General features: G+C 36.3%; 2 protein-coding genes across 4 annotated transcripts; both read left to right on the top strand.

Annotated features, from left to right (window-relative positions):
- The first annotated feature begins 1,253 nt into the window (after nt 1-1,253).
- LOC125665593 (26S proteasome non-ATPase regulatory subunit 11A-like) lies at nt 1,254-13,890 on the top strand. Its single transcript, XM_048898305.2, has 13 exons — nt 1,254-1,379; nt 1,689-1,790; nt 2,246-2,370; nt 4,100-4,171; nt 4,664-4,721; nt 6,476-6,587; nt 7,566-7,648; nt 8,641-8,785; nt 10,421-10,544; nt 11,033-11,158; nt 11,511-11,546; nt 12,630-12,681; nt 13,455-13,890. The coding sequence occupies exons 1-13, from the start codon at nt 1,307-1,309 to the stop codon at nt 13,595-13,597; spliced, it is 1,251 nt and encodes a 416-aa protein (XP_048754262.1). The 5' UTR covers nt 1,254-1,306; the 3' UTR covers nt 13,598-13,890.
- A 3,841-nt stretch (nt 13,891-17,731) lies between these two features.
- LOC125665587 (solute carrier family 28 member 3-like) lies at nt 17,732-40,456 on the top strand. Of its 3 annotated transcripts, none has more exons than XM_048898296.2 (12): nt 17,732-18,247; nt 25,076-25,263; nt 26,162-26,562; nt 29,024-29,168; nt 29,861-30,052; nt 33,639-33,800; nt 34,011-34,136; nt 34,235-34,365; nt 34,831-34,999; nt 36,930-37,190; nt 38,186-38,366; nt 38,756-40,456. In XM_048898296.2, the coding sequence occupies exons 2-12, from the start codon at nt 25,123-25,125 to the stop codon at nt 38,776-38,778; spliced, it is 1,932 nt and encodes a 643-aa protein (XP_048754253.1). In that variant the 5' UTR covers nt 17,732-18,247; nt 25,076-25,122; the 3' UTR covers nt 38,779-40,456. The 3 variants fall into 3 exon arrangements, with proteins under 3 accessions (XP_048754253.1, XP_048754255.1, XP_048754254.1); XM_048898298.2 differs by lacking the exon at nt 17,732-18,247 and adding an exon at nt 18,666-18,730; XM_048898297.2 differs by lacking the exon at nt 17,732-18,247 and adding an exon at nt 21,569-21,792.
- Nucleotides 40,457-53,066: the final 12,610 nt, after the last annotated feature.

The following is a 53,066-nucleotide window of genomic DNA, read 5'->3' as shown; positions in this document are numbered from 1 at the left end:
GAATTAGACCCAATATTCACAAAAGTTTTAAAACGATGTTTGGAGTGTGTTTTACCAATCATTACTGAAATTATTCACAAATCTTTCTTGGAATCAAACGTGCCATCGGATATCAAAAAGTTTATATAAAGTACGACCATTATAATTAAGCGCCAGGACTTGACAAGGATGATTTAAAAAATACAGACCTGTATCAAACTTTTGATACAAACAAAAAGCAGTGACAGCCCGACTTGAAAAACATCTGAACGCTCACGAGCTTCACGACCAATCTGCCTACCGTAATTATCACTCCACAGAAACGGCTCTATTACGGGTTCACCATGATATTACCTCTGCATTGGACGGAAATTCATTTGTTGCACTCGTGATGCTTGATCTTTCAGCCGCATTCGACGTCATAGACCATAGTATTCTGATCAGACGTATGAAGTATGCTTTTGGTATCACGGGGTCGACTCTGTCATGGATCAAGTCTTATCTCGCTGGTCGATGTCAACAAATTGCTGTGGGATCTACGGTATCCAAAAAGTTCCTACACCAATTTGGTGTTCCACGGGGATCTGTATTAGGACCTCGTCTATATTGCATGTTCTCCAAACCAGTCGGAGAAATTTGAGGATAACATGTGTTACCATTGCTTGATGATAAATTCAAACGACAACTGGGACAGCATTGCAGACAGACTTCAACAGTGTCTTTCTGATATCGACAACTGGATGCAAAACAACATACTACTTGAAAATAAATCAGGGAAAGACAGAACTTATTATCTTTACACCAACACGTAAATCTCGTGAATTCTCAGGATATCAACTGGCTTTCGGTGGATCTGTCGTCACTAGTGCTTCATGTTTATTTTTAAGGAGGAATACCAATGAATAATACGTCAGAGTTCTTTTGATATGTATAGATGAAAAGTGAAGGATGTATACAATGCTATTTTGAAATTGAAAACATTTAAATTTACTTTATTCAGTAAAAAAATTGCAATTTTACTTATTTTAGTCAAATCAATCTGGAAATAAAATCAAAACCCCAGCTGGATTCGAACCCACGATCTTGGGCAAAAGCAATGCATTATTATTGCTAATATTTATGTTTTCACTAATGTTTTAAAAGCAAATCAGTCATTCTGACATTGTAGTTTACCTCCCTAAAAGAACAGTTGAAAAAATTCTGACAATCTTTTTTTTTTTTTTTTTTTTTTTTTTCTTCCCGTTTTCTCAAATACCGTTTTTATCCGGAAGAAATAATTTATGAGTCGTTGATGAAAGGGAGACCACTCTGATTTAGGCATAGCATCATGGAACTCGAAAAAGCTAATGCGTTGAAAGTGACAAACAAGACTGCAGCAATTGATATTTTATACAATATAGGTAATTTCTTTTGTTTTCTTTAGTGTAGAATGAATGTTCTGAAATACCGAATATTTGAAGTTTTTTAAATAATGAACATTTGTATCTGTAAGGCAGTTTGCCGGTCTTCAATTTTGCAAATTCATTGTCATTTTTCTTTTTCTTTTTAATGAAATCGTATCTATATTTTTTATTATTCCAAATGTAGACAAATTTATTAACTTAGTCCTAGTAATGTCGAATTCTACAGTATACCTAAATGAAAGACAAAACTTGTTATGATTCAAGATGTTGCCCGAATTTCCTCTAAACTGTGTTTACTATTTGCAGTGAAGAGAAATGTTGATACAAGTAAAGACACTGAGATCAAGACCAAGGAGCAGGCGATCCTGGATTTAGGACAACTACTAGCAGAAACAGGACAGGCTGAAGGTATGTAGACAAGTCAATCATACATGTGAGAAAGCTTCTCATCTGACATGATCAAGGGTTTATTTCTACCATTGTTACAATGAATCCAGAGTCCATGGAAATGATGCGTTAAATTGGGAAATTTTTTAAAGAAGCATTTTTTCTTCTTCAATTTTTATTGATTTATTCAGCACAAAATAATCTTTTTCAAATTTTTCCACTTTGAACATTTTATGCATCAGTTTTGAAGTTTCCCCCAATTTTATGGACCCTTGACCCAGCGTTAAAATGATAGGAAAACCCCTGTCACAGACTTGAAAATGTGGGAGAAAATATTATGAACCCCTGTATTTTAGTCAAAAAGAATGATGTGGGTTTTTTCCTGTGCAAAAGTAACACTAAACTTGGGCAGACAGTAAAATTGTCTTGTGTTTTCTGGTTTCATTTCATTTTTGTTTTGTTTCTTTTGATTGCAGAGCTTGCTGGTCTGATAAAATTCACTCGGCCATTCCTGGCTCTGGTCAGCAAGGCTAAAGCAGCCAAACTAGTGAGGGGACTGGTGGACATGTTTCTAGATATGGAGGCCACCACTGGAAAAGAGGTAACTGTAGAGCCCTAAAGACCCCCAATTTAGTTATTCCAGTTCCTCTGAAGTGTGCATGGAATACTTATTGCAGGAAATACTAAATGGCTTGTATGGAACCCTGCAGGTTTGTATGGAATGATATGAAACATATTTTAAAGTGTATTTGTAGTAGCATGACAGGGCCTGTGTCTCAGAATATGTACATATAAATGAAATATAAAGATTCGGGTCAATTTAAAGGGAAAGGCAACCCTAACCACATATTTGCTTTTATGAATAAAGTATTACTTACTGGTATCGTAATTGACGGTCTTTAACAACAAAAATTCTTGATTAACAATTAAATCAATATTAATCTATCATGTATTTTAAATTACCCGTCGCTAAAAGAGTGGCCATTGAAGTATAATTTGTGACGTCACACCGTCTATTCCGGTTTATTTCATCAGCGTAAACATGACAAGTCACGAACAGTTAAGTTTGGAGCTGTATAGATTTGAGCCTGTTCTTTCGCAAGAAGAAATTGTGAAAAGAAGACGTTCGGTCGAGTCGTAGACAAGGCAGACAGTAAACATTCTTCATACAAATGTCTTGAACCTCAACTTGTCATTACGCAAATGATGGATCCACAGTTTACGCAGTCTTTTCTTTTCAAATGACTTGGTGGAGTCGGGAATTTCGAAAAAAAAAAAAAAAAAAACAACCTTTATTCACATCTCCCCTTCGCATTAGTGTAATTAACTGCTTGCCAGGAAGGCATCAACCTATTTATTCGTAAAATCTACCACATACACAACTTTGATGATCTCACGGGTGCTTGGGTTCAGGACATGTAATTCAAAATAAGCCCTTTTAAAAAAAATACCCTCACTGGTTATTATAAGTTCTGTTATAATAACCAGTAAGGGTATTTTTTCCCATTATTTTGGACTTTATGGGTATGCAAGACGTTGTTGACATTCATTAGAAATATTTTCAAGCTTAGCTTATTTGGGGGGGGGGGGGGGGTCCTTAACCCAAGCACCTGTGGATGATCTTAGAATCTCATCAAAACCGGAATAGACAGTGTGACGTCAAACTTATTGATTTTTTGGTCTTGAATACAAAAGAGTTTCACATCATGGCAGCATTTATAGATAGCGGGAATTTCAATTTTTAACGTTTTCAAATTAGTACTGAAGCTTATCTAGGCTGTATATCAACAGAATAGTATGGCAAATCTTTATCATATAATTAATCCTATCATTTATCATGTAAAAAAAAATTGGGTTGCCTTTCCCTTTAAAATTTAAGAAAAGAAATTTTTTTTTTATAAAAACCAACAAAAAAGAAAACTAACATATGAGAAAGTGAAGATAACGAACATTAATCAGTCTCATAAATCTTATAAAGAATACATAATTGAGAGTAGGGCAAACATAGATGAGAGATGGGATCATGTGCCAAGGAAGAGTAAGCATCCCCTGTTGACCAGTCATACCCATTGTGAGCCCTCTATTTTGATCAGATACATGTAAATGGAGTAATCCGTAGTCAAAATCAGTATGTAAAGAGAACTGCCTAACAATTAGTATGAAGAATGTCAGACAGCATTGGACCAGGTTACCTAAGTTAATGAGAAGTTAAATTTGCAAAATGCAGACTTCAATTGACATTGTTGAAACCCTTGTAACATGGACAGCTTATTTGTTAGTAGTTTGAATTAATTCTAAAAAGATCTCTATTTTTTTTTTTTTATTTCTAGGTCCAGCTTTGTCAGGAATGTATAGACTGGGCCAAAGATGAAAAGAGGACTTTCCTAAGACAGGCTTTAGAGGTAACATCCAGATATGGATCTTTCTGTTTCAAGTTTCATGTCTGTTAACACAGTGATAGTGGGATTGATACAAAACTACAGTATTCTAGATTAATGTAGATTTCTTAGGAAGGATACTATATTATGATATGCTAGTACTTATGCCCAGTTCACACGGATGCGCATTTAATGCAAAGTAAAATAATTCTTTGTGATAATGGTTGACATAATTGTTTTTGCATGCATTGATGTATATATATAGAATGAAAAATGTGATTTTGCATCACATCAATTAACATGAACATTAATCAGTTAATCACATCTTGCTAATTGCAAGGAATATGCAGAAACTCCAACAGATACATGCATATATTTCACAATTTTGATTTTATGCTCATAGATAGTTTATACAGAATATGGTCTGATTTGATAAAGCCTGTTATTCTATTCTTGTAGCATTACATTAGTGATTTTAAGGATGATGGTTGAACTTATTTTCTTCATCTTTTTAAGGCAAGACTTGTTGCTCTGTATCATGGAACACAGCAGTTTACAGAAGCACTTCAGTTAGGTAAGGAGGGGAGGGTGTGGCTTGTGGAGCAATTAGGTAAGGAGGGGAGGGTGTGGCTTGTGGAGATAATTAGGTAAGAAGGGGAGGATGAGGCTAATGGAGACAATTAGGTAAGGAGGGGAGGGTGTGGCTTGTGGAGACAACTAGGTAAGAAGGGGAGGATGTGGCTAGTGGAGACAATTAGGTAAGGAGGGGAGGGTGTGGCTTGTGGAGCAATTAGGTAAGGAGGGGAGGGTGTGGCTTGTGGAGACAATTAGGTAAGGAGGGGAGGGTGTGGCTTGTGGAGACAATTAGGTAAGGAGGGGAGGGTGTGGCTAGTGGAGCAATTAGGTAAGGAGGGGAGGATGTAGCTTGTGGAGACAATAAATCTGTCTCTCTAAGGGGGGGACTCAAAAAGAGCTCTGAGCTCATCTTATTGGTATGGCCTCAGAGCTTGGTATATCAATATTGATGGCCACAGTGTGATGCTTTTGTTGAACAACCTTAATATCCTGTCTTTAAGATTATAAACAATTTTGGTGCTAATGGATGATACCGATTTGTTCCAGGAATCAACCCACAGTGAGATTCAGAATTCCGGCAAAAAAAGTTATCAATTTGAGGTCACCTTTTTGTCTATGTGCACGCAAATATCTCCATATCATAAAGTTTCTGAATTTCACTGACAACGGGGTTGTAGTAATTTTTTTTTTTAAATTAGATGATTTAGTTGGCAAATAACACTGTTTTCTCATTTTTGTGGCCAATTTTGACAGTACTTTCCCTTCAAAGAGCATGATGGTAGTTGTTCCCATGGACAAATTAAACATTTTCAGATTTGTTGTGAATTGCAGATGCATTATCACAATGAAATTTTCATGGGCAGCACTACCATGAGGATGAAATGTTGAACTATAACCAAATAAGAATAATGAAAAAGAAGGGAAATACTGTAAAATGCTGTACCTGCTTATGTTTGAAGGGGGGGGGGGGGGGTATCATGCCAGTTTATATTGATTTGCACACAAGTCTTCTGAAAAGCAAAAGATATTTTTCACAATAAATATTGTATATATGCAGCGATTTTTTTCCTTATATAACTGGTACTGATAAACGGTACCATTCCCAATGCCAAAAACCATTGATTTTTCCCAATTTTGAGACTAAAAATTCCCAATTTACTTGCCGAAAAATAGACCGCTGACATCGTAATTTACTTAGTCTGAAACGTTGTACAAGTTAACTAAAATGTTAACTTCCAGTATTAAATCGAAAGTACACATCATGGCAGTGCGCGTGTTTTGTAGAGCTACGAAGATTCTAAAACAAGGCTACGACGATTCCTTATGTATCACAACAGCAAATATTACCGTAAAAAAGTTTTTAAAGTGATGACTACTTCTTGTTTTGTTCTCTTTTTTCTTTTCTTTTAGTTGAAATCATTTGCCGATACATTGGTAGAAAATTCCCAATTTGTTCGATATTGACGCTATTTTTCCCAATTGAATGGGTACCAGTGGATAGAAAAAAATCGCTGATATGTTAGGAGTACTGAGGAATATTAAAGTGTTCTGATGCTTTATCATATTGGGGGGGGGGGGGGGGGGGGGGGGGGGGTTTACAAAAATTCCAGCTTTGAAGAGTCAGGTGTCAAACTTTATAAATATAGTAACATTGATACTGATTGTAATAATGATATTCAATGTATGTATATCAAGAGACTGGTGTTTGTATATACACATGCCTTGCACCTGTACCTGTATATGTTTCCACAGCTTCCTCGCTTTTGAGAGAATTGAAGAAATTAGACGACAAAGCTCTATTGGTTGAAGTCCAGCTACTAGAGAGCAGAATATACCACTCTCTATCCAACCTACCGAAAGCCAGGTATGTAGTTCTCTATCCAACCTACCGAAAGCCAGGTGTGCACTTCTCTATCCAACCTACCGAAAGCAAGGTTTGCACTTCTCCATCCAACCTACCGAAAGCAAGCTACACACTTCTCTATCCATCCTACCAAAAGCAAGGTGTGCACTTCTTTATCCAACCTACCGAAAGCAAGGTGTGCACTTCTCTATCCAACCTACCGAAAGCAAGCTACACTCTTCTCTATCCAACCTACCAAAAGCAAGGTGTTCACTTCTCTATCCAACCTACCAAAAGCCAAGTACGCTCTTCTCTATCCAACCTACCGAAAGCAAAGTGTGCACTCTTCTATCCAACCTACCGAAAGCAAGCTACACACCTCTCTATATAACCTACCAAAAGCAAGCTGCACACTTCTCTATCCAACCTACCAAAAGCAAGCTACACACTTCTCTATCCAACATACCGAAAGTAAGGTACACACTTGTCTATCCAACCTACTGAAAGCAAGGTACGCTCTTTTCTATCCAACCTACCAAAAGCAAGGTTCGCACTTCTCTATTAAACCTACCAAAAGCAAAATACACATCTGATTTATCATGTACGTATAATGTCTAAGTATCTGAGTTATACAAATTCTCAGCTTGACTGTAAACTCATCATGTTTTCATTTGAATAATTTTTTTTTTTTTTTTTTATAGATATGGCCATGAATTTTAATTTAAATCCACAATCAAGAGGAAAGAAATCTGAATTGTTATTTAAAATTTACAACTTTCAAGCCTCGAAATGAAGTCCCTATCATGTAGAATTAACATTATAAAAAATAAATAATTCAAACGTGAACAGACTTGTGTATGATGAAGTCATTTGTTGTAGCTGAACATTAGATACAGCTGTATACTGTACATGTATTGCTAAGACTAGTACATGTATAGCTTTGAAACACAGTGTCCATATGGAATTCCTATAGGGTACAGTTTTGTGTTCTATTTTTAGGGCAGCCTTGACCTCCGGCAGAACAACAGCCAATGGGATTTATTGCCCACCCAAATTGCAGGCGGCTTTAGACATGCAATCAGGTAAATTATGATAATAAAACGTTAAATATGGATAGTGTTGCAAGTTATGTGGTCTGAAAGTGTCTATGATAAAATACCATCTGGTGTTACATTTTCCAACAGCTACATGTATCTTCATATGTATTTGTAGATGTTGATTATTAATGAAAATAACCCTATTTTTATGTTCACAGTGACAAGTTAAGCCCTAAATGCATCACGTTCAATATGATAAAAGCTCATATAACCATTCTTCCTGGACTTAATTAACTAGATTTACCACAAACATTTAGGAAATCTTTTGTAAAATTTAGAACCTCCAGCCACCGTTTATCACTCCCTCAGATTTCCATTTTCGTACATTTGATAATACTCTGCATTAGTGACATGTTTTATTGTTGCCAGAAGGAATCTACAGTATTTCGTTGAATGGAATAATTTTCCTCAAAGTTTGGAATTTTGTTGTGTCGTGGAAAAATTTCAGTATTGACTTTCTTCATGTCCATTCTTTTCTGATTCTGAAATTGACACTGGCAGTTGAAAGAAAGTAATGCTGGGTATCCCCCAACAACTAGGATATTTATAAATGCAGAGTCAAACCAGTTGTGATTTATGTTGTCATTCATGCCAACCAGCATGAGGCCATTATGTTCTTATTTATTCTTCATTTCTGTTATCTTCCTGTGGGGATCCAGGTTAAAATAGGTCCTCAGTTTCCCTTGCTTGTCGTAAGAAGTGACTAGATGGGGCGGTCCTTCAGATAAGAACACACAAATCAAGCAGGTGTGGCACAATAAAGATCCTTCCCTGCTCAAAGGCCGTAAGCGCCATGCATAGGCATAAATTTTGCAGCCTTTCACTGGCATTGGTGACATCTCCATATTTATGTATTGAGTGAAAAATTCTCTAGTGGTATGTTAAACCATAATATTCTGTTGCAAGGGGATGTGATTGGATGTTACTCTATGTATATGTATAGTGCTGCTTGTTAAAATCCTCTTTGTTTTGCTTAGGTATACTACACGCTGCAGATGAGAGGGATTTCAAGACAGCATACTCGTACTTTTATGAAGCATTTGAAGGCTACGATTCTATAGACAGTCCCAAGGCTCTGACGGGCCTGAAATACATGCTGATGTGTAAAATCATGCTAAACACGTAGGTTCATCACCTTTCTTTTTGTTCATTATTCCATTGATGGAAATTGTTCTTCGGAGAAAAGAGTATCTTTTTCTCCAGAGAAAAGATTATCAAGAAGCAAATTTATGATGTAGACCATTAAACAATGCAGTGTGTTTTTGTTTTCATCATAGGGGGATAGGACAGGCTTCAGGGATGTTGGAAAATGAGATGATGAATTTGATTTTTTTTTTTCAGCACTGGAATCCATCATCTCCTATTATGACCCCAAAAAACACACTTCTTTGATAGTTCATCTGAGCTCAAGTGAGCTTTTCTGATCAAAGTTTGTTCGACATCTGTTGTCATTAAAATTTTCGTGTTTTCATCTTCCCTAGAACCACTGGACCAATTTCAATCAAACTAGGCACAAATCATCTTGTGTATGTGTATTCCTTGTAACAGGACCTTCTTGGTACCAGATTTTTTTACCTTGACCTTTGAGTTTGTCCTACTTTTAGTAAAATTAATCTATTCAATATCAACTTCGGCATTATCTCCTCAACTATTTAAGGTAGGGCTTTCATATTATGTCTATAGATTCCTTATGGCAAGAAATTTCATTTAATGCCATGATGTTTGACCTTGTGACCTTTGGGTTTGACCCAAATTTCAAAACTTTAATCAAAGCTTTTGAGTTAGCTCAGAAGTTTGAATGGTGAGTAATATATCTTTTATTTTGATGTATGCATTCCTTGTGACAAGACCTTTCTCTCATCGTACCAATGTTTTTGAACTTGTTTAATCTTGACCTTGGATTGTGACATCATTTTAACAAAACTTAACCAAAGCAATATCGCCTAAACTGTTTAAGGTAGAGGTTTCATATTTTGTTTATAGATTCCTTATGGCAAGACCTTGCATTTCACATCCCGTGGGGATTCGGGTTAGAATAGGTCCTCGGTACGCTTGTCGTAAGAGGCAACTAAATGGGGCAGTCCTTCGGATGAAACCACAAAAACTGAGGTCTTGTGACTTGTGTCACAGCAGGTGTGGCACAATAAAGATCGCTCCCTGCTCAAAGGCAATAAGCGCTGAGCATAGACCTAAATTTTGCAGCCCTTCACCGGCAATGGTGACGTCTCCATATTAGTGAAATATTCTCAAGGGACGTTTAACAATGTAACGCATCTTATACTTTGATCTTGTGACTTTGTATTATGTTTACGTTGTGACCCTTTAGGACTAAGTTGGGGTCACAATATATGGTCAAGATTTTCATGGGAATGATTGCAAAAAAATTATGGCTTTGGTGTTTTATGTGGCCCATGGGCTCTTGTTAAATATATTTACATCAAAATCAACCATATTTACTGTAAAACATTTTTTTTATTTCATATATTACCCAATCATGAATGTGCATTTAAAATTAAATTCAAAGAAGATACAAATGTAGTAAAATGTCAGTGAGTGTTGTTGGGGCTAAGTTGGGGCCACAATGTACAGTCAAGATTTTTCATGGGAATAAAGATTGCAAAAAATTTTATGGTTAAGCTGACCTTGGTGTGCGATGTGGTCCATGGCCTCTTGTGAAATATATTTACATTAAAATCAAGTATATTTACTGTAAAACATTTTTTTATGTGTTGTTAGTCTTTTTTGGAACATTTACAGATCTGACGAAGTGCAGACGATTCTAAGTGGAAAACTAGCATTGAAATACCAAGGCCCTGAAGTAGAAGCCATGAAAAGTATAGCTCAAGCTAGTCACAAGAGATCTCTAGCAGAGTTCCAAAAGGTTATAAAACAGCTTCATCTTGTGCTTTACAATCGTCTATGTGACCTGCTTTGTAGATTAAGTTTCTGATTTCTACTAGTATCTGTATTTTGTTTTCCATTGATTGTTGAAATTAATCTGAACAAAGAAATGTGTTAGTCAATTTTTACTGGTCTGAAGGAATTGTCAGTGGTGGAAAAATTTGGACTCGGGTAGATTTCAGTAACTGCTACAAGTGTGCCATTCTTCATGACTAAAGTGATTTTTTTCTTGTGTTTGGTTTGTTTTTTAAATAAATTCTACACTGATATTTGATAACCTATCATCTCCAAACGATCTCTGTATCATGATATGCATGGAGTTTTTTATGATAAAGATATGAATCATTATATTCATATACATATATGTACTTTCTCTAGTCAACATTAAATTTGTCCTGTTTTTCAAATAATTTTGAAATACAGGACAAAAAATGTAAATGCTGTGATATATCCATGAATTAATTGCAGACGTTAGTGCAATACAAACCCCAGCTGGCGGACGACCCAATCGTCAATGCCCATTTGAAGACATTGTATGACAATTTATTGGAACAGAATCTCTGCCGAATTATTGAGCCGTTCTCTAGAGTTCAGGTAATTAACACTTATCAGGCAGGAATTTTATAGAAATCAGGTGTTTAACTTTACATGTACGTCTTCGAAATTTTTGCTTTCATAAATGACATTTATTCAGGTGCCCAAATTGTATATTGCAATTAGGATTTCAGTTGCCAGGGCAGCAACAGTCTTTCTTGCCAGTAGTTTTAAAATTTTATTTGTTTATCACTTGCATGTATTTTAGAATAATATGTATATTATTTCATAGAAAAAAATCTTAAAAAGAAATTATTTCAGTTATTACATTTAGCAAAGGTAATGTGATTGCAACATTGAACATTCCTGTATTTCAGAAGCCATTTTGAAAATTTAGATGCGTTTGTTGTAGGTCCAGCATGTTGCCAATTTGATCAAACTTCAAATCGTAAGTTTCATCTTTAAATATTTAAAACATTTTGTGTTCAACAGAAGGTCCTTTTGTTATTTGTTACTGATACTTCTATGGATGAAGTGTTTTTTTTTTATAATTTCAACTTTCTAGGTATTAATGTGCAAAAACAAAAGCATATAATGCCAGTGAAATTACCACAAAATAAAAGGCAGCAACTGAATTTACTAACTGGTTTTTCAACAGAAGGCCCTTTTGATATTTGTTACTGATGCTTCCATGGATTTTTTTTTTATTATTATTTTTTTTAATTTCAACTTTTTAGGTAATCTGAGTCACTCAGGTAACTTGTGGCAAGTGACAGTGTGTTGATTATGTCGCGTTAACAATTGAACATTACTATCTTCTTTTTGATGACTACCATTCCAATTCTTTTCGAATTTTATATGCAGCGTCTTTTAGACAAGGAGGACATAAATTGTAAATTCCAGAACTCCTGCACCCCCTGAGGTTGAGATTCTGACTCCAGTGCAGGCCCAAACTATATGTATAAAACTTTTAAATAACGCATTCTTTAATGCTATTGAAACTAAATAGATATTTAGACTGAGCAGGTTGTCCTTTACCAAAATTGTAAATTTCATGATTTATTTTCATATTTTGTACATTGATTTCTTATGGTAAGATCTTTCATTTCATACCATGATCTATGACGTGACCTTGACCTTCTCCATAACAGCAAGGTCGTGTTTGTCACGTTAGTGTTGAGGCATCTCAATGTTGTGTGAATTCAAGCTGAGTTACATGTATGTCTTGGCCCAAGGTTGAAACCACAATATGGAGTCAAATTTTTTCCTGGAAATATTCAATAAAGATTGCAATTTTTTTTTTTTAATCACAGTAGCTGAACAACAGCAGGGCCAAGGTGATTCATGTCGGCAAAGTGATGCATTGGGCCTCTTGTTTGTATTTTAAGGGATGAGGGTTATGATTATATTCACAGGTACATGTACCTGTGACACAGTGTAGTTCGTGCATCTTTGTCACATTTGAACATGCATGATCATGCTCAGGGACATAGTATTGACCTACGCATCTTGTTTATTTCCCTTTTTTAAGGACACTGTGGAAAAGAAACTGTCGCAGATGATATTGGATAAAAAATTTCATGGTAAGTTAATTTTTAAAAAAAAAAGATAATTTTTATAATGATTCATTGTCAGCTTACATGTACTAGGTGCAAGTGAGCTTTTCTGATCACTTGTTAAACAAAAGTTTCATTGAGAATATTTTCATAAATTTCATACATGTACATAAAATACTTGTACTAAACAGAGGAAGGCCTCTTTCGTTTTTAGCTCACCTGAGCTGAAAGCTCAGTAGTACAACGATGTCCGTCATCTTTCTGTCAGTCCGTTTGGAGTTTTCTGTTTCTAATTTAATTTCTCTGTCACATATCAAGCTGAAACCTGCTATGTAGCTTCTTTGTGGGTCACTCGAGATCATGTTGTAATTTGGGTCCATTTCGACCACTCTTACAGGAGCTAACCCAAATATTGAATAAATTACCCAGAATAGATATGAAAATTAAAAGACAAGGTAGTATATTGCTGACCTTAAGTAAAGTTCTACAACTCATGGCATCTTTGCCATGTTTGCTGATCAGTGTCACAGAAGAAACATCACAATAAAAACACCCTATATAACCTTGTCATGGTCGTATTACATACCACTAAAAACACCCTATATAACCTTGTCATGGTCATATTACGTACCACTAAAAACACTCTATATAACCTTCTCATGGTCGTATTACGTACCATTAAAAACACCTTATATAACCTTCTCATGGTCGTATTACGTACCATTGTCGGTGCTCTTGTTAAGTTTTAGTACATATGTATTTACTATTGATGAGTCTGAGAACTCTCTTCCTTGTTCTAGGAATACTGGACCAAGGTGCGGGTGTGCTGGTTGTTTTTGATGAGACGCCTGTGGATAAGACATACGAGAATTCTTTGGAAACAATACAAAACATGGGAAAAGTAGTGGACGCTCTATATCACAAAGCCAAGAAACTGACATAGTGAAAACTGAAACTGACATAGTGAAAACAGTGAATCTGACATAGTGAAAATAGTTAACATACCAGACAAAAAGGACTTATTAGAAACAAGGTGTATATAGAATGGGGGGGGGGGGGGGGGGGATGTCAAACAAAATTCACTTTGCTCCTGGCTGAATATTTCCAAAACTGAAAATCAACTCAGATGTTAACGTTAAAAACCATGCTATTCTACAGACTTGAAAGAGGGACATGTTGCATTTTTATAAACTTGATGATGTTGTGAGTGGTATGAATAAATTGTCATTCTTTATAGCCAAATTTTTGTCTTCAAATGGCAATGGTACCAGGTATTCTCAGAGAAAAACATTGAAGTGTAAATTGAATTTACATAATATGTAATAGTATGGTACTAATTGTGTTCCTGTTTTGCACACATTTGATAATTATGTATAGGACAATAGATGTGAGTGATTTTTATGTCCATGGAATCAAAGATTCGGGGGCATATAGTTTTGAGTCTGTCTGTCTGTCTGTGGCTAAACACTTTTAACCTTGGGCATATTACTCGTATGCTAGTGAACAGGGTGTGTTTGTGAAACACTGATGCCTGTTTGTGGCAGCAAAGTAATGATGGTAGCCAAAAGGAAGGTCTTGTCTTAAAGAATACAGGTGAGATATATGAAAGTCCTAACACTAACCACTCAAGAGTTATGGCCTAGGTTAAAGTTTGTCAAATTCCCAGGCCAAGGTCATGAGATCAAATATTTTAGAATTGAAGAAAGGTATTGTGAAAAAGGATGTACAGGTGGAATACAAACGCCTTATCACTAACCATTCAAAAGTTATGGCCTAGGTTAAAGTTTTTCAAAAGTAGGTCAGACTCCACGATGAATGTCACAAGATTAAAACTTGGTTTCAAAAAGAAAAGTCTTGTCACAAGGAATACACATGTGGAATATGAAAGCCTTATCACCATTGATTCAAAAGTTATGGGCAAGCTTTTAAAAGTTAATATGGACAAACGGACAAACAAAATATTGTTTATCCCTAATATCCGATCAAGGGGAGCGTAAAAAGTTTGCGATTACAGTGATATATTTATCGACTGAGTCGTGGGCTTCATGCTTTGTTGATTATGAGAAGTAAGCTGTAGACCACATCTTAGTTCGCATGCCCAACAAAACATATTTTGACCGAGTCCCAGTCCCTTGTAAAGAATAGTGCAAGGTTTTTAAATTTTCGACGAAAAACAATGGCTTGAATTGCAAATGACTGCCATAGTTGGATCAGTGGAATGTAAAGTCCTGCTGTATCTAAATTAAAGGCTTATTAATAGTTGCAATTTCTTCGATCACGCACCCCTGGATCCACTCCATCACAGTGCGTATTATCCTGATCCTTAGTACACGACCAACCATTACATGCTTGGGGACACTCGAGGTACCAAATTGCACCTTTTTACTACCACCATAAACCAAATTATTGATTTTGAAAAAACAGAAAACAGGTTTTGTGGTGCATCATTATGGGAAATCAAGAGTGTTTAATGAGTTTGCTTTAGGAAGAATTTTATAGGGGCTATTTAATTTTTTCTACTCCTACTATAAACATTACCGGGGTTTCTTCAATGCAGGAGACTATTCGTTAAATACAAATATACGGTAAAGTCAGACCAACATACCACGTCCGTCGCACAGGTGTAAAGTAATATCATTGTTGTAAATTGACATAAAAAAAAAAAAAAAAGAACTGACGACTTCTATTTCAAATTGTAAAACAGGATTTCTGCCCAACACTTGAAGGCAAAGCTCGTATATACAATAGATACGATACATTTGATGCGGAAGCTATATATACATCTAATTAGTTTTTGTTGGTCGTTGGCAATTTTCCCTTTAATAAATCCATGAAAAATTCCCAAAAGCAAAATTATATAAATTTTAAAGGAACCTCATTAACACAATTTAATTTTATACTCACAAGCACGTGTTCAATTCAATTCATTTATTCACTCAAACCGTTCACAATGGTACACGAGGTACATGGATATAATTATATAAACAATATTGCCAATGTTACAATATTGTAATAATACAAAATTATATGAATAATATATGCACATATATGTTCATTAGAACAAAATAGAGGTGGGGGCATAATGTATACAAATAAATTCGGGAATTTGATAAATATACATGTTAAGAAGGACAGCAGACTAAATCTTTGATTTTAGAAATGGATATGCATAGTTTCTTTATGTTTTAAAGTTTGATGTTGTCATTCATTCTCTAAATTTCAGTGTATTTGGTACATGACAATATCTAAAAGCCAAAAATTCTTTTGGTAAAGTGGATAGGGATTTACATTCTAAGATAAAGTGGTAATCGTTGTTTACCAGTATTACCAGTATTACAGAGTGTGCGATTTCTGGCATTTCATATCACTTACCTACCTCTATATGGGCAAATGGTGTTTTGTTTGTTTTCAAGTTCATTTATTTCGCTCACATCATCCATCAGTGGTACATGAGGTACAATGAATAATATTGATTGAATATTGTTTAACGTCCCTCTCGAGAATATTTCACTCATGGAGACGTCACCACTGCCGGTGAAGGGCTGCAAAATTTAGGCATATGCTCGGCGCTTACGGCCTTTGAGCAGGGAAGGATCTTTATCGTGCCACACCTGCTGTGACACGGGACCTCGGTTTTTACGATCTCATCCGAAGGACCGCCCCATTTAGTCGCCTCTTACGACAAGCAAGGGGGCACTGAGGACCTATTCTAACCCGGATCCCCACGGGATCAATAAACAGTAAAAAGATAATGGTAAGTCGTCTTAATGAATCATAAATAGAAAAAGATATAAATTTAAAAAAAAAAAAAAACACCTTAAAGATGTGCATACTATAGCTACAAACAAAGGAAAAGAAAAAGTAAGAGATACAAGTTATGGAGGACAGGCTGCATCATAAATTTTAGTTATGAAGAGACAGATTTTTCAACGATTTAAAACTCGTGTTTGACATAATCTCACTAAAGTATATATTTAAAGTGTGCAGGGTTAGTCTCCGATAGGCACTATGATCTTTTTCTCGCCAGATGTTACAAACCGTACTTCCGTTAATTTCCAGAACCATGCGACATGACGTGTAGCCGGAACAAGAAATGACTAATAAAGACACCTGTGTCGCTGATTATTGTAGGAATATTTGCATTCCCGATGTTTTTGCCTTTGATTTTTTTTTTTTAATCAATTGTATTGATACAGTCCCTGAAACGTTCTACTTTCACTCTTGCACGCAGAGCGAATTCTGAACACAATTTGGTGAACGGTGAACGCAAAATGGTCTATTCATTTGGTATATTTCGGATTCATGAACTGTGTGCATATGGATCTTGAAAAATATACATGTAGTACAGTGTACCTCTAAACGACTGGGAATTCTGATAGGGGTGAATGTAGAATGTAAAAATAGAATTAGAATGTAAATATAAAACAAATTTCATTTTTGAAAATTCATGAGGCTATGAACTGCAACGCTTATCGCCGTCATACTTTTCATAAGGCGCAACATGTATCGCTATAGCGTCATAGTTAATGCCCTCCACCTGTGTATATTTAGTCTTTAAAATACGACACTCCTCGTATAGTGCGCTGTTCTTAACGAGTTTCCTCCAACCCGAACAGCGTATTCAGACACCATACTGCAACTTCAGTTAAAAATAAACGAAGAAAAAAAAAGAATGCATGCATGTCGCATAAAATTAAAAGAAGAAGAACACCCAAAGCATTGCCATATAAAACCCTGAAGCAAGGCTAGTACAATTTAGATTGCCCCCGTGACGGTTTGATATTACCTGGCTTGATTGAAAATGTGTACTGAACCGTACCCACCAGTACACATGTGTAGTTTAAATAAATCATCTTCAATTTAGATTGTACACACACGAAAGTAAGACAAGCGTCCTTAATGGCGTTATTTTGCAGTATTCATTGTTGGTGAATCATAGAACTCTCAATACCGATCTTTGTTTTACAAGTACATTGTGTACAATTCGCAAGTACATTACGCTACCTATTTGCTAGAAACAAATTAGCATGTCTTCCATTATATGACATCATACTATATCTCATAATGCACAAGTAGACAATTAAATAAATGACTTGATTCCCACGTTGATATATTTTACAAGGTTTTAAAATGTACCTGTTCTTCATGTTTACGCAGTTTATAGCTTTGCTTTCTTTTTAAAACACGCAGCCATTCATCCAGTCATTTTGACGGTATATTCACACGGTTTTGTGCTGCGTATATTCGATATTACACGGATTTGTGCTGTGCATTCGATATTACACACTTTTGTGCTGTGCATTCGATATTACACACTTGTGCTGTGCATTCAATAGTACACGCTTTTGTGCTGTATATTCGATATTAAACGGTTTTGTGCTGTGCATTCAATATTAACGGTTTTACATTGTAGCTGTGTATTCAATATTACACGGTTTTGTGCTACGCATTCGATATTACACAGTTTTATGCTGTGTATTCGATATTACACGATTTTATGCTGTGTATTCGATATTACACGGTTTTGTGCTGCGCATTCGATATTATCAACATTAGTACCCATCAATTTGTAGCTGCCACATCGGATTGACAGGTAAGACAAATGCAACGTGATCCTTAATCTATCAACATGTTTGAGTAATTAACATGTAATCTATACGTTAAACATCTCAGAATTGTTATATATATATGTGTGTGATATATGTTCTTGTAAAATTGAATGACGAGATTGAAATCAAACCAGTTTAAAACTCCAAAAGGTTGGTTGTTCATAAACTGAAAATATATAGAACGGACTTAAATACCTGAATTTAGTCAACCGAAAGATAAACAAATTTGATGTAGAGTCGATTTATTTCCCATGAACTATTAGTAATATGTTTAGAATTGTGTTATTCATACACCAAACCTTCTGAAAGATGTCTGTATTTTTACTCCTGTATATGTAGTTTTCATTATTAACCTTGAAATTGGTTTTGTTGAGCATAGCATATCAAAATAATATTAACCGATCGCAGTAGCCTCGTGTGGATAAGGCGTTCACATCGTACTCAAGTGTTAGCATCGTACCCGGGAGGTAAGATTGTTTAACTCTGCAGTGGTTGTTCCTTTGCCAAGCGCATTTAATGACCTTAAAACGTAAGTTTCGTGTCACGGCAGGCGTTGATATACGATAATGAACCCTCATTGCTACGGCCTCGCTTAGGTCAAAGTTTGTTGCAGTTCACCTACAGCGAGTGACGTCTCTTTATTAGTGGACAATTCTCAATGGGGAAGTCAAATACAGACTCTAAAGCGTGCTAGTACTCCTACTACTACTACTCCAAAGCGTTCCGTGCAGACCGTTCAGCGTTCCGTGCATACCATTCAGCGTTCCGTGCAAACTACTGAGCGTTCCGTTCCGTGCAAATCTTCAAACCGTTCAGCGTTCCTTTCCGTGCATATCTTCAAACCGTTCAGCGTTCTCTGCAAACCACTAAGCGTTCCGTACAAACCGTTCAGTGTTCCGTGCAAACCCTTCAACGTTCCATGCAAACGGTTTCCTGTAAGAATCGCTCCGTGCAAGATCAAGCCACCCCATAGAAAAGTGCAGACCGTCCAATCCACTCCCCTAGAAACATACGGACTACAAGACGTTCAATCATTCCGAGATCTGAGAAAGTTGGACATTGGTAGAAATTCGAACAATTATTTTTAAAATATTACTCTGAGGTGGACTATCAACACTGAAGATCTTGCAAATATTTTTAAAAAGCAAAGCTATAATGTAAACTAGCAAAACCCGATAGTATGCCATCAAAGCAATTGAATACCCGTTGTAGTTTTTCTTCTTTTTAGGGCTTGGAATAATTTGCCTAATCAGACTTGTTTGATAATAACACTTCGTTATTCATTAAAGTGGCATGGCCAAGAATTTACAAATTGTACGGGTTTTTACGACACTCATATTGATTGATTGCATATTGTTTAACGTCTCTCTTGAGAATCTTTCACTCAGGTGGAGACGTCACCATTGCAGGTGAAGGGCTGCACTATTTTGGCCTATGCTCGGCATTTACAGCATTTGAGCAGGGAGGGATCTTTATCGTACCACATCTGCTGTGACGCGGGACCTCGGATTTTCCGATCTCATCCGAATGACCGCCCCATTTAGTCGCCTCTTACGACAAGCAAGGGGTACTGAGAACCTATTCTAACCCCGATCCCCACGGGAACACTCATGTTGAAGGTTCAAATACATGTATAATTAAACAGACGCAACCTTTGATTATAAGTCTGAATACATTTAATAGAGCATAGAATGATTGATAGTGTAAGCAATTGAACTAATTAGAAAAAATAAGTTTTCATTTATTTTTATTACATATCTATTGTAATTGAAAAGCAGCAATTTACCGCGTCGGACATGAATAAATAAGGGTTTGTGACACACAAACAAAACAAATCAATCTTGGGGCTCATTGAGAATTGAATCAGTCATGAAAAGTTTGATGAACTAAGTGGATCATCTTAGATGGTGTACATTCTTGAAAGAAATACTCAAGAAATAGTTTGCCAATATAACCTGTCTTTGGGTCAAATGCTGTCTGACGTGTTTCATACCGATTGTCAGGGCGTTCGTGGCATACTGATTTTGACTACCGATTACTCCGTTTACCTGATCAAGATATAGGACTCACGGCGGGTGTGACCGGTAGAAAAGGGATGCTTACTCCTAGACACCTGATCCCACCTCTGGTATATCCAAGGGTCCGTGTTTGCCCAACACCTTATTTTTTATTCCTTATAGGAGTTATGAGATTGATCCCTGTTTGTTATCTTCACCTTTCATAAATTCCACTTTTGAAAATACATGTGGGTATGGTCTGCGACGCTTCACCGGCACACTTCATGAAGCGTTTCATGAAAAGTATGACAGCTCGATGCGTTGCAGGTTACCCCCTCATGTATTTTCAAAATTGAAATTCATTCTTATACGTACATTCTACTTGCATTTCTGTCGGGAACAATGGCTTTTAAGATAGACTTACCATATTTATCAAGATTTACACATGTCTGCATTGCTTGCAGTGTTTTTGCCTGTGATGCAGTGTATCTTTACAAACTGTTATGGTAGGTATTTTCTCATGATTTCAAACATTGCAATTGTAAACAATGCACGCACGAGTATACAAAACGAAGAACTACAGGTACTTTAAAAGTATACAGTGCATCAATTTTAACGGCTGGGGAAACGAATTTCTTAAACGTCTCCGAAGACCTTTCCCAGCATTTGTACTGTCTGGTTAACCAGCTCTTGTTTTGCCTTGTGTCTTTGGTTGAGAAGATCGACAAAATGACATGGAATCAGAAGCGAAATATTTTTTGCGGTTAGTGACAAAAATGTAAAGAATTTTTGAGTGGCACAAAAGAGCTTGATTTCACGTCCATTCGAAACGATATGTTTGATTTACTCTCGGTATTGTTGATTGAATTGACAAGCGTCACCATTTAAAAGACGTTCATCTAAATAATTACAGACGATGTGTACTTTTCATCTAAATTTTGATTACAGACAATATGTACTTCTCATTTACATTACAGACAGTATGTACTTTTTGTTTTTATTGTGTCTGGCAGTCGCCGAATATCTTCTAATAGGCACAATGACACGCTTTATTTGCACAGCTAATCAAGTTGTAAATGTGAAAACAATAAACATATTAACATTTGAACGAAGTTACGCCCCTTGGTTACCATCTTGCGGTAACAGACTATTCTTCCCATGTTGGCATTTGTAGGTTTTCGCAATACATTTATATCCTTGTAATTTTCGTTTTAAAAAGACCGCTGCGGTGGTCTAGAGGTTAGAGCGTTCGCCCCGCATGAGGAAGGCCCGGGGTTCGAATCCCACCGCAGTGACAGTTCCATCGCCAAAGGCTCGGCATGAGGTGTGACTGTCACGGGTCCTCGGAGATGACCTTAAAAACGGATGCCCCGTGTCACAGTAGGTGTAGCACGCTAAAGAACCCTCACTGCCCAATGGCCGTAAGCGCCGAGCATAGGCCTAAATTTGAAGCCGGTCTTGGTGACGACCAAGGATTAAATCACGCACCATTTTAATGACGTCTCCCCGCTTGATATCTTGTAGAAAAATATGTATGTTGTACACAGCGTAGTGCCATGACTTTTAGTTTCACGTTTTATGTTATATATTTCATTGTAAAGTATCCTTTGTTTAAACAATCATTTTGAACTAAACTGTCGTGTATACATATATAAACATATATATATATATATATATATATATATATATATATATATATATAGATTCTTTATGGGAAGACATTATTTTTTCATGAAGTTTGACATTGTAACTTTGACCTTGGAGTTGGACCAACTTTTCAAATCTCTGACCTATTCAATATAATCTGAACTGGATGCAAAATATCACTCTCAAACTAAATCAGGAAAAGACAGAACTTATCTTTACCCCAAAACGTAAAACTAGTGAATCCTCAGGATATCAACTGGCTTTCGGTGGATCTGTTATCACTAGGATTTCATGTGTCAAAAATCTTGGGATGTTTTTTGACAGCATATGCACTTAGCATGAAATGTCAAATAAGTGCATTGACTAAATCGGTTTTGTTTTTTTTCGAACTTCGTAATATCGGTAGAATTAGACCTCTTATAACGGAAGATGCGCGCAGGACACTTGTTAGATCACTGATTACACCCGTCTTGATCATGGAAATACACTTCTCTATGGTTTTAATCCAGCATCCTTGCAAAAGTTACAGATATTTCAAAACACTGTTGCTAGGCTAGTGACACGTTCAAGGAAACATGAGCATATTACACCAATTCTCATATCGCTTCACTGGTTACCTATGACATATCGAACGAAATATAAAATGCTGTTGTATAATTTCAAGGCTCTACAGGGGATGCTTACTCCTCCTAGGCACCTGATCCCACCTCTGGTATATCCAGGGGTACATGTTTGCCCAACTCTCTATTTTGTATTGCGTATAGGAGTTATGAGATTGATCACTGTTCGTTATCTTCACCTTTCATGGATTAGCTCCATCATACATGAATAACCCGGAATTAGTTCATGTGTACCACCCTCAGCGAAAACTTCGGTCTGCGGATTCCATATCCCTTCTAAAGTCACGTGTTCGTACAAAACTATATGGTGAAAGGCGGTTCGATGTGTCTTCATCAACCCTGTGAAACTGCCTTCCCCTGGATCTTCAATTCAAACATTCATTAACTGTTTTCAAAAATAAACTGAAAACATATCTTTTTAAACTTGCATTTAATTTGTAATATGGTAGTTATGCATACAGTTATTTTTAAAAATAGATTCTATAGTTTTGCCTATTTTTAGCTACATGTACTTCAGTTTAATATTATTTAATATCTTTTTCTTTATGTGTCTATTGTTCTTTGTTTTACATGTAAAGCGCTTTAGGGTAATTGAATTGCATGTAATTAGATAAAACGCTATATAATAATAGTAATAATTTAAGGTAGATCCTTTTCATCTCATGCTATGACATTTGATTTTGTGACCTTGGAATTTTATCTGCTTTGATAAAAACGTAACCTATAAAATATCTTCAGAACTATTCAAGGTAGGGCTTTCATATTTGGTATGTAAATTCTTTTTGAAAAGACGTTGTGATACTTGTGACCTTGACCCACTTTCTTAAAAATCTGACCTAATCATTATCTCCTTAACTATTTAAGGCAAAGCTTCCATTTGTGTATAGATTCTTAATGGCAAGACCTTGTTATAATTTGGTGTTTGAACTTGTGACCTTGACCTGGAAGTTTGACCTACTTTTGATAAAAAAAATTGACCTATTCAGTATCTCCTGAACAATTTAAGATAGAGCTTTCATGTTTGTTTGTTTTTTTTTTTATATTCGTGATGTTCATCTGTTACAGTCAAAACAGTTGACATCACGGTGCGACGGGCAGATGCTAACTCAGCGCGGATTGAAAAGATCTAAGCTGATCGCCGCGCACGGATGGGAACATTTTTTCAGCGCGTGTAAATTCATGAATACAGTAAGAGTAAAACGTAATTCATGAATACAATAAGAGTAAAACTAAGTGGATTGAAAATGAATAGAAAAATTGGAATTTCAATCCAAAGTTTTCAAGGGAGTCCGCGCCGAAATAAAATGTTTCCACCCGTGCGCGGCGATAAGCTTAAAGGAATTTATATTCAACATATTTTATATATACAAGAAAACAATTTGATGCAGCATTAGATCGGCCGCTTATTTTTTTTCTTCAAAAGTATTACATAGTCTGCGGTGGATGAATTGATATACGAGCATTCATATTCTAATTAGGGTCGCGACACATCAGAGTCATCATCCACAGTGGCGGATTTGAAAGATTTTCAAAGTTAAGGTAAATCGCGGAATCTTGTTTCGGAAAATGTACTAAGCGATAAAAGAAGCAATAATTTCTTCTACTCCCAGAGAAATAAATGATAAAATCCTTTGATTTCTTGAATTACTTTATTGGGAGAACTTCATTTTTTTCAAAAACCCCTTAAAATTTGGGTCATTTTATTAATTTATTAATTTCAACTTTAATAGGAGAAATATTTCAAGCCCCATAAAATCTGTAAAATCCAGGAGTTTCCGGGGGCTTCCCTGGACCCCCACCAGGGCTTCGCCCTGGACCCACTGCGTCATAAAGTGCCCCCCCCCCCGTAACCATAATTCCTGGATCCGCCCCTGGTCCATCATCACTTTCTACCGACTACGTCATGTGACAACTTAGATTTTTATGATATCTGGATAAGGCACATGATTTCAGATTTTACACAGTTATGGGATTTTGATTGTTTTAATATCAATACTATAATAGTACTTTCTATGACACGAATTTTCATAGAAGGTAATATTCAGATTCCTATTATTATAGCAATCACTATGTCTGTCCGTCCGTTACTACTTTTCTATGGAAAGATTTTCATATCTTATACTTAATAATTGAATTAGGCAGATGAGGACCACTTCCGGTTTTCAGATTTATCGCGAAATTCTTTCCGACTTGTCAGTTGTTGGTTTTTGGGTTGTTTTTTTAGCAATTAAATGAATTTTCAAGGTGTTTTGAAGAAACTTCAGACTTTCTATTGAATACACGAAATACACCTAATATAATTTTCATTAACTCTAGGGAGTTTACATCATTTTGATTTTTAAAAGACACCTTTTATTAAAGATTCTCAAAATTATTCATTGATTACTTGAAATGAAATGTACGATTTTAGATTGGGATTTTTTTTTAATTTAAGCTGGATTTAACATTCCTTTTCTTTTGATGCGTTTATCATATCCAATAAAATAATAGAATATGAAATGTCTTCACTGACTACCCAGCCTCCTTAAAGAGACACCATTTTTTCCAGGTCCATGATATAGAAATCGCAGCTGAAAGACAGATCTCGTCAAAACAATGTCAGTTGAACTGAGGTCCATGAAGCACGTTGGAGGAGACTACGGGAAAGACAACCCAGCCTACGACAATGGGGAACCTGCTGGGAACAAAGGAAACATTAATAAGATGAAGAACGGAAAGGAGGACAACGATTATTCGGTAGGTCATTTGTCGTCTGCTGCTTCCTTCTGAAATGATCCATTCGGAACCACTCGGGTAACATAGTCCTTTAAGTGTTCGTTGGTCTTTCCGTCCAGACAAACTCTTCTGTCATTCTTTTTTAGTGATTCGCCATAATTTAAGTAAGAAATTATTTTGAAAAAAATGTGTAAATTTTTATCCTAAGCCCCCCCCCCCCTCCTCCCCATCACATTGTGACCCTTTGCTACGGTCTTGGACGTCTTTTGAACAAGGTGAATGCCACTTGAAAGAATGCTCTTCTCTAAGTCTGCAGCAACAAAAAGGCTAGTTTTGATTGGTCGATATTAAGAACGGTCAAAGCTGCAATTAGATGAATCGTGAATTTCTTTTTTAGGCCCTCGCGTGTAGTATGGAAACATTAGATAGCGTTAACGTTGGGTTTATATTATAATCATGGACCAAGGTTTATTCATCATTAAAAAATCTCATTCAGACCATTTTGTTTATGATGAAACAACAGAATAACAAATTTGCTAACGATCAGTAAAAAAAACCCTAACTCTGACCACAGAACATTAGGAAGACTTTTAACAAATGACATGCGCAGTGTAACTACTTGAACGATTGTTCCAAGGCTCTGCTATTTGACCAGTTTGTTAAGAAAATATGCCCATTTCAAATGGCCCAGGCTTGAGACTTGAGTTGACCACTGAGATAGGCCATTTTAGGACGATTTCAATCAAAAGAGGATATTTTTGATTGTGAAATTCAAAACTTCTGAATACTGTTATCAAGTCATTTCAACAATATACAGATATTTTAATAATTATTTTAAAAATCATTAAAAAGTCGTTAGAAGGACGTTTGAGGTCCATGTTCTAATTTTGTTTTTATATCCGACGTTTCTACTACGTAGAGAGAAACCCCGTTGAATGAAAGAAGCATTGTGGTGGTAGTAGATGAGGAGGACAACGAGGATAAAGAGGAAATGAACGCCTGCTCCAGGGGCGTACTAATGATCCAAACAGAGGTGTATGCATTCTTCAACAACCACTGGAAAGAAATCATCTTCGTGATTTACATCGGTCTCATCGCTGGTTACTTTGTATATTTTGCGTTTGCCATAGTGAGGACATTTGAGCTGGACAAGGAACCATCCATGCGTCTATTAGTATGCACGCTCTTAGGTGTCTTTATATTGATGACTCATATATTTTTCAAACTTTTCGGCTCTCAAACAAACACCTTTTATTACCGACATATCAAACCTTGTTGTAAGTCTCATGGAGGAAGGAGATTCAAAATATTCATATCATGGTAAGTCTTGCATGAAATTGATTAATTATCATATGTACATTTTTGTAGATATATAGATAGGTGGATATTCCTTAATGTTTGAGCGGTATAGTACGCTGGTCTCGAAATGCTAGATTATATTATTCCTTGCAAAAAAGACCCTTATCTTATCCAACAATGTTTTTTTCTTCAAAAAACGTCATAATGAAAAAATGTGACGTCATTTTTTGCATACTTGGAAAGAAATAGGTCATGATTACCAATCACGAGTTGGTTGTCATCTTTGACTGTAATATTTTAACGACAATCAACATTGCTCTAATATTTTGAGGGATGTTCTTTATAGTTCAAATTTTAGCACTATTTTCCATTTTTGCTGGGAACAGCTCATACGTTAAGTTCTAATGGGTTTTTAGTCAACCCTTGGCCGGGGCGGAAGTTGGTATCCATGCATAGTGAATTCTTCAGTGCCTTAGAGAAATTCATTATGCATGGATCCCAGCTTCAACCCCGGCTATTACCCGTGGAAGGAAATCCCATACATAAATGTAGCTGTGCGAGACAGCTCGACTATATACCCGTAGGTAACTTCAAAATCTTTACTTTGGATAGCGATAGAATTTTCGCCATGCTTTAACATGACGTGAGTTGAAGTTATCAGACGTGAAATGAAGATGATCTTACAAATAAAAGAATATACAGCGATCTAAGATCACAACCGTGCGCATTTTTTCCTGCGCCGTAAATGGAAGGGTTTTATAAGATGTGGATCTGTAGCTCTCTGGTTTTTATAAGGGGTGGATCTGTAGCTCTCTGGTTTTTATAAGGTGTGGATCTGTAGCTCTCTGGTTTTTATAAGGTGTGGATCTGTAGCTCTCTGGTTTTTATAAGGTGTGGATCTGTAGCTCTCTGGTTTTTATAAGGTGTGGATCTGTAGCTCTCTGATTTTTATAAGGTGTGGATCTGTAGCTCTCTGGTTTTTATAAGGGGTGGATCTGTAGCTCTCTGGTTTTTATAAGGGGTGGATCTGTAGCTCTCTGGTTTTTATAAGGGGTGGATCTGTAGCTCTCTGATTTTTATAAGGTGTGGATCTGTAGCTCTCTGGTTTTTATAAGATGTGGATCTGTATCTTTCTGGTTTTTATAAGGGGTGGATCTGTAGCTCTCTGGTTTTTATAAGGGGTGGATCTGTAGCTCTCTGGTTTTTATAAGGGGTAGATCTGTAGCTCTCTGGTTTTTATAAGGGGTGGATCTGTAGCTCTCTGGTTTTTATAAGGGGTGGATCTGTAGCTCTCTGGTTTTTATAAGGGGTGGATCTGTAGCTCTCTGGTTTTTATAAGGGGTGGATCTGTATCTCTTAGGTTTTTATAAGGGGTGGATCTGTAGCTCTCTGGTTTTTATAAGATGTGGATCTGTAGCTCTCTGGTTTTTATAAGGTGTGGATCTGTAGCTCTCTGGTTTTTATAAGGTGTGGATCTGTAGCTCTCTGGTTTTTATAAGGTGTGGATCTGTAGCTCTCTGGTTTTATAAGGGGCGGATCTGTATCTCTCTGGTTTTTATAAGGTGTGGATCTGTATCTCTCTGGTTTTTATAAAGTGTGGATCTGTAGCTCTCTGGTTTTTATAAGGGGCGGATCTGTAGCTCTCTGGTTTTTATAAGGTGTGGATCTGTAGCTCTCTGGTTTTATAAGGGGCGGATCTGTATCTCTCTGGTTTTTATAAGGTGTGGATCTGTAGCTCTCTGGTTTTTATAAAGTGTGGATCTGTAGCTCTCTGGTTTTTATAAGGGGCGGATCTGTCCCAGCAAATTTGCAGCTGTTGCTGCGTATGAATTCTGCAATATTTCCTTGTATACCTCTCTATCGTTTTCGTCAGATACATATTCTCAGAAATCGTTTTTTTTCTCGTTAAAAAGTTTCGTGGATAATCACGGTAAATCAATTCAGTTTCTTTCGAAACTGTTTGATTTTCTAATAAGTCATTCAGAGCATTACGCATAGGTAAATTACTCAGGTGCCTGACGTTTTAGACTATTGAATTTCTGTAAACAAAACTATTTGCTAGGTACGTCACGTCACCATCTTGTTTTCTTTACCAACTGCATCGCTTGTAATTTCCGACGAAAAGTTCGTGATACACCTTGTGGATCGTTTGTGTATAAAAAAAAATCATTTTTAATTATATATGCATGTATTTTAATCAATATTGATTCACAGATCTTTAATTGAAATGCAATTTGATATTCATGTAATAGTTTACTTAAGTAATTTTCTATATAGAATTACAATTCGCATTTTTACATGTAAGAACATGTACATACCACTATGCATGATGAAGACTAATGATTCTGTGGCAGAATTTGATATCATCACTTATGTTTTGTCCTTCTGTCAATTTTTCATGCATTGTAGGATTAATGAAATTGATCTCTGGGTTTTTTTTTTCAAGTACTTTATACAATGGATTCACCAATGACATTTTTAGGTTTTTAAAATTTGCCGCCTTCGCTGCAATAGTTATCTACGTCATAATTGATGTCGCCATAGATCATCCCCGGAACCTCCTGTCTGTGGCGGGACTGGCGCTCTACGTCATCATTTTCTACCTGTTTTCTGTCAATCCTGCAAAAGTAAGAGTACCTCTGATGAATGATAATCCTTTTATATCAAATTGTTTTTACAATTCCAGAGGACATACACATTGCATTTTGTCAACTGTAAGACGAATCAGAATTCAGCAAAGCTAATCTACAACTGGTGTTTGTGAGTGGTCGTGAAGATTTCAATTATTTTAGTTTTACGTGTAGAAGACAGTGTTCTACTTGAGGAATAACTAGCCCCTGTTTTACTATTTGTGGTGGTCACTGCTTCTTGAACAGTCATAAAGTTATAAACGTAAGGCGGATGGCTGTCACCTGTAGACAAGCGTCACTAGTCTGAAGACAGAGGCTAGTTGTTTCCTCCTAGTGAAACTAGCATTCATTTTCCTGGAAATTTCTTCATATTGCGTTGGTTTTGTTGATAAAATAACGTCTCCAAATATCAACAGTAGACTATGTTTGTGCAGTTTACCTCTATGACCTGAAGCTGAACGCTTTGTGTCTCGTTTAGCAGCCTCTAAGTTCAATGAATCAGTGAATTAAACTGTAAAATCACATTATCATTTGCTTTGGAATTATTATACACATACTTTTGCAAAACGAATTGTGCGCAAACATCATCGCTAACATGGCATCGTAAATATTGTTTCTGCGTTAGGTACTTAATACTTTTATAATCCCGGTTTGACGAAGTTTTATCTCAACCAGTCTTCCTTCCGTAGGTAAGGTGGCATCCAGTGTTTTGGGGGATAGCGATGCAGTACATATTTGCCCTCATCATCCTCCGATGGGAGTTCGGGTTTAAGATGTTTGAATATCTAGGTGATCGTGTCACGGAGTTCCTGACTTATTCCGATGAAGGCGCCAAATTCCTGTTCGGAGATGTCTTCATGGAACATTTTTTCGCTTTCAAGGTCAGTGAATGTAGGGACAGAAACTCACGTGTAGAACGATGAACTTGGGTTGCCAAACTACGGCATGCGCTCATTGTCTTCTTTCAGAAGCAATTGAATCACAGATAATTAAAATGAAATTATGTTCAGCTTTCAGTTTATGCATTTTTAAGATTTGAGCGATGAAAACATTTCGCCATCTTGAAAGTCATCAATATGAATACATGTAGGAATGGATAAGGTGTGTTAGTAGCGAAAATTGTTTTAAATGAATTTACGGCAAACTAACATCTCAACGTTATGACAAGCGGGATGATTTTAGCTTTTCCACCGTCTACTTCCCATATTTATTTAGCAATAGCAATATTCCATCACTACCTATATATGGTGTTTATGTCTCTCATCTGATTCGATACGCAAGAGCTTGTTCTGCGTATAATCAGTTTTTAAATCAAAGCAGGCTACTGACAAACAAGTTGATGTTACAGGGGTTTGAACAGTCTCGTGCAAAGGCAGCATTTCAGAAATTATATGGTCATTATAACGATCTAGTTTTCCCACGCATCCTGTCACTGGGTCAAATTCTGTCTGACGTGTTTCATAACGATTGTTGGACCGTTCTTTATACATTTAGTTTGACTACGGATTACTCCGTTTACCTAATGATATAGGGCTCATGACGGGTGTAAAGTTCGACAAGGGATGCTTTCTCCTTCTAGGCACCTGACCCCACCTTTGGTATATCCAGTGGTCTGTGTTTGCCCAACTCTCTATTTTGTATTCCTTATACGAGTTACGAGATTGGTCACTGTTCGTTATTTTCACCTTTCATTAAGATATAAAACTCAAATGTTATTATGTAGAACAGATTGTGCCCCATGCTATATTTGAACTTTGAAGTCCAGATGAAATACGTACTAGGGAGACTCACAATTCTGAAGCTAAAGGGGGAAATCTATAAATATTTCATATCCATTATATATCATTACAGCTCTAGCAACTAAAAGACTTAAAATTAAATATTTTCATGGCTTAATATCTAACACATTCTCAATTAACACTTAATTCATTTCAACCTAAACTATTAAGTGTCTGTAAGAAACATATGTCTATGGACCAGGTATTGCAGTACATTTCGAAAATGTTAGCTACGTGTCTTTCTAAGGTTTTTTTTGAAAATATCGTGGAAAACAATGGGAAATAAGAGTGATGATATATTTTGTTCTTTCCGTCAAAGTCTCTATATGACCGAAAACTTCTCGACAGGACGTAAAACAAACAAACAAACACACCATCAATTAATTTTCTTTCCGTCATCATTAAGGACAAATCATACGATAGCTGTTAGTTATTTTGATTCTTTATTTCCATGAGCCACAGGCTCATTGGATATACATAAATACAATTATACAAAGAAACAAGAATGACATGGTGGAGAGTGAGTAGACAACAATGTTACAACGATGTACAATTTAGATTAAACAAATAATAGCACACCATATGAGAGTTTCGTAGCTTAATTGCATACTGTAAAAAATTTCCAAAATTAAATTTGACAATAGTTCACCGATATTTTTTGGTATGAAATGGCGAGTAGTACGGATATGTTTAATTTAACCAATTGCATTTACCAGTTTACATAATAGTACTAACATGTGATAGTGAAAAATACAGACTTTCTGGTAAAAGTTGATTGTATTATGAATGAATCATGCACACTTTTGTCCTGGGAAGGTTTTCTTCAGTAAATGAAATGTGAAGATAACGAACAGTGATCAATCTTTTAACTCCTATAAGCAATACAAAATAGATAGTGGGGCAAACACGAACCCCTGGATATACCAGAGGTGGGATCAGGTGCCTAGGAGGAGTAAGCATCCCCTGTCGAGTGGTCACACCCGTCGTGGACCCTATATCTTGATCAGGTAAACAGAGTTATCCATCCATAGTCAAAATCAGTGTGCCAAGAACGATCTAACAATCGGTATGAAACAAGTCAGACAGCATTTGACCCAATGATAGGTTGTATTGGCAAACTAGATCATTATAACGAACATAGAATTTGCGAAATGCTGACTTTAAACGAGACTGTTGAAACCCCTATACCATCTTGTTTGTCAGTAGCATGCCTCGATTTAAGAACCGACCATACGCAGAACAAGCTCTTGCGTATCGAATCAGTTGAGAGATATAAACACCATATACAGGTGATAATGGAATATTGCTACATAAATATGGGAAGTTGACGATGGAGAAGCTGATATCATCCCGTTGGTCATAAAGTTGAATTGTTAGTTTGCCTTTAATATTTACTTTCAATAAAATATCTAAGTATGAAACAGAAGTGGACGACTCTGTGTCGTGTTTTATTTCGAGCTCACAGGAATATATAGAATCGACCTATGAATGAAAGTTATTATTGTTGATAGGTGAAACATCGTTGACATATCTAAACGTGGAATTGAAGACCACAGCAGGATATTTTTTCTTCTCATGTAGAAGTTTTTGAATAAATTCTGCTTTATATGAATATAGAAACAGGTCAGCTAACAAAGGGGCACAATTCGTGCCCATGGGAATTCCAACAGACTGTTGGAAGACCTGATCACCAAAGACCACGGAGATATTGTCAATGAGGAACTGTAGCATATTTTTCAATTCAATTTCCGAGAACATGTGCTTAGAATCAGAGTGGTGTTTAACAAAATATCTTTGTTTCGAAAGTTGAAAAAACTTAAAACATCTTTTTTTGAACTTGCGTTTCATTTGTAATTTTTCTGTTTAAATATGAATAATTAAATACAGGTTATCATAAAAACATTTTCATAAACGTTGAGAATGTGTTAGATAATCTATTATGGTTTTGCATACACTTAGTTACAATCTTAACCTCAGTTAAGTGTTAGTCTATGTCCTTTTTTTGCATTTATTGATCTTTGTTTTAGTTTATTTTACATGTAAAGCGCTTTAGGGTACTTGTTCTGAATATATAAGGCATTATATAAATGTACCATAATAATAACGGCAAACTGACAACTGTATGACAAACGGGATGATTTCAGCTTCTCCATCGTCAACTTCCCATATTTATGTAGCAATATTCCATTATCACCTGCATATGGTGTTTATATCTCTCAATTGATTCGATACGCAAGAGCTTATTCTGTTTATGGTCAGTTTTTAAATCGAGGCATGCTACTGACACAAGTTGATGGAACAGGGGTTTCAACAGCCTCGATTGAAGTCAGCATTTCGCAAATTCTATGGTCGTTATAACGATCTAGTTCGTCAGTACAACCTATCATTGGGTCAAATGCTGTCTGACGTGTTTCATACCGATTGTTAGATCGTTCTTGGCACACTGATTTTGACTACGGATAACTCCGTTTACCTGATCAGGATATAAGGCTTACGGCGGGTGTGACCGGTCAACAGGAGATGCTTAATCCTCCTAGGCACCTGATCCCACCTCTGGTGTGTCCAGGGGTCCGTGTTTGCCCAACTATCTATTTTGTATTGCTTATAGGAGTTATGAGATTGATCACTGTTCGTTATCTTCGCCTTTCATAATCATTGACAAATGTAACATGATTTTACATATATTTAGGTGTTACCACTGGTCGTGTTTTTCTACGCCATCATCTCTGTGCTGTACTACTTAGGAGTGATGCAGTATGTAGTTATAATTATTGGACGTGCTTTGGCCTTCTGCATGGGAACGACACCGGCGGAATCCCTTAATGCTGCCGGAAATATCTTTGTTGGAATGGTATATCGCTCACTAAAAGATTAATTGTGCCAGTGTTAGCTATAAAATAACAGTGAATTACATTACCAATATTATTTTTATTCCATGTTCTTTACACTGTTTAATCCGACAGCCTGTCTAATCCGACACAAATTTCTCTCCAACATTACGTGTCGGATTAGTCAGGTTTCACTGTAGTACCGGGTATTGTCAAGTTTGATGATATTTTAGACGGAATCTCCATTGATGATCCAGCCATTCCTGAAGGACATGACGATGTCGGAACTACATGCTATTATGGTCGGGGGATTTGCAACTATTGCAGGAAGTGTTCTTGGTGCATACATAAGTTTTGGGGTGAGAAAGATTCAGTTTTGCCGAAATTCGACCATTGCATCGTGTAGGCTGTACGTGGTCCATTTAATGTATATACATGTGAGCTATTTCATGTTCAGGTGCCAGCGAACCATCTGATTTCCGCCTCTGTGATGTCTGCACCAGCAGCTCTGGCCATTTCCAAGCTAGCTTATCCCGAGGTGGAGAAGTCGAGATCTTCTTCAAAAGATTTCAACAAGATGGGTAAATCGTAAGTGTGCAAACTGCAGATACTGTAACGATGTTAAGACTGGTTGTTTGAAAAAGTGAAGTCAATAATAAACAGCAGTCACTACTTCAAATTATCATTTCATTATAAGAGAAGGAGGTGGTTGTTGTGATTGTATATGTTTTTACCCAGCATTGCATTTGTCCCTTCATTAATGCTCCAAACGTACATACCGTAACGGATATTTTCTGCTGTTGTCTAATTTCTGCGACTTTAAAGGGATCAAATCGAAAAAATTTCTACCCGCAGAATGTATCCGTTATTCGGTAGTTGAAATGGAAGACATATGCTAGGAAGTCCATTCTTGTGTTCTTTTCTGAAGAGAGTGATCGTAGAGAATTCTATGTTAATTTAATTAAAACTCAGTAGTAAAGCCATTAAAATAAAAAATAAAAACGTGTAAAAACACCCATGAGATAAATAGTGGAGATTCCTTCCTCTTTTTAGCACTGACAGAAACATAATTGAGGCGGCGTCCTCGGGTGCTACCAGCTCTATCAAAGTCGTGGGCGCCATTGCGGTGAACGTCATGGCGTTCCTCTCCATACTCAAGTTCGTCAATGCAACACTAACCTGGTTTGGTGAACAAGTAGAAATTGAGGGATTTACGTTTGACGTAAGTTAAGAAAACAAATTTACATATGAATTAATATTTCTATTGAAAAACTATGTAGATATTGCTTGTTGTTTTGAAACATGTTTTAATCATAGTGAGGAAAGTATATGCTATTTAAACCAACTTAAAAGAATACTGTATCTATATGTAGTGTACTTCCCACAGGGAATGAATTTTTCGCGCGGCGTTCAGGCGGTATTGGACGTATTCCGGTTATAGCATTACTGGTCTTGTACGAGGAAAACATCTCAAAAATAAGGCGAAATACGTGGAATGCGTATAAGTGCATGAGCAGAATACACATAAACCCATTCACGTTTCTTGGAGATAATTTAATGGATTCTGTCTAAAATGTCTCGAGAGTTCACCGATTCAGAAAGCACGTTCATTTTCATTCACAATTTGCATATCGGTCATTTTCTGCCAAATTTGAAATGCGTTTACCGTCTATGGATACTGACTTGCTGATTTAATGATCACCGGGTATTTTAGACTTTTTGGAATATTAACATATAAGAAACATCGGAGAAACTCAACGCTTTGATAGCTGTGTTAAAAGGTGAAGATAACGAACAGTGATCAATTTCTTAACTTATAAATAAAGAATATGAAATAAAGATAAAGAGACAAACACAGAGCATCTCCGGTGTGTCCAGGTGCCTAGGAGGAGTAAGCATCCCCTGTCGACCGGTCACACCCGCTGTGAGTCCTATATCTCGACGGGTAAACAGAGTAATTCGTAGTCACAATCGTGTGCAGATACTTGCCTCAACTGGTATGAAATATGTCAGACAGCATTTAATCCAATGACAAATTGTATTGTCTATGTTTACTAGTAATTTCTTAAATGTATTTCCATTGTGCCACATTCATATTCTTATTCAACTTGTATTTATTTATTTTTAAGTAACTCGAAACTCAAAGTTATTTCATATTTTCATTTTTAATGAGATCAAATAAACGTTGATTTGATGTCTCAAAACTTTCATTTATTCACACTTTCATTTACTCAAACTTTCATTCACTCAAACTATAACAATGTAACCAATGATTGTACGACAAAGTTTTATAATGTTCCTTTTTTAATTGTATGGTCATGATTCACACAGGTTGATTAGGAATAATTTGATATATTTATATGTTTCTGTGTCGTTCACACTAAAAATCTAGTTACGATAAAAGTTGAAGTTGACGAATTGTGATCAATAAAAAAAAATCATATAAATAATACAAAGTTGAGGGTAAGATATACAGGGACCCCTGGATATACCAAGGGTGTGATTAGGTGCCTAAGAGGAGTAAGCATCCCCTGTTGAACGGTTACACAGGCTTTGAGCCATATATCTAGATCAGGTAAACGGAATAATCTGTAGTTAAATCGGTCTAACGATTAGTATGAATCACATCAGACAACGTTCTACATAATGACATGTTGCATTTGCAGATACGATCATGGGATTTACAAAATGCTTACTTTAAACGAGACTGTTGAAACACTTGTGACATCAATTTATCTGTCAACAGTCTGTCTCGGTTTAAAAATTGATCATAGTTACGCAGAGCATACTTTCACGTATTAAATCAATTGTCTGAAGATTACCATCTAAATCTCTAATACCAAAGGACGACTTCATGCGATGAAAGATGAAGATAACGAACAGTGATCAATCGCATAAAAATCTCATAATATGATACTAACCGGAATACGGATATACGTATTCTAAGAGAAGGAATCCAAGCCTGAAAACGAATAAAATGGTTGGAAATAATCCCATAATTCCACCTGAGAAATACCTTTTTCAGGTCACACACCATCCAGAATCCGCGAAATTAGTAAGGTACAACACACATGGTCTAATTAATCGTATAAAAATACGTATGTAGTCAGTGTCTGGTCACCAAGTCAGCATTTTTCTACTTTTCCTTTCAGTTCATATGCTCGTATTTGTTTTACCCTATCGCCTTCTTTATGGGAACATCACCTGATGATTGCCGATCTATTGGAAGACTGATAGGACTGAAGACGTTCACTAACGAGTTCGTGGCATACGATGAATTATCCAAAATCATAAAGAACAAGCCCATCCTCGACAGCTACATGAACAGCAATTACACGGATTGGTACTGGAAGGGGGACAACATCATTCTTCCGCAGTTAAATGACACTGTTCTCAAATATGGTATTTTGGAGGCAAGTAACTCATGTTTGTTGATTAACATTTTCAATATTTGGAAATTATGTCATTCGAAAAATTGTATTGAAGTGCCAAATCAATTTATCTTTAAAGTTAGAGAAATATCTGAGAAAACAGTTTTGATTTTTACCACTATCTATGCATTAATTTTGCTGCTATCATTCTTGAAATATGTTATTAACTTATCAGTTTGGTTATAGACATCAATAATCATATAGAGATCATATATATAATGCAAAATCTAAAGGTATTTTGCAAAAATAAATTACTAAACGAAGAAATATCAATTATCTTATAATACAAATCTCTTTTCTTTGAAGACTGAACATGGTGTACTTTCTTGAAATTTTATGAATTTGTTCTCTAAATATTAATATCAACAATCACATGGGGATTTTTAAAAGTCTCGACAAGACTAATATGCAGTTATATGATATGATGGTAAATTTTAAAATGACAGTGGTTCTTTGAAATTATGTGATGACGACTTAATATGAAAGTATTTTCCTTTAAAACTTTTACAACCCTATGGTAGACTAACTGTCAAGCATTTTCTCTCTATATCCGTTTGTAAATTTATCTTTTTGAAGATTAGATCTGACATCGTTTCGTAGAGCAGTTTCAGCTGTCAACAAGAAAGTCGTAAAGTTGTTTTTAAAACATGTTTCATGTGTTTCGCACAATAGCTTTAAAAATTAACGAATATTTTACATTTCCTCCATTCAATGATTTAGCTTAGGTATCGCTTACTATACAATGTAAAAGTGACAAAACAGCAACGGCTGGCTCAACTGCTATAAACGTTTTAAAAAGGCTAAAATCAAAAAGAAATATTTAGTATGGGATTTTCATGCATGATTGACTGAAATATTGAATTATGCGTGAAATTACAAAGCAACATGGATAATATATGAAAATATTTAAAAAGTTCTAGGAATAGAAATTATCATATGTTGGTAACAAAGTCTGAAATATTTTATTTTCCAAATAGACTAGATCTGAGGTGGTGGCAACGTATGCTCTTTGTGGATTCTCCAATTTTGGATCCATAGGAATTTTACTAGGAGGGCTAGGTGCTCTGGTTCCATCAAGAAAATCTGACCTCTCCAAGATTGTTCTCAGAGCTATGATAGCCGGAAATGCTGCTTGCTTCATGACCGGATGTGTAGCAGGTAAACGTTTTCAGAAACACATATATATGTGTTCCTCATTTTAAGTGGAAACACGATGAATTTTGTGACATGCTGTGGTAGATCTTTCTTTTCTTCTGATACAGATTTACTGCTAATAATGTTGAGTTTTATTTTCGTTATTTTTTAATTGGCGCTATCAAAACATATGGTGAAGATGTCTTAGCCTTATCATATGGATAAGTAACGGAAGTGAACGATCTAATTAAAATCAGACTACTTACATCTGCGCCGTATTTTATTTTGTAAATTAGATTGCGGAAGTGAATTCAAAACTGTGTGAAGTGGATTGAAACAAGAAACTAACGGTCGAATTTAAAAGTTGTATATACAGATTGGAAAAAAATGAAACTTTTTGTTTATTGTTTCAGGTTTGCTTTATAAGGACTATTGAAATTGTTGGACAATCCTACCGGGACTAATTCCGTATCATTGTGGATCAGAAATACTTTTCAGCTGTTGAAAATCGAGGTTTTACGTAGTTAGATTGTCAAAGTAATTTTAGCACCCGTGAAAATGTAGAGAAGAAGCAATGCTGTCAAAACCTTTCAATCTGATTGATATACCGGTATTTCAACATGCACTTACAGTAATTCATAAGAAATGCAATGCATGTTCAGATAGAAAAATATCGAGTGACACACCTGTATCTATAATTAGTACTATTTGCTGCATTACAACCGTACCTCATGTACTAACTGCTTAGTATTTTACATGTATTTATCATCATGATTAAAACACTATTGAGGCTACTAGAGTTGTTGACGTATGTTATGGGCCCCATCCTACTAATTACAGTTCAAAGGTCAGTACCATAGGTCTACAACTCTTGTAGTTTCAATATTGTCGAAGCATTCTCCTTCAGACTCACAAACAAAAGATTAGTATTACACTCCGGTCTTTTACTGACGTAATACTTACAGGTAGGTGTCTGAATTTGGGTATGATAGTGGAATATTTTCGCAATACTGTAAAAATGTTCGGTACTGCCTAGATAACTCAAAACGTTCATCATTTGATTAAAGTCTATTCATGAACAACTTTTTATTGCAATTTTGACAAACAACGTTTATTTGATGAAACAAAATTTCCAAATCAATCCATACAACTGATTATGTTTTAAGAGAAAGTCCACTTTCTTTAAATGAAACGTCCACTGTGTTCAATGCGTGCGCATAAAACAGTAACGGGTGACAACTAATGGAACTGCCTCTCTGAAATTCATCCATATTTGAATGTTAGTGACACAGATGATGACGGTAGTGTTTGTGATGGTATTAGTTTCATATCATGTTTCATATAGCAGCAGTCTTTGTGTATAAAAGAAGCACACAACGCATAATTGGCTACAAATATCTTGTTGCTCCCAAATTCTCAAGTATCGCAAATTTAACTGTGGTTAGTAGAATGACCTTTACGCATGCGATATATTTACGTAAAGGGTAGATAACTTTGTATTTTCTAATGAAATACATACATGTATAGAAATTATTTATGTTTTGTAAGTTATATCTTTTATGCAAAAGCTGTTAATGAAATATAATGACTTTCATGACGTACGCAGCTAGTACAATGTAGAATGAAAGATGATAATTATTATTTGTAAAATTTTATGTGATGTATCTTTTTATACGTACATGTAGGATTAGACGTACATGTAGGATTAGAGATGATATATATATGCACTTACAGAACATTGTCATATCACTGTCAGGTAAACAGCAATATACATTAATATATAATGTATTCCTAGTTCTTACAAAACATTGTCATATCACTGTCAGGTAAACAGCAATATACATTAATATATAATGTGTTCTTAGTTCTTACAAAACATTGTCATATCACTGTCAGGTAAACAACAGTATACAGTAATATATAATAATGTATTCCTATTTATAACCTATTCTTTATATGCTCCTATACATTTTTAACTGTTTATTTTATATTTTTACTCCACTATACACGAGTGAAATGTATATTTTTATTTCTGGAATGTATTATTTGATCTGATTAAAGAGTCATCACATAAAATGCAAATTTCAATAAAATTCTTTATGGGTGTATGTTTACTTACAAGTTTACATTGCAGTATTGTGCCGTATAAGTAGACGCTTTACGAAACACAAAGGACAAAGGGCATTAAGGGCCAAAATTTGCCCAATGTTAAAACACTATATTTTATTGTTATTCTGATTAATTGGGATTAGTGTAATCAGTTTCAGCCATTTTTAGATTGATTTTGATATGATTTCTTAATTTAGGGGCAAATTAATGGGGAAAAAAACAACTAAAAATCACAGATTTCTGGAAACAATAAATAACTTTTATATCAAACAAGAAATAACAAAACAAACATTTCCACATGTTAGAATTCATTATACAGGGTTACACTGAAAACAATTATAAACAATAAATATGCCTAAATTCCTTATTATGGGGTAAAACGACTGGGTTTTACACAAAAAAATCACAGATTTCTGGAAACATTGAATAACTTTTATAGCAAACAAAAAATAACATAAAAATCGACTGCATATGTTAGAACCCACTACACAGTATTATATTGGAAAAAATTGTGAACAATAAATAAGCCTAAATTCCTCATTTTAGGGGAAAACAAGCGATTTTTGCACAAAAAATCACAGATTTCTGGAAACAGTGAATAGCTTTTATAGCAAACAAAAAATAACATAAAAATCAACTGCATATGTTAGAACCCACTACACAGTATTATATTGAAAAAAAATTGTGAACAATAGATAAGCCTAAATTCCTCATTTTGGGGGGGAAAACAAGCGATTTTTGCACAAAAAATCACAGATTTCTGGAAACAGTGAATAACTTTCATAGCAAACAAAAAATAACACAAAACTCAACTGCATATGTTAGAACCCACTACACAGTATTATACTGGGAAAAATTGAGAACAATAGATATGCCACATGTGCCCAATATATTTTTCATATTTCAAGAGAATTTTAATATTGCAATGAAATACACGTTTTTTTCTTCTCAATGGTGATCTAATCAATCTTATTTTTACATTGGTAACCAAGATATTCCAGACTGAATTCGTCATATTTTCCCGGAAATCATGTATTTTCGTCAAAACAACATTTTCATGATGAAATTTAGATATATCCGCAGCAAAACAACGGGATGAAATTTAAAAAGAAGAATAAAAGTTAATATAGGAATCTCTCTTAAAAACATATTTCCGTTGTTTTCACGTGGACATCACATAATTTTAAAAATTGTCGTTTTTTTAACACGCGAATTGCCCGGTTCGGTTTTTTCTTTTACAAAACAACGCAAGCAGTTCTAAGCAGACGTCAAGCGTAAACAAAGAATGTGACACAGCAATGACAACGAGATCGGAGGAAGTTAGGCCCTAATGATTAAAATTCAATACAGAGAAACTGGTAACAATACTGAGGAGTTTAACTTGTATATAAAAATTTAGCAATATATACAAAATGCACAATACTGCATGCAGAAACGAGAGGTGTAGATAGTTGACAGCCACCCGCCAGGTTCTACATAGGCCAAGTACTTACGACACGTTATGTGTCACAATGTTATCTTAAATTCCTAGAAGGCCTTTTTAAAAGGTAGTTTTATTTTTAGTTAAAATGTGATATACTACTTTGATGAACTGTATGTCCATCGTCTGTAGCCTGGCTAATCCGTTCTGACGATAGTTTCCTGTTCGCGGCACTTTTTACAACCCTGGCACGGTGGGGTTCGACACTGTCATTTAAAAGAACAAAATCATCACCAATGGCGCCAACATGAGGCCATACAATGGATTCTAGAAACTCGTGTCTTTAGTGAGCACCAGTAAGATCTTTGTTGTCGTGACGTAAACGTCTATGGTACTGTACCATCGTGACTAATATCTGTGTTCAAACCACCGTTTAGCCTCCACCAAACCGATCATATTCAACCACAAAATAGTCCCTCTATCTTTCAGTTTTCTTTTTCCACACGCATCTATGGCTGTCGTTGAAATAAAGACAAAATTTCGACTCATCACTTTCAACACTTCCTGGATACTGCATGAGTTTCGGTTGACATGATCTTGAGAAAATTTAGAGCCGAATGTCTTCTACGGTGAAAGGTGATGTATGTTGTGGTCTTCTATGAAGAAAAGTGAACGCTCAGCTGGTTGAGACTCATCTCTCTGTTTACGGACACGGCTGAGGAAAAGCAGTAGCTCTTGTTATGTAGTGCAATACGTAAATCCGTTTCGGAAAGGTGAAGATAACGGACAGCGATCAATCTGACAATTGTATTCCTCAGGAGCACACTTTAGAATCTTCGTTTGCTGTTTGCTTGTAGAAAACTTTATAACAAATAAATGGCTAATACCACCCGTCGTTGTGGGTATTCAGATTCGAGATCGAGCATACCAATGATCTATGTGGCCACGTCGACCATCAAATGCCTTCTTGGAGGTATGACAACTTTTTAAAACACCAAAAATGGGGGGTTGTTTTTGTTATCAACCACGTATCTTAGACAGTTCCTAATGAAGTGCAAGATTCCAAACAGCCTATAACAAAGCATTGTAGATACAATTAAAACTGTCAAGAAATGAACAAAAATCAAATTTGTGTTTGACTGCAAAACTGGAACGTGTGTGGAAGACCAACTATGGGAGGATAGAAACATCAACAACAGGTTTTGAAAAGAATGTAACTTGTTTTTTTAGTATGTCTGTAAGTATTCAAGATTCTTTGTATAGCAGTCCAATATTCGGGTGAAGAAAATCACAAGAATTCGTCAAGCGCTTCCCTGTTTATTTCGATAGATCACACGATTTGGAGCTCGAGCACGCGGTAAGTTTTTGTTATCATTGAAATGATTGCACAAGGAGAACAAAATGAAAAGGTGAAGATAACGAACAGTGATAAATCCCATAACCCCTATAAAGAATACAAAATAAAGAGGTAGAGCAAACACGGACCTATGAACATACCAGAGATGGGATCAGGTGTCTAAGAAGAGTAAGCATCCTTTGTCGACCGGTCACACCCACCGTGAGTCCTATATCTTGATCAGGTAAACGGAGTAATCCGTAGTCAAAATCAGTGTGCCAAGAACAACCTAACAATCAGTATGAAACACGTCAGACAGCATTTTACCCAATGAGAGGTTGTATTCGTAAATTCGATCCTAATAATGACTATAGAATTTGCGAAATACTGACTTTAAACGAGATTGTCGAAACTCATGTAACATCAACTTACTTGTCAGTAGCCTGCCTCGAATTAAAAACTTATCATACGTAGAACAAGATCTTCTAATTTCATCATGTGTTCAATGTATCAATTGTATTCCTCAGCTTTAAATGCTTTACATTAAAACTTTTGGATTTTTTTCCCCTGTTTAAATTGACTTTCGATATTTGACCTTTTACTTTCATCAAATGGCACTAACGAACATTTTCGATCAGTTTTAAATTCACTCAAAGTCAATTACCTGTATAAAATGCTCATCAAGTATGTGGGCGAAAGAGGTGAAAATAAACCGTTTACATTACTAGTACATTATCAGTACATTTAATTTAGATGTTGCTGTTATTTTCTAACAAAATTACAGAAAAAATTATTAGGACGTGTAAATCTAAATCTAATACATCTGTCGAATTAAGATGAGACAAATTGTACCTTTATCATGGTAACTTGCACCTACAATGTGCAGAAGCGAATTCGTTTTAAAGATAGATAATGATAATTTGCAAATATATTTTGTTCATATTTGACAACAGCGATGACCTTCATGTACATGGACTATATAAATACTTTTTTATACTCTGCGTCCCGAGTTCGATAGGCAATGGTTGTATGTGAGAGGGTATGGCGGTCGCCCGCTCGGACATGTGGGTATCCTCTGGTTACTCCGGTTTTCTCCCACATAAATGACCCCCTAGCGCAAACATCCGTGCATTAAAGGACCCCATTGGAAATAAGCTTTCGAGCTTTCTTGGGTTATCCTTGGTATTTATGTATGTACTTGTCCTATGTTGTGTCTCTGTGTAATATTATCATTTCTCCACTCAACACATCTTTCATCATAAAGACACCAACAAAAAAAACCCTTTCTCATTGCACGACCGTCGCAGGGTTCACCTTCTTGACTAAACTTAAAGAAATATCTCTTAAAGTTAAAGACGTGACCCTAATAACTTGACTGGGCCGGTCAAAGTTTTAAATGTAGATGAATAGGAAAAATCTTCTCAAGCATAGCAAAGCCTTGATTAGCTATATTAATTATACTATTGATCATATGAAGGGTACCATTCGTTTCAAAGGGAAGATCATTAGGAAATAGGGGAAAATGGTGGCATCTTTCAAAAACATTTCTTCAAGAGCCCCAGGACCAGAAAAGACAATGCTTATGTGAAAGCTTCAGATCCTTAATAGGGCATGGACACGATTTGAGCTGAAAATTTTCAAATTTTATTTTTCTATTTTTATTGTTTACAATGCTTAACTAAAGTATTTCTAATAATCACCCAAAACTTGATTATCATTTGTTGAGTCATCACTCACAATTCTTTGTTATGTAAACAAGACTTGTGCCATGGTGTTTTTTTTTTTTTTTGGTTTTTTTTACATTAGATTTCTTAATTGAAAATAGCATGTTTAAAACAAAATGAAATGTGCCAAACACTAAAAAAAATTCAATTTTGTTAAGAATCAACATGTCAATTGAAAATAAATCTGCTTTAAACGAAACTTTTACTAGTATATTTAATCGATGTAAACAAAAATATGTCACGAGCCTTGTTTACATAACAAAGAATTGTGAGCTCTGTATCTCCCATGTACATGTACCTCAACAACTGACATTCACATTTTTGCTAACCATTAGAAATATCTTCAGCATTCTAAACTTTAAATATGGGGAAAATAAAATTTAAAAATTTCCAGCTCAAATCATGTCCCCCCACTCGTTAAAAACTGTATATTCAAATTGTGTAAACCATATCCCCTTAGGGGTACGAGAGGGCCACAATTCGGGATCAAAGTTTTAAATGGGGATACATAGGAGAAAAAAATTAAGTCTTCTTTGCAGGAGCAGCAGGGCCTTAATTGGTCATATTAATATGCAAACATCCTCAGGTAATGCAGATTCACGTTTGTTTAGGTAGTGGTTGTGGTAGCAGGGAGTGGTTGTAGTAGCGAGTAGTGGTTGTGGTAGCGGGGAGTGGTTGTGGTAGCAGGAGTAGTAGTTGCAGGGAGTGGTTGTGGTCAAAGGCAGTGGTTGTGGTAGCGGGCAGCGGTTGTGGGGAGTGGTTGTGGTAGCGGGCAGTGGTTGTGGTAGCGGGGAGTGGTTGTGGTAGCGGAAAGTGGTGTTTGCAGGAAGTTGTTGTGGTAGCGAGTAGTGGTTGTGGTAGCGGGCAGTGGTTGTGGTAACGGGGAGTGGTAGTTGCAGGGAGTGGTTGTGGTAGAGGGCAGTGGTTGTGGTAGCGGGCAGCGGTTGTGGGTAGCGGGGAGTGGTTGGGGTAGCGGGCAGTGGTTGTGGGTAGCGGACAGTGGTTGTGGTAGCGGGGAGTGGTTGTGGTAGTGAGGAGTGGTTGTGGTAGTGGGCAGTGGTTGTGGTAGCCGGCAGTGGTAGCAGATAGTGGTTGTGTTAGTGGGCAGTGGTTGTGGTAGCGGGCAGCGGTTGTGGGTAGCAGGGAGTGGTTATGGTAGCGGGGAGTGGTTGTGGTAGCGGGCAGTGGTTGTGGCAGCAGGTAGTGGTTGTGGTAGCGGGTAGTGGTCGTGGTAGCGGGCAGTGGTTGGGCCACCAGTTTTTATATTGAATATATAAGGAAAAATCTTTTTAAATGTATTTTTAGTCCTATAGATTTTCAAGCATCCTCAGGCAGTGCAGAATTCTTGGCTCCCGGAGATTGGATGAAGCCACTGTAGGGAACCAAAGTATTACATGTATATGGAAATAATAAAAAAAAAAAAGTCTTGAAACATTTCTATTTTGAACAGCTAAACCATCATGAAATTATGCCATGTTAATTGACGGGCAACCTCAGGTAGTACGGAGTCAATTGTTTTGGAGGGAATACCCCAAGGGTAGATTAAGGTTGCGATAGAGGTTATAATGGGCGTTTTACATGAAATTATATCGAGATTGGGATAAAGCTTTCCATATCTTAGTAACAGGGTCCTAATTAGTGATATTAGTATGTACGTATCATCATGTGCTTCATATTCAAGTTTATTTAATTCCTGACCGCGGGGAAAGGGGTAGGGATGGTGCTTCAATAGAGGATTTTATCGGAGATGCAGGACCAGTATTAGTCATATAGAGGATATCTAACAAGTTGATATGGTGTATTTATTCGCGAGTTGGATCAATCAAATATCAAAATACGCAATTATAGATGTTCTATTTATCTCATGCGTCTTCTTTTCACTTAATTTCGAGATGATCCCCAGTATGGTAGAAACAGCTAATTGAATTTGTTTTGAATCCGTGGCTCAGACGTCGTGCTTAATCTGTCTTCCTTACGCGGGAAAAATAGTGCGTTTATAATCCATTGATATACAGTACAAAAGGGCATTTTTATAAAAGAAACCATTGATGAAAATTGTTTTAGAAGGGATCATAGTTTATAATTAAAAATGGTTTTGCCATTTTAACAAAGTAACAACTAATGACCTAGTATTTATTTTTTGACGTAGGCCGGACCTGATAAAAGTTTTGATGTCGTCATCTTTATGAAAGTCATATTTTAATGCAGCGTTATTAGAATGTTCAACAGTTTACAATGAAAAGTAGAAGTGTTTGTGCATTTGGATTTTATTTACGTAGTTCCTTTGGATCTAAGGGCCGAGAGCAAATCCTAAGGCACTTTAAATAGGCCTAGCCTAGTAAGTAAAGCTGTTAAGATTTGTTACATTCAATATGCTCCAGAAATAAGAGACTGTGCTTGTGAATACTTGGTACCGCAGCATGTCGAGGTACTTTTGATTATGCTTGTCTAGTAGGTTGTCGATGATAATTAAGTGCACATATTTTTGTTTTCTGATCGTAATTGTTGAGTAGTTATTGACCGAGTTGGCATTTTTATGGCCGGTAACTTGCATTATATGTCAGTGGTGGCAACATCATTTCAATTTTGCTATAAAATAAATTGTAAACAAGAGGTACTATGATCAATGCTCACTAAGAATACCCCCCGCTTACCCCAATATCCCAAAGGGTGTTGTTAATAGGTATAAATTACCTCTTTCCTGAGTGTAAAAATATGGTATGCCTTTGTAGAAGAAAATGGAAGATATAGTCCGAACACAAATCCATGGCATAAACCTATAATTTTGACCTTGAGATCAAAGGTCAAGGTCATAAAGAGGTCATGAATGTACATGACACATAGTCTCATGGTGATACACCCATGTCTTATGGTATGACTATGTCAAAACCCTGTAATCAATTTTGATCTTAAGGTCAAAGTTCAAGGTCATATAGAGGTAATGAGGGTACCAGACACATCGTATCATGGTGATACACTCATGTGTCAAATTTGGTATGCATATGTCAAAGAACAAAGACGTCATGGCCCTGACACGAATCCATTGTAAAAACCTTTAATTTTGACCTTGAGGTCAAGGTCATATGGCGGTCTGAAGGTACATGACACATCGTCTCATGGTGATACACTCATGTGTCAAATATGGTATGCCTATGTCAAAGAACAAAGAAGTTATGGCCCGGACACGAATCCATTGTAAAAAAAAAAAAAAACTTTAATTTTGACCTTGAGGTCAAGGGTCAAGATCATATAGAGGTCATGAAGGTACTCGACACATCGTCTCATGGTGATCCACCTATGTGCCAAATATGGTATGCCTAAATCAAAGAACAAAGAAGTTAGGGCCCGGACACGAATCTGCACAGACAGACAGACGGACGGACGGACAGACAGAGTGATTCCTATATACACCCCCTGAACTTCGTTTGGGGGTTATAATAAATGCAGAATAACAAGTTTTACGCTTTATTTCATGCATCGATATGCATAAACATAGAAAATATGTCATCCAAGCGGGGACAGTGTCAAAAGTAGTTCGGACCGGAAGCGCTTTATCAAACGGGCGTGTGATAAAGCTAATGCTTTATCTCACTTTCAATATATACCACACGTATGAGATAAATCAACATACAAGCATCCCCGGGTAGTGCGGATTCAGTGTCTTCATACCAATGCCCTGAGGGAAGGTTTGGTCACAATAAGGATTCAACGCTTTGCATAAGAATGTCCTGGGGAATTTGAAAATCTTTGTTTTTAAGTGTACCATTAGATTTGGGTGGGGCTAAAAAATAAACTCTTTCAGCTGTAGTAATGAAAAATGCAATAAAACAATGCTCATTGAAAGTGCGTGATTGTGGGGTAACAATAGTTCAAAGAAACAGAAAATGCCCTGTCAGTCCCTAATGGTAGTAAAATGACTGACAGGTAGGCTGCTTATATGGCCAATAAAAGTTTGGAACAGAGGTTTGAACACTTTACAGAAATGTCAACTGCAAATAACACATTTACATGTAATATTATTTTTGTGCGATATATTGTAGAGTATGGTTTACTTTTGTCTTCACCCCCATTGTAAACGTTATACAGTGTTTCAACAAAATATGTTCAAAGAAGATTTTGATCGGAGTTTAGGCTGCATTCCAGCGCAACTGTCTACACATGCAGGCCAATTAAAAATTAATTAATAGATTATCACCCCCGTCCGTCCCTCAAAATAGGGCACACCCCGATGATTTTTTTTTTTTTTTTTTATATATATTTTTTCGCAAGAAATACTATTTCAAACAAACTTGCTTCTCAATGACATGAGTGAATGATTAAAGTCACAGAATGTTGGTTTTACATCTTCTACCAAAGATTCTTTGAATGTTAACTTGATGAACACTTTGTGTGATGCCTTTTGTCATTTTTTTTCCCTCAAGAAATAAGAATTAAAAAATAAAATCCTCCCACCAGTCCCATATTCTTTGTGACCTCAGATGATAATCTGCTAATTTTTTTTTTTGGCTTAGTTCATTCATTACTATGTACAATTTTCAAAAAAAAAAGTAGCATGCATGTCAAAACAAAGAATTAGCGGGTTTTTAAAAATGTCATTAAACCGAATTCAAATCATAGCCTCAAATCGGCTCGCACAGCTCACAATGGACTGAAGGATGAAATGTTAATCGGACTGAATGCATGTGAAATATTTTTTGTAATTTCCCAATTTTTGTCGTCTGGCGTACCATAATATGGTACAACATACCACATTTAAACCCACAGAAATAACTCCAACAGAAACCAAAACATAACTTCCTAGAATTGTCTTTATTGTTCCCCAAAGTTTTATAATTGATGCATTACTAAATTTTTTGCATATGCACGACTAAACTAACCGATAAACAGATAAGTCTCAAAGCTACTGTTTCAGTACCAAAACGGCAACAAGGGGAGTTTGAACTTAGAGTGTATATGACAGGTTGTCAATAATGATCTATGACGAAGGAAATGGTTCTCATCAAATTAATATTTCCTTATCAAGAAGGGGAAAAAAAGAATACGTGGATAATGAGCAAGGGACTGATCTTCGTAGAATATCGGGGACAAACCTGAATACATGTATAAAATGATTGTAGACACCACTGCTGGGGAAAAATATGTGCATCTCTGTGTTGTGTACATAGAGTGAAGATGTAATCTGTTTGAAATTGAGAAGTTAATCTAATTTCATTTGTCCCACCATAGCATGCAATAAGTGCATAATAAGTCAGCTCGCTGGCGCTTGACATTGCCAACAATCACAAACACACCAAACACCAGTGCATCTGGTATTCTAGTACAAATGCCTGATTTCTGATCAGATGTTTTAGTAACCCCAATCGCCCGACTGGAATTTGTATGATTAAAATTATAGAATCAATATCGAAGCTTTGCGATATACAAACAACAGTTTCTTCTTCTGTAGACGAAGTTTTAAGTAATCGATTTCTAGGAGACTTTTCTTTATTCATTAATCAGACAAAGGAAAAAAATGACATCGTTTGCATTTGATTATGCCAAGAGCCTAATAGCAATCTTGTATGGCTAATGAGAAAGCTTTTCCTCTTTCCTTTGCTTTGGTGGTTTTTCCGGACATAAGAGAAGGCAATCAACAATTAAACTAGATCAATTACAGACAAAATCTAATAGATGTATAATAGCATTTGGAAAAAAACAACCAAAGAAATAATTTGTATGCAAGGATTGCTTACAATCATGCTTAATTGCGGTTCTCGGATCTGAATTGAACGATTCCATGCTCTTGATTAGATGAGGTTTTGAAAATGAACAATCAAATACAAAACGAATATACGTTAGCTGAAAAAGTTATTTCAGTCTTGCCAGAAATCATCGCCATTCTCACAAGTTGCCGAACTTCTAAATGCTTTTTGAAAAATGTCCAATTTGCGGGATTTCTTTTTACATGCATCTAGAAGGCACAACTGATCCGCTTATTTGGATCCGCTACTGATTTTTTAATAGTTGGACCACTTTTCTTGACAATTGCATCCCCTATCACTTCTCTCAATAATTTGGATCCGCTTCGTTTTTCACGATGTCGCATCTGCAAAGTAGGGCTACTGCTTCATTTGTTGATATATATGTGTGTGTTCGTGCGTGCGTGCGCACGTTTGTTTGACTTCTTCTATTTAAAAAAAAAATGACAAGCTGTGTCGTATTGCTTTACAATGACAGCCATTAAAAGTTGTATATAAAAATGATAAACTTTCCATGTCATACAGCAATTGCATCCATTTATGGCTCATCACAAACGAGTTGGTTTGCGAGTTACTACCGGAACACCGTTTTTACCCGAATTTTATACACGCCTTTTTGTTAGGCCTATGAATTTCCGGTTTCTTACAAGGTTATTCGGAAGCAGTCTGGTCCCCGCCCCGGCACTCATTGATCACAAAACGAGTGATCAATAAGCGACGGGAATGGGGAGCAGAAGACTAGTTCGGAAGCGGGAGAAAATTGAAATCATGGCACATTTTTACACGTTAAATGTACCAGAGCTTGATTGATATTTTCAGAAGCGGTGTTACAGGTTCCACATTCAGGAAGGTAGAACTGGTTACATTATGTAAACTTGCAACGGAACTGCTTCCCGACATACTACCAACCGACGACCGAAGGAGGGGAAGGGGACAATTGTCATGAAAACACCTAGACTTCACATTGCAGAAATTAGTATTCTCTGTATTGAAACACGAATATTTCAAAAGAACGTGCGGAAAACTACTATGTTATAGGTCTATGTAATTCAGCGTTGACGATAAGAGTGTACTTTGCGGTTTAGGTATCTTTCCGACTCGACAACGTCAGTCAAGCTCGCCTACTCTTTTAGTCCCTTTTCTGTGTTGGGGAAAAAGTAAAAACTGAATCACTGCCTTATAACCATACCCTCCAGGGGCTTCGGAGACTATTTATCGCGATGATCGGGACAAGAGAAGGCGGAGTTCATGTCTATTTCTATTTCCAGCAGTATCTTTATAATCTCATTTCCTTTTATGGCTATTAACCTCCTGGCACAATATCAAATAAACAAAGTCTAATCTATGCGTTTTAATTTACATGTCATGCAATTGTAAATATAGCAATAAAACCACCGCTATGATCTAGAGGTAGAGCGTTCGCCCCGCATGCGGAAAGTCGGGGTCCGAATCCCAACCGTGACAGACTTAAGTCGTTAAAACAGGTAATGACAGTTCCGTCGTCAAACGCTCGGAATCAGGAGTGAGTGTCACGGGTTCTCGGAAATGACGTTAAAATCGGATGTTCCGTGTCACAGTAGGTGTGGCACGCTAAAGAACCTTCACTGCTCAATGGCCGTAAGCGCCGAGCATAGACCGAAGTTTGAAGCCCTCCACCGGTCTTGGTGACGTATCCATATGAGTGAAAAATTCTCGAGAGGGACGATAAACAAGATACAATCAATCAATCAATCAACAAACGACACATTGATATACAATGTACTTGTATTTCACTTTGGTATATTCTCGGTTCACACATTTCAGCATATCACCCAAATATTGATAGTTCTGTATCCCCTCAAAAGCGTCCAGAAATGAACAATAGAGTTTAAACTTTGCTTTGATCACAGGTTGCCGCTGCATTCGATGTCCCGATTCGCCCTCAACTTCCCAACCACCCACCCTCTCTTTGCCAAATTATTGGTGCGATGACCGTCGCTCTTGCTCCGATGTCCTCATACCTCCATTTTTTTCTTGTATCGATGTGACAGCCCTCGACAGCTAATATCGCGTTTTAGAACGCCTACTTCTGCATATACTATACTTGCACTCGTATCGTCTGTACCGGAAGTATCGAGGACTATCAAAACTTTTAAATCACGTGACTGCATTGTGCAATTTCAGAATAAAAAGGTGCTCCGTCAGTAACTCGAAACTCTCGTATTACTATCTGTCGACGAGAAATATTGTGACCTCATACCCCACCCCCAAATCCCCCTTCAGAAGCGGTCCAAACCGTCTCATAGCATTCATCAGTGAAATAATGAAAATGTTGGTGAAGAATAATAAATAATCAATCACTTACAGAATAGTGCGCAACTAGTGCACGCAATCTTTCGTAATTTGAATCGCTGATTA

The sequence above is a fragment of the Ostrea edulis genome, chromosome 10 (assembly GCF_947568905.1).
Source record: "Ostrea edulis chromosome 10, xbOstEdul1.1, whole genome shotgun sequence".
Taxonomy (NCBI): Eukaryota; Metazoa; Mollusca; class Bivalvia; order Ostreida; family Ostreidae; genus Ostrea; species Ostrea edulis.
The sequence above is the reverse complement of the archived record's forward strand: the minus strand, read 5'-3'. Positions and strand labels throughout refer to the sequence as shown.

Excerpts from the sequence above, each read along its gene's own strand:
- LOC125665593 (XM_048898305.2), top strand. The coding sequence starts at position 1,307 with ATGGAACTCGAAAAAGCTAATGCGTTGAAAGTGACAAACAAGACTGCA. Across the intron at positions 8,786-10,420 it reads TGTAAAATCATGCTAAACAC|ATCTGACGAAGTGCAGACGA; the intron begins GTAGGTTCATCA and ends GAACATTTACAG. Across the intron at positions 11,547-12,629 it reads ATTTGATCAAACTTCAAATC|GACACTGTGGAAAAGAAACT; the intron begins GTAAGTTTCATC and ends CCCTTTTTTAAG.
- LOC125665587 (XM_048898296.2), top strand. The coding sequence starts at position 25,123 with ATGTCAGTTGAACTGAGGTCCATGAAGCACGTTGGAGGAGACTACGGG. Across the intron at positions 34,137-34,234 it reads GTGCATACATAAGTTTTGGG|GTGCCAGCGAACCATCTGAT; the intron begins GTGAGAAAGATT and ends TTTCATGTTCAG. Across the intron at positions 35,000-36,929 it reads TTGAGGGATTTACGTTTGAC|TTCATATGCTCGTATTTGTT; the intron begins GTAAGTTAAGAA and ends TTTTCCTTTCAG.